Source organism: Salminus brasiliensis, chromosome 15, assembly GCF_030463535.1.
Source record: "Salminus brasiliensis chromosome 15, fSalBra1.hap2, whole genome shotgun sequence".
In the NCBI taxonomy this organism is placed as follows: domain Eukaryota; kingdom Metazoa; phylum Chordata; class Actinopteri; order Characiformes; family Bryconidae; genus Salminus; species Salminus brasiliensis.
In genome coordinates, this window is record NC_132892.1 from 11,928,843 (window position 1) to 12,000,931 (window position 72,089).

Consider the following 72,089-nt stretch of genomic DNA (forward strand, 5'->3'; position numbering starts at 1 on the left):
ACCTCTTTCTTTTGGGTTGGTACTAAGTACACCGCACACACCTACATGTGAAATCTTAAAAGACATGATGTTCTAAAAAATGTTTTATTCATTTATTTATTTATGATATTAACAACTAAAATTAGCATACACATTTTAGACTGCATGCTTTATGAATCGTCTGCTAAGAAATAGAGAGCCTGTTGCAGAGGTGGGTGGTCACTAGTTACCTTTACACATGATAATAGGAGAATGAGAAAGGTAGTCTAGTTTTCCTTTCAGTTTAGTCATGAACTCCATTTTTGAGTGTAATGTTGTCATGTTATGTTGGTGAGCATCTGCATGGCTCTGTGATGATCACGTGTCTAATTTGAGAGCTTTTTTAGACCAAAAAATATAAGTAAACGAAATCAACCATAACCGACACTGATTGTATCTAAAGTTCCAGTGCAGCTCTATAAGTTATTCAGTATTGAAGTATTTTATTTTAATTCACTAATTTTCTACATCTGTCACACTGCCAATAAAACGTGAAGCTCTGGAGCAGCCGCACAGTGACCTAAGGTCGCCGGGATAGAGGGATTTTAGTCCCCAGCGCTGGCTTAAGGAGCAGTTGAACGGTGTTCTCTGGAGTGATGGAGCTCCATCCAGTACCTTGGGCTGAGTGGGAGTGCATAGACTAATCATCCAGCATTAGTGCATCAGGAATTGCCACGTGAACCAGACCTTACAACCGCCGCTTTTCCTGTGCCTATGTCCACAGAAGGAGATTTCACTGGTCATCTGTTTGAAATACAGGTGCAGAACAAGTGCTTAAACAATGATGCACCACTGATAGCTAGAACTGCGGCTGTCTCTCCAGATCTGCTGAACGATATTAGGGTCCAGAATGATTTCCCCGCCCCTCCTCAGACAACCAATGGGCCTCTTGCACACTCATGCCCTGGGGATTCAGCAATGTATGTAGTGCATATATATTAAGGGGTGCATGTCAGAGTTCAGCCAGTTCAGAGTGTGAGGGGGAGAAGAGTGTTTGTCAGTCTGGCTGTCCTGGACTTCACACTCCTGTAGCGTCGGCCCGATGGTAGGAGCGTGAAGAGGCTGCGTTGAGGGTGTGTACTGTCCCTGATAATGCTGTGGGCCCTGCTGATGACCCTGCTCCTGTAGTTGTCCTGCTTTACTGTAATGTAGTGCACTGTAAATGTAGTGTTTCTGTACTGTAAAACAGTATGTTTATGACAATTTACTGTACTGTAAGTATAGTGTATATAGATGACTGTACTGTAAAATGTGTGTACTACAAATTAGTACATTAAATAACAATAATCTATTGTGAATTACTGTTCTGTAAAGTTACCATATGTTTATTATAATTAAGTGTACTGATTATATTTTAGTGTACAATAAATGTAGTGTACTGTAGTTTTACTGTAATGTAGTGTACTGTATATGTATTACAATTAACTGCTGAATTCATTCAATTTATAAATTCATTAAATGAATCCAGTTTTACGTGCAACAGAATGAACTTACAGTGGAGAAAATAAGTATTTAATCCCCCACTGATTTTGAAAGTTTGTACTCTAACAAATAATTAAACAGTCTATGCTAGCTTTATTTTAACAGTGAGAGAAAAAAAAACTGGAAAATGAATTAATATTTAGATAAAAAATAATTAGCATTTCATTGCGGGAACTAAGTATTTGATCCTCTAAAAACCATGACTAATATTGGCTCCCACAGACCACTGACACACCCTACTCTCAGTGAAGTCGTTACCTGCATGAGAGACACCTGTCCCACATTGTCACCTGTGTAAAAAGCCACCTGCCAAGAGACTCAGTGACACTCCAACATCTCCACCATGGGCAAGACTAAAGAGCTGTCTAAAGATGGCAGGGACAAAATTGTTGAGCTACACAAGGCTGGAATGGGCTACAAAGCCATAAGTAAGAAGCTGGATGAGAAGCTGACAACTGTTGGTGCAATTATTCAGAAGTGGAAGAAGTACAACATTACTGTCAATCGACCTAGGCCTGGAGCTCCATGCAAGATATCACCTCGTGGAGACTCACTGATCATGAGAAAGGTTACAAATCAGCCAAGAATTACATGGAAGGAGCTGGTTAATGATCATAAGGCAGCTGGGACCACAGTCTCAAAAAAAAACATTGATAATACACTGAGACGTAATGGTTTAAAATCCTGCAGTGCACACAAGGTTCCTCTGCTCAAGAAGACTCATGTCCAGGCTCTTTTGAGCAAGCCAGTGGCAACAGTGGCAAGGAAAAACTCAAAAGGGGAACCCATCTTCCTCGGGTCGACACCAGATAGCATGCATGCAGATAAAGAGTCACAAGCAATCCTTCTAAAGCATTTTGTAAACAAAATGTACATGATGGCAGCATAACTCTGTTCACAGAGAATACAGTAGCAGAACTATTAAAGAACACAGTTGCGTGACAATTTTCATACAGAATACAGTAGCATCAATTTTACCTTTAGAAGTCAACAGGGTCACATTTTTCATACAGTAGCATATAATCTCACAAACAGCAAATAGGAGCATGAATCTAAATACAGAATACAACAGTGCTGCTCTTCATATTCAACATAGAGCTTTAAGCTCCCTCTATTAATTCATTTTCCATACATCATTCATCCACCTTCAGGCTGCAGTAGTTTAGCCCCACTAAGACAATAATGCTTAAGTTGCATTTCAGAAAAATGCAGCCAATCAGAAGAAGCTCATTTACATAACGGCACAGTAATAAAAACAGCTTGTTATTATTTAAATGGACTAAGGGCGGGTTTTGGTACATAAAGCTCCATAAAACAATGTAAGTAAGACTGAAGAGAAAAGGTCAAATAAAATGTAGACTTGGAGAGTAAGGGTAATACTAGAACTCTACAAAGCCATGGATGTTGTTGCTCACTGTTCAAAATGCAGCATCACTGTTATTTTATCAGTGACAAACACCTCGACCATGTGGTAGCTCAGACAGAGCAGAGGCAGGTAGTAAAGACCTGGTGTTCGGTCAGAGCAACATGACAGCACAGTAAGACCTTCAGCTCCACCAGATGGACGTTACAACAGCCTACTTGCACGGTCTGATTGATTGTGAGATGTATATGGAGCAATCAGAGAGATTTGAAGGAAAGTCAAATACAGGTGTGAACTGAATAAGTCATTATATGCTCTTAAACTGTCTGGATTATCGGGATGAAAATGGCTTTCCACAGAACCCAGCAGACCATTGTGTCTACGACAAACACACTGAAATCAGGAGGATGATACTGATAATCTGGGTTGAGGGTCTGAGGTTGAGGTAAAAAAGATTCCAACAGCATTCAAGATGAAGGATCTAGGAAAACTGAACCATTTTCTAGGTACTGATTTCAATCAAAGTCAAGGCGCAGTAAATAGGAGTCAAAAGAAGTACACATCAAAAGTACCTGAACAATTTGGTAGGTCAGACTGTAACCAAGGTCCAACCACAAATCCCAATCACAAAACAGCATGTAGCTTGTTTGTTGTGATGAGGCGCACAAGACCTGATCAAAGTTGGAGCAGTTAAATAGTCGCAGTACTTGTCTGAGCCAAATGAACAACACTGGACTGCAGTAGAGCATGTAATTGGGTACTTAAAGGGTACAACTGATCATGAACCGTTACAAAAAGAGTGGAGAGAAACTGAAACTTGAGGTAAACTTGAACTAAACACGGCCTCTTACTTCCTGCTCTGTCTACACATGAAGCAGAACATATGGCACTGGCTGCAACCCCTCAGGAAAGCTTGTACCTGGCACAGCTACTAAATGCCATGGACAGTAATCACCACTATGCACCTGTTAAAATATCTGAAGACAACCAAGAAGCAAGTGATCTTTGTAAGACAACATTTCTGGGGCATCTGCGGCTGCTAGGACTAAAGGACACAATATTAAACTCCTCACACGAGTGAACAGGATAAAGACAGTGATGAAAATGAAGACGCATATGCTGACGTTTGGAAGCTTGTTTCTGGATGTTTCTGGAGGAATGCTAAGGGTTACAGACAAGTAATGGGAGTGGATTACATTATTACTACCAATGTCAGCAGCAATAACATTTTATGACTGCTGGTGAGTTTGGTAACAGTGCTAAAAGGGAATCTAGGGTGTTTGATGTTATTGCATTTAACGACATTTCTTTGATTCTGATTGGAGCAACACTGTCAAGACTACACCAGAACACAGCCTGCAGATCATCTGTTACATGCTCTACATCTGCAGGGTGAGATGGTTCAGTCTGCAAGGTTATTAATGAAAACACTAGCTGTTGAGGTTGCTAATAAAGGGGGTGGCAGGTGGAGATCATGTTTGAAGTAGTTCTAAAACAGGGTTAGGTGTTGGTTGAAGATGGAGTCAGGTGGAAAAATATAGAGTTCTCTTAATACCCAGGGGCAAAATTTAACCTAATGTTAAGGGGGTCCTGAATCAATGTCTGATCAGTAGAAAGAGCTGCTTCTGATAAAAACCACAGCAAATTCACCAAGACCATAGACTGTGATAAGCAGGAGACTAGCCTGCCACTTTAAGACTAAACACCCCAAAAGACGGTTAACAGATCTCCTTCTCTACTACGAGTCCCGTCTCCCTAACCACCATCACTAACAGGATTGGCTTTGTTGTTTTTTGGCAACGTGGGAGAGGCTGTGTTTGTGAAAAGCACCAAAGCTCGGTCAACTAGATGTTCAGGTAGGTCGAGTGAGAGACATCGTTCAGGTAGGTCGAGTGAGAGACAACAGTTACGTGCACAAAAATTTCACCTTGTACTGATTCAGTAATACAGTGCAGTTTATTACAAATGAGGAATGATTCCATAGTCCATCATACGGACCTGGTGCTAACCCTGAGTGTGTGTGACAGTTAGCCTAGTTTGGTGATCTATTAAAAGATTAGGAGCTACTTTACATCAAGTCAATGAGTAGAACCAACAGTAATGGTAATACTCACACTCTACAAAGCCAGGACTGATTTTGCTCACTGTTCATAAAGCAACATCACCGTGTTATTTGGTCAGAGACAAACAACCCGACTGAGTGGCAGCTCAAACAGAGGAGAGGTAGGCAGAAACGACTTGGTGTTAGGTTGGAGAAACACGATCAAGGTTAGAATGGAGCACAGTCTGCAGATCATCTGTTAGATGATCAAGATCTTTAGGGTGAGATGGAAGGAGATGGTTCAATCTGGAAGATTATTAATGAAAACGCTAGCTGTCGAGCCACATTACAGGATATACTAGAAGGCATGACAACAGAGAAGTACAGAGTCACACTGTAAAAGCTATTGAGCAATTCTTGGCTGATTTATCTCCATATGGAACAGAAAAATGTGTTTGTTCAGATAATGGTACAGAGTTCACAGCAAGGGATTTGCAGTCATCACTCAGTGAGAAGGGCATAAGGCACAAGACCTCTGCACTGACCACATCAAAATACAGCTGAGTGGAATTGGAGAACCCTCAGACTGACCAGTCAATGGCGGATGATTTCCATGGGGAGAGGTGTGTACCCCCATGCCAACAGCTAACCATGTTCATCGGACTCCAGAAAATGTTCAAGAGTTTCAAACTGATGCTCAAGATGGCGCTCAAACAGAGGAAGACAGAGACACGCCTTAGCTGACTGTTTTAGATTTTGAAGACCAGACACTACTGACTACTGTTACAGGGTCTGTAATGTACCAACGAGCCAAAGATAACCATGTTTACCATTTGTGTCTGACACATATGGAATTTGGCCTCTTCCTTTAACCCATCCATGCAGTAAACACACATACACACCAGTAATTAAAAACACACACAGTGACAGTGCCTGGAGTGGTGGGCAGCCATTGCTGTGGTGCACGGGGAGCAAAGAGGGTGAAGGGCCTTGCTTATGGGCCAAACAGTGGCAGCTTGCCGAGCCAGGTATTGAACCCCTGACCCAGTCATCAATAGCTCGGTGCTCCAACTGCTGAGTCACCACTGCCCCCAAAAGGTGTCTTTTGGCAGTGGCAGTTCAAACCCACGCTACCAAAGAGACTGGAACCTCAATCCAGCCCCTTAGACCACTCAGCCACACAAACAAAATCCCAGCTTTGTGTTGAAGCTACGAAAGAGGAGAGGACTTCTCTCGGGCTGGAGTGAATGCGTGAGTAAACACACATGGGTCTACGATTTTAAAACATTTACATTTACATTTACATTTATGGCATTTAGCAGACGCTCTTATCCAGAGCGACTTCCAAGGTTACTCGTATTACAGGGGTGGGCCAATGTAGTGTTAGGAGTCTTGCCCAGGGACTCTTATTGGTGTAGCGCAGCATAGTCACCCAGACCGGGAATTGAACCCTGGTCTCCCACATGGTGTTGTTGTAACGCAATGGTAGGTGGTGGTGTTATCTGTTGCGCCACACCAACCACAGTGTAGGTGGGTCTGAAACGTACAAAGGGTTACAGTCAAGTAATGACCTTGAGCTCCACCAGGGCATGAAAAAACAAAAAAACTAAATGGTAATAAATTGAACTTAAACTCTGCATACAAGGGAAATCTGCTCAGAGTAGAAACACTGTAAAAAACACAAGACCATGTCTGTTCTACGTGTGTTACAGAACACCAAACCCATACTGACCAGGCAATGTCAGATGATGATGAATATGATGATGATTATGATTTCCATGAGGAGAGGTGTGTACCCCCCTGCTGACAGCTAACCATGTTAATCAGACTCAGGTTCAAGAAAGACAGACATGGTACACGCTATGCAAAGAGAAAGCACCTCAGGATTTAGCTGACTACGTGTCAGATATTAAAGACCAGACACTGACCAATCAGTGCAGACAAAAAGGGGAAGAATTCTCTTTATTGTCTTAAAAGCTGGGATTGTAACTACTTCAGGTGTGTTACTCAGCACTCAGCATATCTTAATTTCAGTGATATCTTAGTACTTTAAGGCCACAATCTTGTTGTTTTTAATTGTAGAGTCCCCCTGTCCTGCACGTTTTATTGCAGGGGTGTTCAGTCTTATCTGCAAAGTGCCGTTTTCCATCCTAAACAAGCTGCAGGACACCTGATTCCACTTGTTTAATCAATTAGTGAGTCTTCAAACAACTGGTCACATGTGCTTCTGCTTGGCTGGTATGAAAAGCTGTAGCCACACTGGCCCTTTGTGAGTAAGATTGAACACCCCCACCACTGAGGGAGGGTTTGTAACTCATGATCACCTTGGTGGTCAGGCAGAGTTTTGAACTGCTTTAAGAGAAAATGCAGGAGCAGTGCTTGAGCAGTTCCCTACCAGCTACATGATCTATATAGAAACAGAACTCCAGCAGAATCCACTCTGTGCAGGAACTTGATGAGACTCCACTGAACTCTGCCTGCAAGGCACCTTTTACCCCCCTGTATCCTGTCATTATTTTAAATGTATTTTTTAATAATGCAATAGCATTAAACATTTTTGATAATGTAATAGCAGTGATGTGTGAAGATTAAGACACACCTAGGGCTGGGCCTAAATGTCCAAATATTATATTAAAGGACCATAAACTCCATTTTCCCTCTTTTCTCTTCAATCCTACATAGTGTTTGTGGAGTTGTGTGAACAAATATTCACGCTTCATCCCTTACAATTGAAACTAGCTGTTTTTTATTTGAGGTCTTTTCAACTGTGTGAAATTCTGCTTCAGGTACTTTAAGCTAGATACAGTGGGGTATGAAATGTTTGATTTCTGATATTTACAGTATTTTTAGGATTACATTTCAGGGGGGTGAATCATGTTATCTGAAAAATGGGCTACGCTAATCTCCTTACAGAATCCATAGGGGGCGCTACAAGCTCTATGTTGAATGTGAAGCGCAATGCTGTTGTATCCCGTATTCAGAGCTATGCTACTGAATTCTGTATGAGAAGTAGCAGAACTTTCCTACAGACCACAGTAACAGAACCCTGTTCTACCAGAATAGAGTAGCGTAACGATGTCTTACAGAACACAGTAGCCTGAAACTGTTTATTCACAACAGAGTAGCAAAACGCTTTCATTCAGAAGACATTAGAATCATTATTTTGATATAGAATACAGTACCAGTTCTCTTTCAACCAGAATACGGTAGCATAACACTACACAACCAGCATAGAGGAGCATAACTCACACAGAATACAGGATTCAATTCAAATTAATTTTATTTATACAGCACTTTCACAACAAATGTGGTCACACAGCAGCTTTACAGAGATCCGGGTCCAAGCCTCTTTTGAGCAAGCCAGTGGCAACAGTGGCAAGGAAAAACTCCCTCAGATCGAGAGGAAGAAACCTTGAGACTCAAAAAGGGAACCCATCCTCCTCTGGTCGACACCGGATAGAACAATGAAAAGCAGAACAGGAATAAAACATGGAATTAAGGGAATATGGCCAATGTGCCGTCAAGCCATAAAAAGATGAAAACATGAGTGAAATGAAGTCCATGCAGGTACACGATCACAAGCACAGCCATGCCGTGAGGTGAGGATAACTCCATTCGAGGCCCCAAAACCGGTCAGGAGGGTGGTGGAGAGAGCGAGGTCTGCCAATGGAACAGTTGAAACTGCGCATCTGAGCACAAGGAAACGACAGAAAAAACACAAAGGGTTAGGAGAGGAAGGGGGCAAAAACTTTTTAGAAGGGTTACAGCAGGACAGGGTAGGAAAGAGCAGCCAAACACAAATGCACTCGCATCCGCAGACAGCAGGGGGCAGCTCAGCACATGGGGGAAGAGAGAAGAAATTAAGGAAAAAATAATAATAATGAAGAAAAGGTTTAGGTTTATGTATGAATATGAACAGCACTGTAACACCGCTGAAGCACAACAAAGCAGCAAAACAATTTATACAGAACACAGCAGTGTAACCGTTCTCATGTAGAACACAAGCAGGACACAGCAGCCCAACACGGTTCAAGCAGAACACAAGCAAGTGGCACAGCAGCGAAATATCGTTCAAGCAGAAGACAGCAGAGTAACAATTTTGATGCAGCCCAACATGGTAAAAGCAGAACACAGCAGCGAAATACCAAGCAGAACACAAGCAAGTGGCACAGCAGCACAATTAATATACAGAACAAGGTTAAGTGACACTGTTCAAGCAGAACGGTCATGCAAAACACAAGCAGGACACAGCAGCCCAACACGGTTCAAGCAGGACACAGCAGTGTAACAATTTTCAAGCAGAACACAAGCAAGTGGCACAGCTGCAGCCACCTTTAGCACTGTGCTTGCAAGGCAATCTTGTAAAAAATTGGAGACTGTGGGTGCAAACGTTTTACCTGTTTCTTACAGAGAGTGGGATTGTTGAGGAGAACAATGCGCCACCTTTCTGCACGTCGCTGGGGAAGATGCAGTGAAGGTCTATAACATGTTACAATTCAGAGAGAAAGAAACTGAAACAAGAAATGTGCTGAAAAACAAGTTCAGGGATTACTGAGAGTCAAGAAAGATGTTCACCATTTGTTCTTCACGAGAGTTCAGGGTCCAGCTGAAAGCACTGAGGTGTACGGGAGGAATTCGGGGACCAGAAACTGCAGAATTCAGCAAAGTACTCACATACTGGGAAAGCTTCCATTCACCTGTGAACACAAAAGCCAAAAATGCTGAATTTCACATATTGTTGATGGTGATGTACCAGCAATACTAGGACGTGAGACATGGGAGATGTTACAGCAGGACAGGGTAGGAAAGAGCAGCCAAACACAAATGCACTCGCACCAGCAGCAGGGGGCAGCTCAGCACATGGGGAAAAGAAGAAATGAAGGAAACAATAAAAATAATGAAGAAAAGGTTTAGGTTTATGTATGAATATGAACAGCATTGTAACACCACTCAAGCACAACAAAGCAGCAAAACAATTTATACAGAACACAGCAGCATCATTTTCATGCAAAACATGCAGGACACAGCAGCCCAACATGGTAAAAGCAGAACACAATAGTGAAATGTTCAAGCAGAAAACAGCAACAAAATACCAATCAAGCAGGACACAGCAGCATAATTAAACAGGACACAGCAGCATAACAATTTTCATGCAGGACACAGCAGCCTAACATGGTCCAAGCAGAACACCTTAGCGAAATATCTTTCAAGCAGAGCACAGCAGCATAATGTTGATAAAAACACAAGCAGGACAGCAGCGTAATTATTATATAGAACAAGGTTAAGTGACACTGTTCAAGCAGAACACAGCAGCGTAACAAGTTTGATGCAAAACACAAGCAGGATATAGCAGCCCAACACGGTCCAACCAGAACACAAGCAAGTGGTAAAGCTGCAGCCACCTTCAGCACTGTGCTTGCAAGGCAATCTCGTAAAAAATTGGATTTTTAGGTGCAAAAGTTTTACCTGTTTCTTACAGAGAGTGGGATTGTTGAGGAGTACAATACGCCACCTTTCCGCACGTCGCTGGGGAGGATGCAGTGAAGGTCTATAACATGTTACAATTCAGAGAGAAAGAAACTGAAACAAGAAATGTGCTGAAAAACAAGTTCAGGGATTACTGAGATTCAAGAAAGAACCTACCCGATGTTCGCCATTTGTTCTTCACGAGAGCTCAGGATCCAGTTGAAAGCGTACGGGAGGAATTTGGGGACCAGAAACTGCAGAATTCAGCAAAGTACTCACATATTCTGGCCACCACATGTCACCGCTGGGAAAGCTACCACTCCAGTTCCAAGCTCTGCACATTGAACATACCCATTGGAAGATACACATTCCTTTGACCTTCTTTTGGGGTGTCCTCAGCTTCAGAGGTATTCCAAAGGTCAATTGCAGACTATTAAAGGCCTGGAAGGTATCGTCAACGTTACAAACGATATCTTAGTCTGGGGTGAAATGGTCAAGGAAACATGAGGGCAGACTCGTCCAAGTGCTGAAAAGGGAAAGACAGTGGAACCTGAAACTCAACAAAAACAAGTGCAAGATCAGATCATCACAAATCCAGTACATTGGCCATATGCTCTCTCTGCAGAAGGTCTCAATCTAGATAAAGATAAAGTGAGAGCTGTAACACGTTAGGTGTGGTTTAAAGATGGAAGAACCTATAGGAGAAACAGAAAACACCTTCTTAGGACGACTGAAGGAGTTCCCATCAGCATCACCCAATGTTGTTGCAGATTCCTGTGTCGAGCCGCAGGTCAGCGATTCTGGTCCACCTGCATAAACTGGTACTGCAAAACAACCTGACTTACCTGAGTCACATCCGAGAGAGGCATACAGAGAGGCATGACTCGTTAATCAGAGACAGAGACAGGACTGTTTGTGGTGTTAGGGAAGACCTATTGTGGGCAAGGTTGCTGCTTTTGCACTGCATGCATTTTAAACTGAAGGTCACACTGATGGTCAATAAGAGGAAATATCTCACATACTTTGAAAATTAATCTTAGTCTAGATACAGGAGAGGAAACCTCAGTCTCCTGGTTTAAAAACTGTATGTTGAGCAGTTTAATCAGTTGTGAATAAATGCTGCGTCAGCATGTTCAGAAACTTCAAACAGCATGTTAACGTGTGGGTTGTTGTGAAAAAGGTTTCTTGGATGTCAGACTCTGATCGCTGTGGCCTCCCAGGGATCAAACTCCCTCTCTCTCAATGACAGGAGCAGCGATTAGACGGTGTTGTGTTGCTGCGTATTTTCTAACTGAACTGACGGTTAGAATCAGTGTAGGTACCGAACCCAAGCACAGACTTTACCTTTGAAGGTTTTCTATTCTAAAATGGTGAAACCTCCTGGGGTGGTGAAGCTGATCAACAACACATTTATTTCTTATAAATGTCAGTAGGGGGATTTCTCTGAAGACTGTTCTCTGATGAAGGCTGGTAGCTGGATTGGTTCTTGAGAGGACCTGATGCTCCCTGGAACTGAAGTTCAAAATGGAAAGCTGTGTATTAGAAATCTTTTCTGTTGTGAAAGACATTTGTGTCATGTAGAAGACATGAACCTTCTTAGGGCCTTTATTCTGTCACCTCTTAAACTCCCAGACTTTGAAATCCTAAGGATTATTATTCAGCAAAGACATGGAATACCGCACACACTTGTCAAATCCTTCTAAAGTTAGAGGAGTGAGGAATGAGTTCCTGTTGAGTTTCAGAGGTTAAAAGGGTTCATGATGTTCACCACAGTTTAAACAAACACTGAAAGTTACCTGGAATCGTGCTGGACATCTTCTCTAACTTGCTATAAGAGGTATAGTCTTCCTTTCCTTCAGGATCTGCTTGAGAGACAACATGACAGATTATCTAAAACATGTCAAGTGATTTGGATAACATCAAATACCTCAGAGTTTGATGCTAGTTAATAATAATAACAATCTGAAGGGGAGTTAAAGCCTCGGTGTCATGGTGTCATTTATGGTATTTAGCTGACTCTCTTATCCAAAACGACTTATGTCTCCCACATGATGTGGCAGCTCAGTGGCAGGTAGTGGTGTTATTCATTGCGCCACACCAACCGTTATTGGTTGGTGCCCACACCAATATATATATTTATTCACGCATCACACATCTCACATACCTTAATCTTGGGGAACTTTAGCCTCCTGTTTTTTTGCTTCATGGTGGACTGTGTGAGAACAGCTTCTGCCTCCACCACTACACAAGGAGGAAGACTGAGACTTTTGCTCTGTGGACTGGAGCGGGATGACGTCTAGATCAGAATAAGCTCTGCTGTTTCCCTCAAACTGATTGACGTCCACCACAAAAAAAACTGCCTATAACTCTGGAGAGGAGACAGAACAGAGGTGGAACACAAGTCATCTTTGATTATTTACTTCTTGTCACTGTTGGTGTCACTGTGCATTGTTCAGCTACTTAGCGCACTTTGCACAAGGAGAGGCTATCTGTCCAAATACATGTACTATGGGAGAGTAATGCAGAAGAAGCCTTTTCTGCTTACAAGCCACAAACAGAGTCGCTTGAGGTATGCTAAAGCACATTTAAACAAGCCAGCTTCACTTTGGAATAAGGTGCTGTGGAACTAAAATGGAGGTATTTGGACTAATGCCTTATAGGAAGATATCCCATGATCTTAGTTTTAGACTTTGCTTAGGTCAAGTAATTCCACATTTTTGATTGAGTAATTAATTGTCAGGCAGTGTTTCGGTTATTCACATCAAGACTAGTCTTGCGATGGACTAGTGAGGATAAATGTTTCAGGATCCTAAAGCCAAGCATAGACTTGAGCTTATTGATTTGAACACGTGTCTGCATAAGTAAGTATGTTTATGTAATTATGTTTCAAGAAAAGATAAATAAATATATTGCTGCATTGGTCACCCGTACTCGCTAGGTTTGTACAATGGTGGTAGCAGATATGTTGTCCAATAATCTATGTACATATGCTGTATGCATTTAAAAGAGTTTGATATGGAAAGGGTAAGCAGAAAATAGTAGCTATGCTGGACACTGCTGGAAGCCTAGTTACCAAAATACTGTGCAGTAAGCTACCAACACCCTGTCACTGCTGTGCTAGTCTATACCCTTTAGTACTAGTGTGTAGTATGCAATTGGGACGCAGCCTAAATCCCCTATCAGATGTTTAGTGCGCCCTTCTTTACCTCTGCTTGAGCCATGGAAGCTCAGGTACCAGCACTAATGCAAGGCCTTAATAGCTGATATGACCAAATACGATCAAATAAATAAATAAATAAATATGTATATGTGCTTTTACTGTGCGTTTACCTCAGTCTGGACACTTTTCTGTCAGAACTATTTGCTGAGTCCTCGAACCGTTTCGCCTCAGCCAGCTCTCGACCGGCTGATGAAATCCCGAAACCCTGCTCATTGGTCCCACAGGACTGATTGACAGGAGTTTAAACCAATAAGATCACGAAAACAATTCGTGTGAACAAATACAGAAAATAAGAGAGTTAATCTGTAATTGAAAATACTTATTTAATAACGTGTTAATACAGTAATAAGAACTATATTTATAAACAGTAAATACTAGGGATACATATATAATAAAAATACAGTAATAATAAATAATTTTACTGGACACTCATCAGTCCTTCTGGGGTGTCGGACAGGCTGTAAGTGTGTGTGATTAATTTGGTGATTGATATGATGATTGATCAGTGCTTGATCAGTGTGTTTTGGTTTGGTATCTTAGCTTTTAGCAATTATTTAGTCAATCGCCATCTCCCTGCTCTCTTTCTACGGGCAGAAATTTTGTCCAATGGCTGCATGGAGCTGCAGGATCACAACTGGCCATAAATGAATGAATGAATGAATGAATGAATGAAGGCCCCAAACCTGACAAAATTAAAGTGGATGAAGCTGGAATCTAGGTGATCAAAACTGAGGCAGAAATGAGCTGTATAGCTGTAGGTCTTCTTAGCGTGTTCTTCTGTGGTGTTTGTGGCCGGTGGACCTCAGAGCAGTACTGATCAAATTTTACGGCTGGCCATAAATGAGTGAATGAATGAGTGAATGAATGAGTGAATGAATGAGTGAATGAATGAAGGCCCCAAACCTGAAAAAATGCTTAGAAAAAAAACAAATTTAAATCCTTAGTGATTTCCTGAGTGTCCCCTGGTCAGATCTATGATCTTGAGATGAGAAGTTGTGATTCAGGAGGCGTTTGAACCGTGTTTCTGCGTGTTTGGTATTAATAGAAACGCGGAGACAACATCATAAAAAAAAGCACTAATTAGCATTAAACAGTAGCATTTATGAAGTTCCGAAAAAAGGACCTGTCCCAGCAAAGGGGGGCATCCGGTCACCCTGTCTGATCACTCCCAAAGGAGCTGGTTTAGTTGTTTGAGGTGTCGAATTACTGGACAACAGTGAGGGTTCCGCCATTCCTTGTTTACCCTTGTTACCATGGTTACACCATGGCCAGAGATTTAGTACAGCTCCCTGCAGAAGTCAATGGCAGTGGCCAAGTGGCCAATCAGAGGGCACGGTTTTAAAAAATGTCAGTCGATGATGTCATAATGGCCTCTTTGACATCCCTGTGACATCACGGCCCCACAGAGCAGTATAAATAGGCCCTGCAGAGCTCACCTTCCTCACTCTGAGCCTTTCACTCACGCAGTGCAAAGGAGCAGTCAGTGGCATTACCAGTTCTCACCTGAACCAAGACCGAAACCGGGGAGATGGAGCAGTGGAAGGCTGAGCGGGAGTCCCTGCTGTTTCAGCTCAAGGAGGCCCAAGAGAGCATTGAGAAGGAGAAGGCAGCCAGGCTGAGGGAGCGGAAAGCCAACACAAGGAGGCACAACCGCTGGATAAAAAGGGTCAACACAACAAGGGACCAGGACATTGAAAAGGAGACGTACGAGCTACGTGCCAAAATTCAGGACCTGGAGGAGGCCAAGCAGGAGGTAAAGGACTCGCTGGACTTCCAGTCGGAAATCCTACGACAGGTCAGCAAGGAGCTGGCAGACAACAAAACCAGACTCAGCAGGTGCAGGGTGCTGGCAGAGCAGCTGTACGCCCAAAACATGGAGCTGCATGCATCTAACTGGTACAAGAACCAGGAGCTGGAGGTGCTGCGACAGGAAAGGGCTCTGACAGAGGCACTGGACAAAGAGTACAACCTGGTATCGGCTCTTCCTCCATTGGCAATGCAGAAGCAGAGGGTCATGGAGGAGCTGAAGCAGAAGGCAGCTGCTGCAGAGGAGGCCGCTGCAGAGAGGGCCGCCGCTGAGAGGGCCGCCGCTGAGAGGGCCGCCGCAGAGAGGGCCGCCGCAGAGAGGGCCGCCGCAGAGAGGGCTGCCGCGGAGAAGGCCGCCGCAGAGAGGGCCGCTGTGGAGAGGGCTGCTGCTGAGAGGGCCGCTGAGGAGAAGAGCCTCAGCCTTTTTAGCCTTCTCAGCCTTCTCAGGGCGAGGCTTAAAGGCTTCTGGAGCCGACTCTCTGCTGCATGCAGAAAGACGAAGTGAGAGAGGGAGAGGGAGACAGAAACCGAAACCGAAACCGAAAAAAAAAAAAAAAAAAGGAAGGGAATAACAAGAAGGGAACAGAAAGAGACAGAGTGACGATGAAGATGAAGGGAAAGACAGAAGGCATCAGAAAGAGACAGAGTGACGATGAAGATGAAGGAAAAGACAGAAGGCATCAGAAAGAGACAGAGTGACGATGAAGATGAAGGGAAAGACAGAAGGCATCAGAAAGAGACAGAGTGACGATGAAGATGAAGGGAAAGACAGAAGGCAACAGAAAGAGACAGAGTGACAATGAAGATGAAGGGAAAGACAGAAGGCATCAGAAAGAGACAGAGTGACGATGAAGATGAAGGGAAAAATGGGCTGGATACCCAGCCTCAGAATTCTCAAATAATTAAACAAATCAGTCCCATTAATAAATGAAATGGGCCTCATAAATGAAATCGGCCTCATAAATAAATGAAATGGACCTCATAAATGAAATGGGCCTCATTAATAAATGAGGCTCATTAATAAATGAAATGGGCCTTAAAAATGAAATGGACCTTAAAAATGAAATGGGCCTCATTAATAAATGAAATGGGCCTTAAAAATGAAATGGGCCTCATTAATAAATGAAATGGGCCTTAAAAATGAAATGGGCCTCATTAATAAATGAAATGGGCCTCATAAATGAAATGGGCCTCATTAATAAATGAAATCGGTCTCATAAATGAAATCGGTCTCATAAATGAAATCGGTCATATTAATAAATGAAATGGGCCTCATTAATAAATGAAATCAGTCTCATAAATGAAATCGGTCTCATTAATAAATGAAATCGGTCTCATATGTTCAAATCATTAATATCTCAAACGCTAATTTCTAACTAGAGAAAGCTATATCAATGATTTGAGTTCTGAAGGTTTAATTAATAATAGTATTACAATAACAGCCAGTATCAAATGATATCAAGACAAACAAACTGGAATAAATAAATGAAGCAGTTATTAACACAAACTACTCTAAACACAATAACACCCTCAGTCAGTATTAGTGATGCACGATGATATATCTGCGGCCGATATATCGATTTTTTCTGTTATAGGTTCGCTAATTGAGGTGGCGGCTGCTCGTCCAGCTCAAGCGCCTCACCTCGGCACGCCAGCTCTTGCTGCAAACGAGGAGAACACGGCGACAAGCGCGGCGTGACTCCACCCACTACGCGCGGCAAGGGAGCGGAACTCCAGCGCATAGTGGGCTACCGACCTGTCACCCTGCTCCAGCCACAGCAGCAGGTCGTCCGGCGTGGGCCCCCTTTGGGGACGCTGAAATACTGTCTTAAAGTGCTTCACGTACTCCGAGAAGGGCTTCACGCTCAACTCCTCCCAGGTGGTGCTGGCCCAATCCAGAGCTTCTCCAGCGAGACGGGATACGAAGAAGGCGACCTTCGCCTGGTCAGTGCTGGTTCCCTGACAACTTAAATAAACCGAGCACTGAAATACGAACCCCTCGCAAAGCTCTGGATCACCAGAATATGTATCCGGAATGTCCATCGGATACGGACTGGGGATGTGCCGGGGAGTTATGTTGCTGTAAAAAACATAACAACGAACATGCAAATAAAAGAAAACAGCACAATAACAATAGAAACACAACTGTAACAAATGTAAGTGGCAGGCAATTCCCACCAGTGCTCTTACACCAGAGACACTCACCATATAATCAACAACCAAATAATGGAATAGATTTGGATTATTCAGGAAACAAAAAAGCGTTTGTTAATAACTAAATATTTTAAGTAGTATTGTGTGCTATTTCAAAGTCATGGACCAAAACTACATTGTGATTGCACACTTTAAAATAAAGCAACAGCCCTGTAACCCTGCTAAATATGTGTGGCATAACAGTTAATAAAATCAGTAAAAATGTAGGGGCAAAATAATGATGATCAAATCAGAGGTAGTGAAAAATATTATTGATTATGGTGGCGGATACTGATCCAAAAATAACCTGCGCACTGTTAAACGAATAAGTTCCTCAAAGATCTTTTGGATGTTCTTCAATTTGAAACTGTGGAGGAACCTCTTAAGGTGCTTTAAGGAACCTTCTAAAAAAGAAACTGGATTCAATTTTTACAAAGACAGGGAGAAGACTTGCAGAGATGGATCTAAGCAAGATTTATTGAAACACAACGGGAATACAAATCAAGGTGCAGAGAAAACAAGGTGCAGAGAAAACAAGGTGCAGCAACCTAAGGGATAAAACTGAAACTCAAACAGAAAGTGACAAACCAAACGGCGAAAACAACAAACCTGGGACTGGGAGGAGCAGGGAGTGACAGGGGATTGAGCCGTGATCTACCGAAATAAGAACGTGGGAAGGGGTTAATGAAAACCGCAAGTCTAGCTTGGGATACAGGGGAATACTAGGGGAACCTAAACTGCAGGCCTCGCTTGGGAAACAACAGGGAGAACTCAACAGAGTACTAAAGCAATACCATACCATTTTACCAAAAATGTGTAAAACAAAAACCCCAGAATTCAGCTTACAAACCGCTCACATATTCTAGCCACTGCATGTCACCGTTGGGAAAGCTAACGCTCACCTGTGAACACAAAAGCCAAAAATGTAAGATTGAATTTCATATTGTTGACAGTGATGTACCAGCAATACTAGAACATGAGACATGATGGAAGAACCTATAGGAGAAACAGAAAACACCTCCTCAGGACGACTGAAACAGTTTCCATCAGCATCACCCAATGTTGTTGCAAATTCCTATGTTGAGCTGCAGGTCAGTGAATCTGGTCCACCTGCAGAAACTGGTACTGCAAAACAATCTGACTTACCTGAGACACATCAGAGAGAGACATTCTTCACAAGGTCAGGAAGACAAGTGAAAACACCAGCAAGATACTGAATCTGGAACACACATACAGTACATTTACAATATTCACACACACATTCAGAGGACACTGTTCAAGCTCCTGTCCATCTGCTGACTGAATTTAAAGTTACTGTCATTTACTGCATCTTAGATTTGTTCAGGTTATTCTGCAATGTCAAGCTATTCTCATAAATATGGTGTCAAATGTACAGTTCATGTAGTTCAGTTCAGAGACCTCATCTCATTTCCCTTGAGTTTTAAAGCATTATGGTCCGACAGTGTTTGTATGAACGGTGTTGAGAGTCCTGCACAGCCCAAATCCTCCTCATTTATAGTTCTATTCATATTAAGAAAGAGAACAAAAATAGATCAATTCAAGTGTGGGGATTTCACATGTTCTGTAGCTAAGAGGCAGCCCTAGCTAAGAATCACGCAGCTCACCCTAAAGTACTAAAGTGTGAGTGTAGCACAGAGTCGTCCTTCCTCCATACTTTACACTGAGGAGCTGAAGCGGTTAGCAGAGGAAAAAACGGCCGTGGTGGTCGAGGAGCTCCTCGGCTTTTCCAGGGTCACGCAGACGCCGCCAGTCCCTCTCCGGTGCGGGAGTGGAGACGACGACTCTCGGTGTCCGTCGCGCCGGTAGTGCTGGAGCTCAGACGCCGCGTTGGAGGAGTCACGGGTCAAGCTGGACGACTTCCTTGCAGAGCGGCTGGAAAGCTGGTTTCTCCGCGGTCGCCATGTTTCTCGAGGCTAAAGAGAAAAACGCAAAGGCCGGTTAGTGAGACAGAGGACTGTACAGTAACACAGACAGCACAAGCACTACAACAACTGCCTAAGAGGAAGAAGACAAAGCTCACATTACGGACTATAAAGCAGGATGGCCGGTCGAAGCTCTGTGTGGAATCACGGCTCGAGCTTTGAAAGCAGGGCCGCATCGAAACAGCAGCTCAGAGTCTCCTCCAAATACCTACGATCACGTGATCGCCAGAAACGAAGCTTCCTTACGTCACTGGAACGCAATCGCGGTTCAATGTGCGTGAGTTCCGGTCCCGCTGTAGACGAGCTGCATATCATCTGAAATATGTACTTAAATAAAACGGAAATACAGAACATGTGTGAATCTGCTTCACTTTCATCATCAAATTATTGACATTTCTCAGCATTCAAGGTTTTTTATGTGAAATGACCTGAATAAAAACATTTTACAGCTCTATTTCTGTGTTCAACAGATGTACAGTCTACATGCACATTCAACAGTGCTGTTTCTCCTTAATCTAATAGTGTCAAACATGCTGTTTTAAATAGGAACAGAACAAAGCAATTACACACTCAGATCACAGACATTTCATTAAAAGAAACACAGGCCGACATCACTGGATGCTCCTCTGGGTTCAGTTTGGACAAAGCTTATGAACACAAGTGAATCAGGCAGTGGTGGTGTAGTACTGTATTTGTACAACAGGTGGCGCAGTAGAGCTGTGAAGCTGAGCAGCATCCAACCACTTTTCCCTCATTTCTGCATGAAAGGGTTGATTGATTACAGACTCATTTTTGTGATAAAGGATCTGCCCTGGTTTTAGACTTTTATAAAGCCTCAGTTCAGCAGAGATTTATTTTATTAAGTAATTATTATATATTTTCTTTATATTATCTGACAGTAACACACTATATGTCCGAATGTTTGTGGACACCATTTTGTAATCAATGCATTCAGCAATCAGTTGCACCCATTGCTGACACTGTCCCTGTAATGCAGTATTGCCAATAGAATAGGACTCTCTGGAACAGATAAATATCAACCTATTGGCTCCATGCCTAATGCCAATCGTGGACTAGAGGGTTATAAAGCCCCCCAGCATTGAGCTGAGGAGAGGTGGAACTGTGTTCTCTGGAACGATGGTGCTCATGACGTCCTTTACTTCTAGGGTGAGCTGAGGAAACATTTAACTTTGAGTTGGAGATGAGGTTGGGTGATCTTCCAATATTCTGACCTCACCAATGCTCTTCTTGCTAAATGCAATCCTCACAGCAATGCTCCAAAATCTAGCAGAAAGTCTTTCATGGTAGTAGAAACAGTTACTCCAACAAAAGCAGGCTAAACTCCTTCAGTTCAAAAGAAACAACAAATAAGCAGGTGTCCAAATACTTTTGTCATATAGTGTATTTCTTAGAAATGCTGAATTCGTCTGTTGAAGAGACTCTGGGTCAGTTCTGAGAGCAGCAGGTCTAAACTTAAACCTGGACTAAATAAAGAGAGGAGTTTTAGATTTTACTTTGAGTAGAAACAAATAAACATCCAGAACACATCAGTAATGCAGAACAGCTCTTCATTCAGGCTCTTTTCCTGAACATGATATTAATAATATAAACTTTACAGCTGTTTGGAAAAGATGAAGCATTAAGAAGGAGTCTAAAGAAAGTGTAGAAATGAAGACACTGCTCAGCACTGATGTTCATTCATTCATGATAAACTAATTAGTCGTGTGCTTCTCTGTAGACGACTTGTGATGAAAAGGAGGATCTCAGCCCGTTCTCTTCCTACAATAGAAAACACACACACACACACACACACACACACACACACACACACACACACACACAGATACAGGAGAGGAAACCTCGGTCTCCTGGTTTAAAAACTGTATGTTGAGGAGTTTAGTCAGTTGTGGATAAATGCTGCGTCAGCATGTTTAGAAACTTCAAACAGCATGTTAGCGTGTGGGTTGATGAGAAAAGGATTTCTTGGATCTCAGACTCTTATCGCTGTGGCCTCCCAGGGATCAAACTCCCCCTCTCTCAAGGACAGGAGCAGCGATTAGACGGTGTTGTGTTGCTGCATATTTTCTAACTGAACTGACGGTTAGAATCAGTGTAGGTACCGAACCCAAGCACAGATTTTACCTTTGAAGATTTCTATTCTAAAATGATGAAACCTCCTGGGGTGGTGAAGCTGATCAACAACACATTTATTTCTTATAAATGTCAGTAGGGGGATTTCTCTGAAGACTGTTCTCTGATGAAGGCTGGTAGCTGGATTGGTTCTTGAGAGGACCTGATGCTCCCTGGAACTGAAGTTCAAAATGGAAAGCTGTGTATTAGACATCTCTCCTGTTGTGAAAGACATTAGTGTCACGTAGAAGACATGAACCTTCTTAGGGCTTTTATTCCGTCACCTCTTAAACTCCCAGTCTTTGACATCCTAGGATTATTATTCTGCAATGACATGGAAAACAGCACACACTGGCCAAATCCTTCTAAAGTTAGAGGAGTGAGGAATGAGTTCCTGTGGAGTTTCAAAGGTTAAAAGGGTTCATGATGTTCACCACAGTTTAAACAAACACTGAAAGTTACCTGGAATCGTGCTGGACATCTTCTCTAACTGGCTACAAGAGGTATAGTCTTCCTTTTCTTCAGGATCTGCTTAAAAGAAAACATGACAGATTATCTAGAACATGTCAAGTGGTTTGGATAACATCAAATACCTCAGAGTTTGATGCTAGTTAATAATAATAATAATAATCTGAAGGGGAGTTGAAGCCTCGGTCTCCTGGTTTCCTGCATCACTGTGGGAGCAAATGTTCTAGCTCAACCACAATCCTCAGAGCAGGACTTTCCTATCAGAATTGAACCCAGCCAGTAGGCCAACACTTAGAGCCATGCTTGAGGGCTACAAGGGGTGTACCCTTGTCGACTTCGTCAGGATCTGTTGGAGGGACACAACAAGAACACATATTCACATACATACATTATATATACAGTGCCTCAAAGTAGTATTCAACCCCCTGACGATTTTGCAGGTTTACACATTTGGAGTTAACTTGGCATTTTGACGTTTGGACTACAGATCAGCCTGTGAAATGCACTGCAGCAAAAAAGAATGCTATTTCTTTGTTTATTGTTTTTTAAAATTGTGAAAAGTTTATTCAGAGGGTCAATTATTATTCAGCCCCTCAAACCACCAGAATTCTGTTTGGTTCCCTCAAGTATTAAGAAGTAATTGAGGCATAAAGATGTTTGGATTAATTATCTGTTTTTTCTTGCCTTTTCTGACTATTTAAGCCCCTCCCCAAACTTGTGAACAGCACTCATACATGGTCAACATGGGAAAGACTAAGGAGCATTCCAAGGCCATCAGAGACAAAATTGTGGGGGGTCACAAGGCTGGCAAGGGGTACACAACCCTTTCCAAGGAGTGGGGCCTACCTGTCTCCGCCGTTAGGAGCATCATCTGGAAGTGGAAGGCTTATGCAACTGCTATTAACCTTCCACGGCCTGGACAGTCTTTCAAAGTTTCCTCCCGTGCCGAGGCCAGGCTTGTCCGAACAGTCAACAAGGAGGGAGCTCCGGGAAGATCTCATGGCGGTGGGGACATCGGTTTCAGTCAATACCATAAGTAATGTACTCCACCACAATGGTCTCCGTTCCAGGCGAGCCCGTAAAGTACCTTTACTTTCAAAGCGCCATGTCAAGGCTCGTCTACAGCTCATGATCACTTGGAGGACTCTAAGGCAGACTGGTTCAAGGTCATATGTTGCATATGTTAATAAAGGATGCCCTTGTTCAAAGTTTGAAGTCTCTAACTCTAAATCTGCAGGGGGTTGAATACTACTTGGAGGCACTGTGTGTGTGTGTGTGTGTGTGTGTGTGTGTGTGTGTGTGTGTGTGTGTGTGTGTATATATAAACACAACTCACATACCTTACACAACCTCACACAACTAACATACCTTAATCTTGGGGAACTTTAGCCTCCTGGTTCTTTGCTTCATGGTGGACTGTGTGAGAACAGCTTCTGCCTCCACCACTGCACAAAGAGGAAGACTGAGACTCTTGCTCTGTGGACTGGAGCGGGATGACGTCTAGATCAGAATAAGCTCTGCTGTTTCCCTCAAACTGATTGACGTCCACCACAAAAAAAACTGCCTATAACTCTGGAGAGGAGACAGAACAGAGGTGGAACACAAGTCATCTTTGATTATTTACTTCTTGTCACTGTTGGTGTCACTGTGCACCGTTCAGCTATTCAGCACACTTTGCACAAGGAGAGGCTGCCTGTCCAAATATATGTACTATGGGAGAGTAATGCAGAAGAAGCCTTTTCTGCTCACAAGCCACAAACAGAGTCGCTTGAGGTATGCTAAAGCACATTTAAACAAGCCAGCTTCACTTTGGAATAAGGTGCTGACCCTAACGACCCTAAACACTGTTTCAAATCTACTAAGGCATTCATGCAGAGGAACAAGTACAACGAACTGGAGATGTTGAGTAAAGAAGAACGGTCCAAATTTATGCAGCTGCCTTATTTCATTTAAATAATTATTGCACACTTTCTGTAAATCCTATAAACTTTATTTCTGCTATATGATATATTTAACTGAAATTGCTGATCCGAACAACCAATGATTTATTGGTGGGGTGCCCAAACTTTTTCATACCACTGTATATGACCTACATTTTAAAATTTCTCACCCTTATACTTTTTTGATGATTCCGAAAATGATCCGCTACACCTCTAACACAACATTTTATATTACCACAGACCTACATACGTGTCTTAGGTCACAGCTGGATGAGGGTCACCACTGTCATCTGAGAAAATGGGTTCTAAAATACAGCAACACATTCTTATTCAACTTTTGCAAAGCTTTAAGAAACTATGAAGTGAACTAGAGAAAGTGAGCTGTAACTTGAATTAAATCAACAGAAATCTTTTTTCTCTTGCCTAGAGGCTCTTTTTCTGTCTGTTGAATTTTGACATTTAATACATTCTCTTGGCTACTTGAGCAACAGGATTATTGCCATTCTTCTCAACCTTTTGCATGGTGTAGAGATGGAAAATGAAAAGCATGAGGTTTCATTCAAATAAGAAATATCTACAGGTAAATTAATTAGATGAATGTATATTGTACACTGCAAAGGTTTTACCATTAATCCTGGTGCTGTTCTCAACAAAGCACCTCAAGAGTTCTTTTGCATATCCAGGGTAAGCACTGCATATGTCAGCATCAGACTCTAGCAGGATACAATACAACACAATTAATACAAGGGGTCCAGTGTACAGAATGAATTGCCTGAATTCAGTAGCCAGCTCTTCTAGGACATCATCGAGGTAGTCCACTAGTTGATGGGGCTTTGACTTTCCACAGAACAGTGCAACTACATATGGCTCCACGTTGTTGAATTTTACTAAAATAGGCTAAAACTGTGCTGCTAGACTTGCAAATTGGAAGCTCATCAACAAAGGCTGAGGCGAGGTCAGGTCCATCACCAACTGTGCTTAAAAGTTCTGCATCTGTGTCTACTCCACATTTTCACAATATCCATAGTCTGTAGACTCTTGAAGCTACTAGAATCAGAATTCAAGGTTATGTCTGGAAAATCTAGATTACTACTGGATCTGGTTTTCACAGTTACAGCCTCATTAACTTCATTTAGCATATGGGCTGTCGGTTCAGTCGCTAAAGCGTTCACTTCAGTCATTCAGCTTCTCTATCTTTTCAGAGGTCATTTGTGGTTCTGGAAATTACGTTAGACAACAAATGAATTACTAACCAGATTTACACCTAAAACAAAGAGTGCCAACATCCATCATAAAACAACATTTCACTTGAGGCAGGAGGTAAACAAATCCGTGTTTCTCCACCCTGGTCCTGGAGGCACCCAGCTCTGCATATTTCAGTGGTTTCCCTGCTTCGGCACATCCACTGCAACTCTGAAAGAAGTACAGGGCAAGATGCATTTTACACTAATTCACTTACCCCAGCCGTAAGACATGTTGAAGTTTTGCTTCTCATGACGCACTTCAAGATCAGCAATCCTACTCCTGAGACACAGAACACAGAGCCGGATGTCTAAAAAGGCCGTCCACAGCATTTGACCGCTCTGATGTTCTGTCCATTTTTATACGTCAATGCTGTGTCCTAAACCCCGCTGACAAGTCTGCACAACCTTAATGAAGACCTAGATGTGATTTGAGAGGGTTGAGAGAAGTTATAAGGACGTATTTACTGAAATAAACAGGGGAAGTATTGACCTCTACCATTTATTACAATCATTAGCCTCACAGTTTCATCCTTAAATTAAAGACGCAAAATGTGGACAAGCGTCTTGGCTGATACGCTACATATGGAGTAAAGAGACAACTGACCTTTTTCCTTCCTCCCTAAATAGGTTTGCAGTCAAAATGATTAAGGAAACATTACAACGTGGAAAACTGTAGGTACATTTGAACATTAAATTAAAGTGAGGTTGCAATAATACTTACTAATTTAATGTTTCTACTGTTTAAGCTCTGCCAGTGTGTTGTGCCACAGCAAATCCTGTCCCAAGTCCCGTGAGCTTCTGAACCTAATATTTCTATATATTATTATATCATTAACTACAGTTAATTCAGTGTCTCTGCAAATACATTTCAGGATCTAATAAAACCCACAAATTCATTTTACCTTGTGTTGCCAAAGTATGAGCAGGACTAGCAGATTCAGCCCCTGCCTCCCAATATCTAGACAAGCAGCAGCTTCTGGAGCTGTTTAATTCTGCTACTTAGAAGGAGGACTACTTTCAGACACTGGAAAGAAATCAGTACTTTTTCATTACGCTTCAGAGCTAAAATGTGACCCTGGAAGTTTTCAATTCTCACTTAAATAAGAACTAATGAAATATGGGAGGTAAAGTTGAGTTAAACAGAGCTAATGCAGCTCAGCATCAGCTATTAACTCTAACTAATATTCCTACTGGAGGAAACAACAAGACCAGCTAAAACAGCTAACGGCAGAAAGCCTGTGTTGTCGGATGAAACAGTATAGAAAAGTTAGTCCGTTTTTATCAGGAGCTTTTCCAACAACGTGGAAAATAAGAGCCTCTTTTAGAAAGGTTAGAGCTCCCGAAGTTTCTAAGTTAACGCCGAACATCAGCAGCGCTAGCAAGTTAGCTCCTCCAGTCGTACAGCTGAAGTACAAACACACACGAAAGCAGAAAACCAAGCTTTCAAACATTCACTGTACGTTTATGGTCACATATAAGGTAAAAGATCAGCTTAAAAGCAGCTAGTTCACATGAGCTCACCTGGCTCTATCGGGAACGTCTGTCCTGGGAGCCTCCTTGAAGTAGACTGACAGACTGGAAGGGGCGATACCGGTGACTGCGCCTCGTCCCAACACAACTGGACTACAGCTTCATTTGGGCAAAGCTGGAGCGACGATGAGGATTGCAGATGGAAAATCTTCCATAAACTCCAAACTGCTGAAGCTCCTCATTTAGATAAGGCTTTAAACACTGTACACTCATATGCAATTGTACACACACTGTTTAATTAGCAGATTTGATTCATTTAGAAAGTCCAGAATATGCTGCCATAGTCTTTCTATGTTGTTTATTTGATGAACAATCCACATTTAGTACATCATACATATTTATAGTACTAAACTGTAAATCATACAGATTTAAACATTTTATATATTTTTATTTTAATAAATAGGTTAATTCTCAGCGTCTTTAAAGCTTGCAGATGAAAACACTGAGAGACAGAAAGTGTAAACTTCAGGACTGGAAATCAGGATGTAATTTAATTTAATAAAAAATAAATGAAGTGAAATGAAAACTTTAACACTGTAGAAGAAATCTGTCTCTACTGGACAGACACGTCACTTCCGGCTGACAGGTCCAGCGCTGCTCTCCTGCTGCTTGTTTCTCCCAGTCATATCTTTGTATCAGGGATGAGCAGAACGAGGCTTTTTAACCAGTTGAAGCAGATGTGGTTCATTTGAAGCTCTACTGCGCCACCTGTTGTACAAATACAATACTACACCACCACTGCCTGATTCACTTGTGTTCATAAGCTTTGTCCAAACTGAACCCAGAGGAGCATCCAGTGATGTCGGCCTGTGTTTCTTCTTTTAATGAAATGTCTGTGATCTGAGTGTGTAATTGCTTTGTTCTGTTTCTATTTAAAACAGCATGTTTGACACTATTAGATTAAGGAGAAACAGCACTGTTGAATGTGCATGTAGACTGTACATCTGTTGAACACAGAAATAGAGCTGTAAAATGTTTTTATTCAGGTCATTTCACATCGTCTCCAGTAAAAAACCTTGAATGCTGAGGAATGTCAATAATTTGATGATGAAAGTGAAGCAGATTCACACATGTTCTGTATTTCCGTTTTATTTAAGTACATATTTCAGATGATATGCAGCTCGTCTGCAGCGGGACCGGAAACTCACGCGCATTGACCCGCGATTGCGTTCCAGTGACGTAAGGAAGCTTCGTTTCCGGCGATCACGTGATCGTAGGTATTTGGAGGAGACTCTGAGCTGCTGTTTCGATGCAGCCCTGCTTTCAAAGCTCGAGCCGTGATTCCACACAGAGCTTCGACCGGCCATCCTGCTTTATAGTCCGTAATGTGAGCTTTGTCTTCTTCCTCTTAGGCAGTTGTTGTAGTGCTTGTGCTGTCTGTGTTACTGTACAGTCCTCTGTCTCACTAACCGGCCTTTGCGTTTTTCTCTTTAGCCTCGAGAAACATGGCGACCGCGGAGAAACCAGCTTTCCAGCCGCTCTGCAAGGAAGTCGTCCAGCTTGACCCGTGACTCCTCCAACGTGGCGTCTGAGCTCCAGCACTCACGACGGACACCGAGAGTCGTCGTCTCCACTCCCGCACCGGAGAGGGACTGGCGGCGTCTGCGTGACCCCGGAAAAGCCGAGGAGCTCCTCGACCACCACGGCCGTTTTTCCCTCTGCTAACCGCTTCAGCTCCTCAGTGTAAAGTATGGAGGAAGGACGACTCTGTGCTACACTCACACTTTAGTACTTTTGGGGGAGCTGCGTGATTCTTAGCTAGGGCTGCCTCTTAGCTACAGAACATGTGAAATCCCCACACTTGAACTGATCTATTTTTGTTCTCTTATTTAATATGAATAGAACTATAAATGAGGAGGATTTGGGCTGTGCAGGACTCTCAACACCGTTCATACAAACACTGTCGGACCATAATGCTTTAAAACTCAAGGGAAATGAGATGAGGTCTCTGAACTGAACTACATGAACTGTACATTTGACACCATATTTATGAGAATAACTTGACGTTGCAGAATAACCTAAACAAATCTAAGATGCAGTAAATGACAGTAACTTTAAATTCAGTCAGCAGATGGACAGGAGCTTGAACCGTGTCCTCTGAATGTGTGTGTGAATATTGTAAATGTGTACTGTATGTGTGTTCCAGATTCAGTCCTTGTATCTTGCTGGTGTTTTCACTTGTCTTCCTGACCTTGTGAAGAATGCCTCTCTCGGATGTGTCTCAGGTAAGTCAGATTGTTTTGCAGTACCAGTTTCTGCAGGTGGACCAGATTCACTGACCTGCAGCTCGACACAGGAATCTGCAACAACATTGGGTGATGCTGATGGGAACTCTTTCAGTCGTCCTGAGGAGGTGTTTTCTGTTTCTCCTATAGGTTCTTCCATCATGTCTCATGTTCTAGTATTGCTGGTACATCACTGTCAACAATGTGAAATTCAATCTTGCATTTTTGGTTTTTGTGTTCACAGGTGAGCGTTAGCTTTCCTAATGGTGACATGCAGTGGCTAGAATATGTGAGCGGTTTTCAAGCTAAATTCTGGGGTTTTGTTTCAAATCTGATTTGTAGATCTGTGCTGTAATGACATTGTCTTTAGACTGGACACTGGTGCTGAATGCAACGTTCTTGTTTTATTTTGATTTTCAGTTCTGTGTTATTTTCACTTTTGTTGTGACTGTCAATGTTTTTTTGATGTATTGAGTTTTTCCAGTTTCAACTTTTCCAATGAAGAAATCTTCCTGCTCTGTCTTTTGTTCAACTGCATGATATTTTTTTTTTCTTATTTTTGATTGTTTTGTTTTTTACACATTTTTGGTAAAGTGATTTTCTGTTGCAGGATTTTCACACTTGGCCAAAGGCAGGACAGTGTTTCTGTTTATGTTCATAACCACATCTGGAGCAGCTTGCTTCTGTGGCTTGTTCATTTTTAGCTAGTTTGGATTTGCTCTTGTGTTCAAACCCAACTGTTTGTTTTTGTTTCTGTCGTTCTGTTTTGTATTTCATTTAGCACTTTTTTTTTTTTTTCACTTCACTTGATGTCCCTTCGTTTGCACAGCAGATATTCATGGCCTTTGTCTATGTCTGCTATGTTTCTCTCCGCAACCTTGCCCACAATAGGTCTTCCCCAATACCACAAGCACTCCTGTCTCTGATTAACGAGTCATGCAACTCACTGAATTCATGGTCTTTTGCCTTCTTCAGGTCTGTGGTGTACGCATCAGTGCTTTCAACAGGCCAGAGAAAAGCTGAGGGCTCCTCGAACATCACTTGCTAACCAGTCCCTCAGTGTAAAGTATGGACTAATGTGAAATTCAATCTTACATTTTTGATTTTTAAGTTTTGTTTCAAATCTGATTTGTAGATCTGTGATGCTGTGATATTGTCTTCAAGTTGGGCACTGGTGCTGAATGCAAAGTTCTTGTTTTATTTTCAGTCCAGTTATTCTTTTCACTTTTGTTGCGACAGTGTTGATGTTTGTCTAATATTCTGTTTTTCTGATTTCAACTGATCCAATGAAGAAATCTTCCTGCTCTGCCTTTTGTTCAACTGCATTATTTTTTTTTTCCCTCATTCTCTGTTTTATTTTACACATTTTTGGTAAAGTGATTTTCTGTTGCAGGATTTACACACTTGGCCATAAGCAGGACCGTGTTTCTGTTTCTGTTCATAACCACGTCTGGAGCAGCTTGCTTCTGTTGCTTGTTCATTTTTAGCTAGTTTGGATTTGCTCTTTTGTTCAAACCCAACTGTTTGTTTTGTTTCTGTCGTTCTGTTTTGTATTTCATTGAGCACTTTTTTTTTTTTCACTTTGCTTGATGTCCCTTCATTTGCACAGCAGATATTCATGGCCTTTGTCTATGTTCCATCTGTTTCTCTCAGCAACCTTGCCCATAATTGGTCTTACCTAATACCACAAGCACTCTTGTCTCTAACTAAGGAGTCATGTAACTCCCCAAATTCATGGTCTTTTGCCTTTTTCAGGTCTGTGGAAGAAGCCTCTCCGTATGCTTCTCTTGCATGTGCCTCAGGTAAGTAAGATTGTTTTGTTTCACATTTCTTGTTTCAGTTTCTTTTTTTCTTAATTGTAACATGTTGTAGACCTTCACTGCATCTTCCCCAGCGACGTGCGAAAAGGTGGCGCATTGTACTCCTCAACAATCCCACTCTCGGTAAGAAACAGGTAAAACTTTTGCATCTAAAAATCCAATTTTTGACGAGATTGCCTTGCAAGCACAGTGCTGAAGGTGGCTGCAGCTGTGCCACTTGCTTGTGTTCTGCTTGGACCGTGTTGGGCTGCTGTATCCTGCTTGTGTTCTGCATCAAACTTGTTACGCTGCTGTGTTCTGCTTGAACAGTGTAACTTGTTCTATATAATACTTTCGCTGCTGTCCTGCTTGTTTTTCATCAACATTATGCTGCTGTGTCCTGCTTGTGTTTTGCTTGACCGTTCTGCTAGAACAGTGTCCCTTAACCTTGTTCTGTATATTAATTGTGCTGCTGTGTTCTGCTTGATTGGTATTTTGCTGCTTTGTCCTGCTTGTGTTTTTCATCAAAATTGTTACACTGCTGTTTTCTGCTTGAACGATATTTTGCTGGTGTGCCACTTGCTTGTGTTCTGCTTGAACTGTGTTGGGCTGCTGTGTCCTGCTTGTGTTTTGCACATAAATGGTTACACTGCTGTGTTCTGTATAATTTTTGTTGCTTTGTTGTGCTTGAGTGGTGTTACAGTGCTGTTCATATTCATATATAAACCTAAACCTTTTCTTCATAATTTTTATTTATTTATTTATTTTTCTCACTGAATTGTAACATGTTTTAGACCTTCACTGCATCTTCCCCAGCGATGTGCAAAAAGGTGGCGCATTGGACTTCTCAACAACCCCACTCTCTGTAAGAAACGGGTAAAACATTTGCACCCACAGTCTCCAATTTTCGACGAGATTGCCTTGCAATCACGATGTTGAAGGTGGCTGCAGCTGTGCCACTTGCTTGTGTTCTGCTTGAACCGTGTTGGGCTGCTGTGTCCTGCTTGTTTTGCATGAAACTGACGCTGCTGTGTTCTGTATAAATTGTTCTGCTGCTTTGTTGTGCTTGAGCGGTGTTACAGTGCTGTTCATATTCATACATAAACCTAAAACTTTTCTTCATTATTTTTGTTCCCTTCATTTCTTTTCTTCCCCATATGCTGAGCTGCCCCCTGCTGTCTGCTGGTGCGAGTGTATTTGTGTTGGTATTTGTGTGGCTGCTCTTTCCTACCCTGTCCTGCTGTGTAACCCTTCTAAAACGTCTGTGATCTCTCCCCCCCCCCCAAACACTCCTGTCTCTGATTAATGAGTCATGCACATCACCGAATTCATGGTCTTTCGCCTTCTTCAGGTCTGTGGTGTACGCATCAGTGCTTTCAAGGGGCCCGAGAAAAGCAGAGGGCTCCTCAAACTTCACTGTCGGGTTTTACCCTCTGCTAACCGGTCCCTCAGTGTAAAGTATGGACTAAGGATGACTCTGTGGTACACTTTATTGTGTTTGGTTGACATGCTTGATTGTTACCTACAGGTGTCTCTTTGGTACATAACATAGGTGACATCCCCACACTTGTTATGTGTTTTTTCTTTCTTTCTTTTTTTTTCTTGCATATATAAGAATGAGAATAGCTTGACATTGCAGAATAACCTAAACAAATCTAAGCTGCAGTAAATGACAGTAACTTTAAATTCAGTCAGCAGATGGACAGGAGCTTGAACCGTGTCCTCTGAATGTGTGTGTGAATATTGTAAATGTGTACTGTATGTGTTCCAGATTCAGTCCTTGTATCTTGCTGGTGTTTTCTTGTCTTCCTGACCTTGTGAAGAATGTCTCTCTCTCTCTCTGATGTGTCTCAGGTTGTCAGATTGTTTTGCAGTACCAGTTTCTGCAGGTGGACCAGATTCACTGACCTGCAGCTCGACACAGGAATCAGCAACAACATTGGGTGATGCTGATGGGAACTCTTTCAGTCGTCCTGAGGAGGTGTTTTCTGTTTCTCCTATAGGTTCTTCCATCATGTCTCACATTCTAGTATTGCTGGTACATCACGGTCAACAATGTGAAATTCAATCTTGCATTTTTGATTTGAGTTTTGTTTCAAATCTGATTTGTAGTTCTGTGCTGTGATAACATTGTCTTCAAGTTGGGCACTGGTGCTGAATGCAAAGTTCTTGTTTTATTTTCAGTCCAGTTATTCCATTCACTTTTGTTGTGACAGTGTTGATGTTTGTCTAATATTCTGATTTCAACTGTTCTAATGAAGAAATCTTCCTGCTCTGTTCAACTGCATGATATTTTTTTTCCTCATTCTGCTCTGATTGTTTTGTTAGACACATTATTGATAGTGATTTTTGCTGTTACAGGATTTGCACACTTGTCCATAAGCAGGATATTGTTTCTGTTTCTGTTCATAACCACATCTGGAGAAGGACAGGAACTTTAACTGTGTTCTGTGAATGTGTGTTCTGTTTTCTGTTTCTTCTATAGGTTCTTCCATCTGGCGTCTGGACTGTGAAGAATCGTGGCTGATCATGATAGCAGGTTGCCCTCTCTGAATTCTCACCTTGTCCTACATGTATATGCTTGGTGGGCTTTTTGTCTGTCTGTCATAATAGCTGTTCTGCTTGAGTTGTCTTCTCTGCAGCTTGTCTTGAATCTGTATTTTGCTTTTCTGCTTTGAATGTTCAGTATGTTTGGATTTTTCTCATTGGGCCATCCTTCTATGATCCTTGTGTGTAGTAGCTGCGTCTCTGGATCATTTGCTGTTGCCTTTCGGAATGTAATTTAGCCACTGGCTTTCCCTCCTGCTGAACTGCTGCTCCGAAACCTTCTGAGCTCGAATCTACAGATGGTGTACCAGGTATTTATTTATTTATTTTTTTACATCATAGAGCTTTAGTGTGGGAGCATTTATCAGCAGAGACTTCAGATTGTTATAGCTTTGTGTTTGACTTTCTCCCCAGTGCCACGGAGTGTCATGCTCGAGCAGTTTTCTGAGAGGTGCGCCGACTTCAGTAAGGTTGGGAATAAATTTGGAAAGGTACTGAATCATGCCCATTAATCTCATGAGTGCCTGCTGGTTTTCTGGTGAAGGCATGTGTGTTACAGCTCTCACTTTATCTCTATTTAGCTTGAGACCTTCTGCAGAGAGAGCATATGGCCAATGTACTGGATTTGTGGTGATCTGATCTTTCACTTGTTTTTGTTGAGTTTCAGGTTCCACTGACTTTCCCTTTTCAGCGCTTGGATGAGTCTGCTGTCATGTTTGACCGTTTCACCCCAGACTAAGATATCGTTTGTAACGTTATGTGGGAGTATGTGAGTACTTTGCTGAATTCTGCAGTTTCTGGTCCCCAAATTCCTCCTGTACACTTTCAGCTGGACCCTGAGCTCTCGTGAAGAACAAATGGCGAATATCGGGTAGGTTCTTTCTTGACTCTCAGTAATCCCTGAACTTGTTTTTCAGCACATTCCTTGTTTGTTTCTTTCTCTCTGAATTGTAACATGTTGTAGACCTTCACTACATTTTCCCCAGCGACGTGCGGAAAGGTGGCGCGTTGTTCTCCTCAACAATCCCACTCAGGTCAAACAGGTCAAACTTTTGCACCTAAAAATCCAATCTTTGATGAGATTGCCTTGCAAGCACAGTGCTGAAGGAGGCTGCAGCTGTGCCACTTGCTTGGACTGTCTTGGGCTGCTGTGTCCTGCTTGTGTTCTGCATCAAAATTATTACGCTGCTGTGTTCTGCTTGAACAGTGTCACTCTTTCTGTATAATAATTTCGCTGCTGTCCTGCGTGTTTTTCATCAACATTATGCTGCTGTGTCCTGCTTGAACTGTGTTGGGCTGCTGTGTCCTGCTTGTGTTTTGTCTAAAAATAGTTTTTGCTGCTGTGTTCTGCCTGAACGATATTTCACTGCTGTGCCACTTTTTTGTCCTGCTTGATTGGTCTTTCGCTGCTCTGTCCTGCTTGTGTTTTTCATCAGAATTGTTATGCTGCTGTGTTCTGCTTTTACCATGTTGGGCTGCTGTGTCCTGCATCAAAATTGTTACGCTGCTGTTTTCTGCTTGAACGATATTTCGCTGCTGTGCCACTTGCTTGTGTTCTGCTTGAATGGCGTTGGGCTGCTGTGTCCTGCTTGTGTTTTGCATGAAAATGATGCTGTGTTCTGTATAAATTGTTTTGCTGCTTTGTTGTGCTTGAGCGGTGTTAGTGCTGTTCATATTCATATATAAACCTAAACCTTTTCTTCATAATTTTTATTTATCTATTTATTTTCCTCACTGAATTGTAACATGTAGACCTTCACTGCATCTTCCCCAGCGATGTGCAGAAAGGTGGCGCATTGTACTCTTCAACAATCCCACTCTCTGTAAGAAACAGGTAAAACTTTTCCACCCACAGTCTCCAATTTTTTTACAAGATTGGCTTGCAAGCACAGTGCTGAAGGTGGCTGCAACTGTGCAACTTGCTTGTGTTCTGCTTGAATGGTGTTTGGCTGCTGTGTCCTGCTTGCGTTTTGCATGAAAATGATGCTGTATTCTGTATAAATTGTTTTGCTGCTTTGTTGTGCTTGAGCGGTGTTACGGTGCTGTTCATATTCATACATAAACCTAAACCTTTTCTTCATTATTTTTATTGCTTCCTTCATTTCTTCTTTTCCCCATGTGCTGAGCTGCCCCCTGCTGCTGGTGCGAGTGCATTTGTGTTTGGCTGCTCTTTCCTACCCTGTCCTGCTGTAACATCTCCGTAAGAAATGTAACGTGTAACGTCTGTAAGAAACAGGTAAAACTTTTGCACCCACAGTCTCCAATTTTTTTACAAGATTGCCTTGCGAGCACAGTGCTAAAGGTGGCTGCAGCTGTGCCACTTGCTTGTGTTCTGCTTGGACCGTGTTGGGCTGCTGTGTCCTGCTTGTGTTCTGCATCAAAATTATTACGCTGCTGTGTTCTGCTTGAACAATATTTCGCTGCTGTGCCACTTTTTTGTGTCCTGCTTGAACAGTGTTGGGCTGCTGTGTCCTGCTTGTTTTGCATGCTTGTTCTGCTTGAACAGTGTCACTTAACCTTGTTCTGTATATTAATTGTGCTGCTGTGTTCTGCTTGATTGGTATTTCACTGCTTTGTCCTGCTTTTACCATGTTGGGCTGCTGTGTCCTGCATCAAAATTGTTACCCTGCTGTCTTCTGCTTGAATGATATTTCGCTGCTGTTCTGCTTGAACAGTGTTGGGCTGCTGTGTCCTGCTTGTGTTTTGCATAAAAATGATGCTGCGGTGTTCTGTATAAATTGTTTTGCTGCTTTGTTGTGCTTGAGCGGTGTTACAAAGCTGTTCATATTCATATATAAACCTAAACATTTTCTTCATTATTATTATTATTTTTATTATTATTATTATTAATATTTTATTTTATTTTATTTTTTCCTTCATTTCTTCTCTTCCCCCATGTGCTGAGCTGCCCCCTGCTGTCTGCGGGTGCGAGTGCGTTTGTGTTTGGCTGCTCTTTCCTACCCTGTCCTGCTGTAACCCTTCTAAAAAGTTTTTGCTGTGATTTCTCCCCTCCTCTCCTCCTCCTAACCCTTTGTGTTTTTTCTCTTTCACATGTGTTGAGATGCCCAGTTTCAAGTGTTCCATCGGCAGACCTGGCTCTCACCACCACTCTCCTGCCTGCTGTCCGGTTCTGGGGCCTCGAATGGAGTCCACCTAACTGCATGGACTTCATTTCACTCATGTTTTCATCTTTTTATGGCTTGAAGGCACATTGGCACATTTCTTTGACACTGTTGCCACTGGCTTGCTCAAAAGAGGCTTGGACCCGGATCTCTGTAAAGCTGCTGTGTGACCACATTTGTTGTGAAAGCGCTGTATAAATAAAATTTATTTGAATTGAATACTGTATTCTGTGTGAGTTATGCTCCTCTATGCTGGTTGTGTAGTGTTATGCTACCGTATTCTGGGTGAAAGAGTACTGGTACTGTATTCTATATCAAAATAATGATTCTAATGTCTTCTGAATGAAAGCGTTATGCTACTCTGTTGTGAATGAACAGTTTCAGGCTACTGTGTTCTGTAAGACATCGTTACGCTACTCTATTCTGGTAGAACAGTGTTCTGTTACTGTGGTCTGTAGGAAAGTTCTGCTACTTTTCATTCAGAATTCAGTAGCATAGCTCTGAATACGGGATACAACAGTGTTGCGCTTCACATTCAACACAGAGTTTGTAGCGCCCCCTATGGATTCTCTAAGAGGATTATTGTAGCCCATTTTTCAGATAACATGATTCAGCTCCCTGAAATGTATAAACATACTGTAAATATCAGAAATCAAACATTTCATACCCCACTGTATCTAGCTTAAAGTACTTGAAACAGAATTTCACACAGTTGAAAAGACCTAAAATAAAATGTTCATTTTCCCACATCCTGTAGTTTTAAGTACCTGACCGAGAATGCCAAAAGTTTCACCCCACACAGGAGAAATGAGCTGAAATGAAATGCTAAATTCTCCACTTCATACATCTGCTAGAACTTGACAAATGCTTCACTCTATAGTTAAGAGCTTAAACTTCAGAGAAACACAGCTAATCAGATCAAAGCTCATTTACATATATCTTAAAGGCACTGTAATAAACAAAAACAGCCAGTTTTAATTGTAAGGGATAAAGTGTGATTTTTGTTTCACAAAACTCCACAAACACTAAGTAGGACTGAAGAGAAAAGAGGAAAAATGGAGTTTATGGTCCTTTAATATAATATTTGGACATTTAGGCCCAGCCCTAGGTGTGTCTTAATCTTCACACATCACTGCTATTACATTATCAAAAATGTTTAATGCTATTGCATTATTAAAAAATACATTTAATATGTATTAATATGTATGTCATAATAATGACAGGATACAAGGTGGTAAAAGGTGCCTTGCACGCAGAGTTCAGTGGAGTATCATCAAGTTCATGCACAGAGTGGATTCTGCCTAGTGAATGACCTGCAGAAAGCTGGGACCAACGTTACAAAGGCTACAGTCAGTAACACACTACGCCGCCAGGGACTCAGATCTTGCAGTGCCAGACGTGTTCCCCTGCTTAAGCCAGTACATATCCGGGCGCGTCTGAAGTTTGCGAGAGAGCATTTGGATGTTCAGGAAGAGTATTGGGAGAATGTCTTATGGTCAGATGAAACCAAAGTAGAACTGTTTGGTACAAACACAACTCGTTGTGTTTGGAGGAGAGTGAATGCTGAGTTGCATCCAAAGAACACCATACCAACTGTGAAGCATGGGGGTGGCAACATCATGCTTTGGGGCTGTTTCTCTGAAAAGGGACTAGGACGACTGGTCCGTGTACATAAAAGAATGAATGGGGCCATGTATTGTGAGATTTTGAGTGTAAACCTCCTTCCATCAGCAAGGGCATTGAAGACGAAACGTGGCTGGGTCTTTCAGCATGACAACGATCCCAAGCACACTGCCAGGCCAACAAAGAAGTGGCTTTGTAAGAAGCATTTCAAGGTCCTGGAGTGGCCTAGCCAGTCTCCAGATCTCAACCTAGAAAACCTTTGGAGGGAGTTGAAAGCCCGTGTTGCCCACCGACAGCCCCAAAACATCACTGCTCTAGAGGAGATCTGCATGGAGGAATGGGCCAACATACCAGCAACGGTGTGTGCCAACCTTGTGAAGACTTACAAAAACATTTGACCTCTGTCATTGCCAACAAAGGATATATAACAAAGTATTGAGATGAACTTTTGTTATTGACCAAATACTTATTTTCCACCATTATTCGCAAATAAATTCTTTAAAAATCAGACAATGTGATTTTCAGATTTTTTTTTCTCATTTTGTCTCTCATAGTTGAGGTTTACCTATGATGTCAATTACAGGCCTCTCATCTTTTTAAGTGGGAGAACTTGCACAATTGCTGACTGACTAAATACTTGTTTTTTCCCCACTGTATGTATGTATGTATGTATGTATGTGTGTTTTCAGTATTTGTTCACTGTCCAAAGAATGCAATTACTTGATTTAGCATTTGGAGCAAGAACTGACTTTCTGCTTCATCACATTTTCACCCAGTGTAAAGACTGATGAAGCTGTATAAACATTAGAACTGACCCAAATGGAGAAACACTTTTTTGGACAGCAATAACATAAGCTTGTGTGTGTGTGTGTGTCAATTATACAACAATTACCTGTCTCCCACTTCTGATTTCACAATTGCCTCAGACTCTGAACTACATTGGTGTTTTCACTGTGAAGAGAGTAAACCATGTCCTTATGTCAGACGTCTTGGGCTCTAGCAGTACTCTGTTGCATAGAAAGCAAAGAGCATTACAACATAAACTACATCAATAATAAAGAGGAAATGATCTGTGGTGTAGTATTGCTGAAATAATAATGCATTCTTCTTGGTTGAAGGGTTTTGCAGCGCGTTTGTGAGCTTGCGCTTGTTTAGTGAATCTGCGGCACGTTTGTTAAATGTAAAGCCATGTTGTCGTTTTGATGAAGGGCTTTCTGCTTTAGTGAATCTGCAGCGCGGTGGGTCTTCTCGCCCACCGTACTTTATATTAGGGCTGGACAGAACGAGGCTTTTTAACCCAGTTGAAGACAAAGTGGTTGGAGGCTCGACAGCTCTACTGCACCTGCTGTTCTAATAAAACACTACACCTCCATCGCCTGATTCAGATTTTTCCCTCCAAATAAAAGTCAGCTTGTAAAATCCTAAAGTCCAGCAGAAATAATTCACTATGGAAAATGATTCTAGCAGCATGATGAGGAAAACGTCAGGTTGAAGTTGTTTAATCAGGATAGCAGTAATTCCCTAAGATATCTATAAAGCAATGTTATTTATAGTGTAGTTCAGTGGTAATGTGCATGTGTCAGAGCTTGGTGAAGCGCAGGCTTTGAGACTACTGCCATACATACAGCAATATGGGAAATAAGACAATCCATAACATTAGAATTACAGAGAATTACAGAAGAGACAGTTCACAGTCTGGGTTTTCACTGATAATTGTGTTCATATATAAAGGAGAGGAGAGCAGGGCCCACTCACACACAGTTTGATATTTTGGATCATTTAATTCAGGAAAGTATTTCAGAAATATGAATAATATTGTTTACATAAACAACCTGCACAAATAAACAAGTTAACAATTCAGCTCAAAGCACTGCTTATTAAATCACAGTACTGCTTATGAAATCAAATGGGTCAAATGAAGAGCTTTGAGACACAATGAGATAAAACAGTAAATAGTCACAGAGAAAAGAACAGTTCATATAAGATGTTGTGTAAAAAATGACTAATGAGGTTATTTAGGTGTTAAGTTCATACTGATGTGGCTTTACAGGGCTTCTCTGTTCTGTAGTTAGTGTTTCTATAGTTTCTCACTTTAGAAATGGGACAGGTTGTGTGAACACGGCTCTTCTGCAAAGCATACTGTGAATTATTCTAGTTACAATATTCAAAAAGAAGTGTATGCTTTACAGTGTGCTTTGCAGAAGAGCCGTGTTCACTCACCTTTTTTAATAATACTGTGAGGGACGATGTACCTAAATGTTTCACTCACCTGTACACCTGTGTAATGTGACGTGATAATAAAAGTGATTAGATTTTTTTTTTTTTGGTGGCTCAATGGGTTGTTAGAAGAGATGTCCACAAGGGGGTGCTATGGTGCCATTATTCCTGGTAACTCTGCTGGTGACCAAGTGCTAAGAAGGCTGAGAGAAACTATAGAGAAAGTCTACCAGCTGTTTTTCTATTCTTTACAGACCTCTTTCTTTTGGTTTGGTACTCAGTACACCGCACACACCTACATGTGAAATCTTAAAAGACATGATGTTCTAAAAAATGTTTTATTCATTTATTTATGATATTAATTAACAACTAAAATTAGCATACACATTTTAGACTGCATGCTTTATGAATCGTCTGCTAAGAAATAGAGAGCCTGTTGCAGAGGTGGGTGGTCACTAGTTACCTTTACACATGATAATAGTAGGATGAGAATGGGAGTCTAGTTTTCCTTTCAGTTTAGTCATGAACTCCATTTTTGAGTGTAATGTTGTCATGTTATGTTGGTGAGCATCTGCATGGCTCTGTGATGGATCATGTGTCTAATTTGAGAGCTTTTTTTACACCAAAAATATAAGTAAACGAAATCAACCATAACAGACACTGATTGTATCTAAAGTTCCAGTGCAGCTCTATAAGTTATTCAGTATTGAAGTATTTTATTTTAATTCACTAATTTTCTACATCTGTCACACTGCCAATAAAACGTGAAGCTCTGGAGCAGCCGCACAGTGACCTACGGTCGCCGGGATAGAGGGATTTTAGTCACCTGAGCACTGGCATAAGGAGCAGTTGAACTGTGTTCTCTGGAGTGATGGAGCTCCATCCAGTACCTTGGGCTGAGTTGGAGTGCATAGACTAATCATCCAGCATCAGTGCATCAGGAATTGCCACGTAAACCAGACCTCACAACCGCGACTTTTCCTGTGCCTGTGTCCACAGAAGGAGATTTCACTGGTTATCAGTTTGAAATACAGGTGCAGAACAAGTGCTTAAACAATGATGCACCACTGATAGCTAGAACTGCGGCTGTCTCTCCAGATCTGCTGAACGATATTAGGGTACAGAATGACTTCCCCGCCCCTCCTCAGACAACCAATGGGCCTCTTGCACACTCATGCCCTGGGGATTCAGCAATGTATGTAGTGGGTATATATTAATGGGTGCATGTCAGAGTTCAGCCAGTTCAGAGTGTGAGGGGGAGAAGAGTGTTTGTCAGTCTGGCTGTCCTGGACTTCACACTCCTGTAGCGTCGGCCCGATGGTAGGAGCGTGAAGAGGCTGCGTTGAGGGTGTGTACTGTCCCTGATAATGCTGTGGGCCCTGCTGATGACCCTGGTCCTGTAGTTGTCCTGCTTTACTGTGATTGTAGTGTACTGTAAATGTAGTGTTTCTGTACTGTAAAACAGTATGTTTATGACAATTAACTGTACTGTAAGTATAGTGTATATAGATGACTGTACTGTAAAATGTGTGTACTACAAATTAGTACATTAAATAACAATAATCTATTGTGAATTACTGTTCTGTAAAGTTACCATATGTTTATTATAATTTAGTGTACTGATTATATTTTAGTGTACAATAAATGTAGTGTACTGTATATTTATTACAATTAACTGCTGAATTCATTCAATTCATAAATTCATTAAATTCATTAAATGAATCCAGTTTTACGTAGAACAGAATGAACTTACAGTGGAGGAAATAAGTATTTTAATCCCCCACTGATTTTGAAAGTTTGTACTCTAACAAATAATTAAACAGTCTATGCTAGCTTTGTTTTAACAGTAAAAAAAAAAAAAACTGGAAAATGAATTAATATTTAAATAAAAAATAATTTGCATTTCATTGAGGGAACTAAATATTTGATCCCCTAAAAACCATGACTAATATTGGCTCCCACAGACCACGGACACATCCTACTCTCAGTGAAGTCGTTACCTGCATGAGAGACACCTGTCCCAAATTGTCACCTGTGTAAAAGGCCACCTGCCAAGAGACTCAGTGACACTTCAACATCTCCACCATGGGCAAGACTAAAGAGCTGTCTAAAGATGTCAGGGACAAAATTGTTTAGCTACACAAGGCTGGAATGGGCTACAAAGCCATAAGTAAGAAGCTGGATGAGAAGCTGACAACTGTTGGTGCAATTATTCGGAAGTGGAAGAAGTACAACATTACTGTCAATCGACCTAGGCCTGGAGCTCCATGCAAGATATCACCTCGTGGAGTCTCACTGATCATGAGAAAGGTTACAAATCAGCCAAGAATTACATGGAAGGAGCTGGTTAATGATCTTAAGGCAGCTGGGACCACAGTCTCAAAAAAAACAAAAACATTGATAATACACTGAGACGTAATGGTTTAAAATCCTGCAGTGCACGCAAGGTTCCTCTGCTCAAGAAGACTCATGTCCAGGCTCTTTTCAGCAAGCCAGTGGCAAGGAAAAACTCAAAAGGGGAACCCATCTTCCTCTGGTCGACACTGGATAGCATGCATGCAGGTAAAGAGTCACAAGCAATCCTTCTAAAGCATTTTGTAAACAAAATGTACATGAAGGCAGCATAACTCTGTTCACAGAGACTACAGTAGCAGAACTATTAAAGAACACAGTTGCATGACAGTTTTCATACAGAATACAGTAGCATCAGTTTTACCTTTAGAAGTCAACAGGGTCACATTTTTCATACAGAATACAGTAGCATATAATCACTCAAGCAGCAGATAGGAGCATGAATCTAAATACAGAATACAACAGTGCTGCTCTTCATATTCAACATACAGCTTTAAGCTCCCTCTATTAATTTTCCATACATCATTCATCCATCTTCAGGCTGCAGTAGTTTAGCCCCACTAAGACAATAATGCTTAAGTTGCATTTCAGAAAAATGCAGCCAATCAGAAGAAAGCTCATTTACATAATGGCACAGTAATAACAGCTTGTTATTATTTTAATGGACTAAGGGCAGGTTTTGGTACATAAAGCTCCATAAAACAATGTAAGTAAGACTGAAGAGAAAAGGTCAAATAAAATGTAGACTTGGAGAGTAAGGCTAATACTAGAACTCTACAAAGCCATGGATGTTGTTGCTCACTGTTCAAAAGGCAGCATCACTGTTATTTTGATATGTGGTAGCTCAGACAGAGCAGAGGCAGGTAGTAAAGACCTGGTGTTCGGTCAGAGCAACATGACAGCACAGTAAGACCTTCAGCTCCACCAGATGGACGTTACAACAGCCTACTTGCACGATCTGATTGATTGTGAGATGTATATGGAGCAATCAGAGAGATTTGAAGGAAAGTCAAATACAGGTGTGAACTGAATAAGTCATTGTATGCTCTTAAACTGTCTGGATTATCGGGATGAAAATGGCTTTCCACAGAACCCAGCAGACCATTGTGTCTACGACAAACACACTGAAATCAGGAGGATGATACTGATAATCTGGGCTGAGGGTCTGAGGTTGAGGTAAAAAAGATGCCAACAGCATTCAAGATGAAGGATCTAGGAAAACTGAACCATTTTCTAGGTACTGATTTCAATCAAAGTCAAGGCGCAGTAAATAGGAGTGTTAAGAAGTACACATCAAAAGTACCTGAACAATTTGGTAGGTCAGACTGTAACCAAGGTCCAACCACAAATCCCAATCACAAAGCAGCATGTAGCTTGTTTGTTGTGATGAGGCGCACAAGACCTGATCAAAGTTGGAGCAGTTAAATAGTCGCAGTACTTGTCTGAGCCAAATGAACAACACTGGACTGCAGTAGAGCATGTAATTAGGTACTTAAAGGGTACAACTGATCATGAACCGTTACAAAAAGAGTGGAGAGAAACTGAAACTTGAGGTAAACTTAAACTAAACACGGCCTCTTACTTCCTGCTCTGTCTACACATGAAGCAGAACATATGGCACTGGCTGCAACCACTCAGGAAAGCTTGTACCTGGCACTATTACTAAATGCCATGGACAGTAATCACCACTATACACCTGTGAAAATACTAGAAGACAACCAAGGAGCAATTGATCTTTGGAAGACAACATTTCTGGGGCATCTGCGGCTGCTAGGACTAAAGGACACAATATTAAACTCCTCACACGAGTGAACAGGATAAAGACAGTGATGAAAATGAAGACGCATATGCTGATGTTTGGAAGCTCGTTTCTGGATGTTTCTGGAGGAATGCTAAGGGTTACAGACAAGTAATGGGAGTGGATTACATTATTACTACCAATGTCAGCAGCAATAACAGTTTATGACTGCTGGTAAGTTTGGTAACAGTGCTGAAAGGGAATCTAGGGTGTTTGATGTTATTGCATTTAACGACATTTCTTTGATTCTGATTGGAGCAACACTGTCAAGACTATACCAGAGCACAGCCTGCAGATCATCTGTTATATGCTCTACATCTGCAGGGTGAGATGGTTCAGTCTGCAAGGTTATTAATGAAAACACTAGCTGTTGAGGTTGTTATGGTACATTTGCTAATAAAGGGGTGGCAGGTGGAGATCATGTTTGAAGTAGTTCTAAAACAGGATTAGGTGTTGGTTGGAGATGGAGTCAGGTGGAGAAATACAGAGTTCTCTTAATACCCAGGGGCAAAATTTAACCTAATGTTAAGGGGGTCCTGAATCAATGTCTGATCAGTAGAAAGAGCTGCTTCTGATAAAAACCACAGCAAATTCACCAAGGCCATAGACTGTGATAAGCAGGAAATTGTGCCGGAGACTAGCCTGCCACTTTAAGATTAAGCACCCCAAAAGATGGTTAGCAGATCTCCTTCTCTAGTACGAGTCCCGTCTCCCTAACCAACATCACTAACAGGATTGGCTTTGTTGTTTCTTGGCAACGTGGGAGAGGCTGTGTTTGTGAAAAGCACCAAAGCTCGGTCAACTAGATGTTCAGGTAGGTTGAGTGAGAGACATCGTTCAATAGTTACGTGCACAAAAACTTCACCTTGTACTGATTCAGTAATACAGTGCAGTTTATTACAAATGAGGAATGATTCCATAGTCCATCATACGGACCTGGTGCCTACCCTGGGTGTGTGTGACAGTTAGCCTAGTTTGGTGATCTATTAAAAGATTAGGAGCTACTTTACATCAAGTCAATGAGTAGAATCAACAGTAATGGTAATACTCACACTCTACAAAGCCAGGACTGATTTTGCTCACTGTTCATAAAGCAACATCACCGTGTTATTTGGTCAGAGACAAACAACCCGACTGAGTGGCAGCTCAAACAGAGGAGAGGTAGGCAGAAATTACTTGGTGTTAGGTTGGAGAAACACGATCAAGGTTAGAATGGAGCACAGTCTGCAGATCATCTGTTAGATGATCAAGATCTTTAGGGTGAGATGGAAGGAGATGGTTAAATCTGGAAGATTATTAATGAAAACGCTAGCTGTCGAGCCACATTACAGGATATACTAGAAGGCATGACAACAGAGAAGTACAGAGTCACACTGTAAAAGCTATTGAGCAATTCTTGGCTGATTTATCTCCATATGGAACAGAAAAATGTGTTTGTTCAGATAATGGTACAGAGTTCACAGCAAGGGATTTGCAGTCATCACTTAGTAAAAAGAGCATAAGGCACGAGACCTCTGCACTTTACTGACCACATCAAAATACAGCTGAGTGGAATTGGAGAACCCTCAGACTGACCAGTCAATGGCGGATGATTTCCATGGGGAGAGGTGTGTACCCCCATGCCAACAGCTAACCATGTTCATCAGACTCCAGAAAAGGTTCAAGAGTCTCAAACTGATGCTCAAGATGGCGCTCAAACAGAGGAAGACAGAGACACGCCTTAGCTGACCATGTCAGATTTTGAAGACCAGACACTGACCAACTACTGACTACTGTTATAGGGTCTGTAATGGACCACAGAGCAAAAGACAACCATGTTTACCATTTGTGTCTGACACAGAATTTGGCCTCCTCCTTTAACCCATCCATGCAGTGAACACACACACAGTGACAGTGCCTGGAGTGGTGGGCAGCCATTGCTGTGGCGCACGGGGAGCAAAGAGGGTGAAGGGCCTTGCTTATGGGCCAAACAGTGGCAGCTTGCCGAGCCAGGTATTGAACCCCTGACCCGGTCATCAATAGCTCGGTGCTCCAACTGCTGAGTCACCACAAAAGGTGTCTTTTGGCAGTGGCAGTCCAAACCTACGCTACCAAAGAGACTGGAACCTCAATCCAGCCCCTTAGACCACTCAGCCACACTAACAAAATCCCAGCTTTGCGTTGAAGCTACGAAAGAGGAGAGGACTTCTCTCGGGCTGGAGTGAATGCGTGAGTGAACACACATGGGTGTACGATTTAAAACAGTGTAGATGGGTCTGAAACGTACAAAGGGTTACAGTCAAGTAATGACCTTGAGCTCCACCAGGGCATGAAAAAACAAAAAAACTAAATGGTAATAAATTGAACCTAAACTCTGCATACAAGGGAAATCTGCTCAGACTAGAAACACTGTAAAAAACACAAGACCATGTCTGTTCTACGTGTGTTACAGAACACCAAACCCATACTGACCAGGCAATGTCAGATGATGATGAATATGATGATGATGATGATTTCCATGAGGAGAGGTGTGTACCCCCCTGCCGACAGCTAACCGTGTTAATCAGACTCAGGTTCAAGAAAGACAGACATGGTACACGCTATGCAAAGAGAAAGCACCTCAGGATTTAGCTGACAACGTGTCAGATATTGAAGACCAGACACTGACCAATCAGTGCAGACAAAAAGGGGAAGAATTCTCTTTATTGTATTAAAAGCTGGGATTGTAACTACTTCAGGTGTGTTCCTCAGCGCTCAGCATATCTTAATTTCAGTGATATCTTAGTACTTTAAAGCCACAATCTTGTTGTTTTTAATTGTAGAGTCCCCCTGTCCTGCACGTTTTATTGCAGGGGTGTTCAGTCTTATCTGCAAAGTGCCGTGTAGCTGCAGCTTCTCCATCCTAAACAAGCTGCAGGACACCTGATTCCACTTGTTTAATCAATTAGTGAGTCTTCAAACAACTGATCACATGTGCTTCTGCTTGGCTGGTATGAAAAGCTGTAGCCACACCGGCCCTTTGTGAGTAAGATTGAACACCCACACCACTGAGGGAGGGTTTGTAACTCATGATCAATAAGATAAAGGCGTGTATTTGAAAAGCTTCTCAATGTAGGAATGCAGATATGGGATCAGAGTCCTCTGTTATTTACAAAGACAAGAACTGCTCCTAAATTAGTGCATTACCTAGCAGCTGATTGTCTGCTTATATAAAGAGGCTTTTAACTCTTTCAAATAATCTTATTGTCTTAGTTTCTGCTGTTCCCACATTTACCACACCTTTATGTTAAAAAAGTGACACATTCCAGCAGATTTTAAAAGTAATGAGAAAATAAGTTATTCAGTGAATCAAGAAGTGTGTCCACTATTCTTAAAAGCTCATGTATAGACCTTGATAGTCAGGCATAGTTTTGAACTGCTTTAAGAGAAAATGCAGGAGCAGTGCTTGAGCAGTTCTCTACCAGCTACATGATCTATATAGAAACAGAACTCCAGCAGAATCCACTCTGTGTATGAACGTGATGAGACTCCACTGAACTCTGCCTGCAAGGCACCTTTTACCACCCCGTATCCTGTCATTATTTTAAATGCATTTTTTAATAATGCAATAGCATTTAACATTTTTGATAATGTAATAGCAGTGATGTGTGAAGATTAAGACACACCTAGGGCTGGGCCTAAATGTCCAAATATTATATTAAAGGACCATAAACTCCATTTTTCCTCTTTTCTCTTCAATCCTACTTAGTGCTTGTGGAGTTGTGTGAACAAAAAATCACGCTTCATCCCTTACAATTAAAACTGGCTGTTTTTTATTTGAGGTCTTTTCAACTGTGTGAAATTCTGTTTCAGGTACTTTAAGCTAGATACAGTGGGGTATGAAATGTTTGATTTCTGATATTTACAGTATTTTTAGGATTACATTTCAGGGGGGTGAATCATGTTATCTGAAAAATAGGCTACGCTAACCCTCTTATAGAATCCATAGGGGGCGCTACAAGCTCTGTGTTGAATGTGAAGCGCAGTGCTGTTGTATCCCGTATTCAGAGCTATGCTACTGAATTCTGTATGAGAAGTAGCAGAACTTTCCTACAGACCACAGTAACAGAACCCTGTTCTACCAGAATAGAGTAGCGTAACGATGTCTTACAGAACACAGTAGCCTAAAACTGTTTTCACAACAGAGTATCAGAACGCTTTCATTCAGAAGACATTAGAATCATTATTTTGATATAGAATACAGTACCAGTACTCTTTCAACCAGAATACGGTAGCATAACACCACACAACCAGCATAGAGGAGAATAACTCACACAGAATACAGTATTCAATTCAAATGAATTTTATTTATACAGCACTTTCACAACAAATGTGGTCACACAGCAGCGTTACAGAGATCCAGGTCCAAGCCTCTTCTGAGCAAGCCAGTGGCAACAGTGGCAAGGAAAAACTCCCTCAGATCGAGAGGAAGAAACCTTGAGAGTACCCAAGACTCAAAAAGGGAACCTCTTCTCCTCTGGTCGACACCGGATAGCACAATGAAAAGCAAAACAGCAATAAAACACGGAATTAAGGGAATCTGGCCAATGTGCCGTCAAGCCATAAAAAGATGAACACGAGTGAAATGAAGTCCATGCAGGTACACTGTCACAAGCACAGCCATGCCGTGAGGTGAGGATGACTCAATTCGAGGCCCCAAAACCAGACAGCGGTCAGGAGGGTGGTGGAGAGAGCGAGGTCTGCCGATGGAACAGTTGAAACTGGGCATCTCAACACATGGAAACAAGAGAAAAAACACAAAGGGTTAGGAGGAAGGGGGCAAAAACATTTTAGAAGGGTTACAGCAGGACAGGGTAGGAAAGAGCAGCCAAACACAAATGCACTCGTGCCAGCAGACAGGAGGGGGCAACTCAGCACATGGGGAAGAGAGAAGAAATGAAGGAAAAATAATAATAATGAAGAAAAGGTTTAGGTTTATATATGAATATGAACAGCACTGTAACACCGCTCAAGCACAACAAAGCAGCAAAACAATTTATACAGAACACAGCAGTGTAACCATTCTCATGTAGAACACAAGCAGGACACAGCAGCCCAACACCATTCAAGCAGGACACAGCAGAGTAACAATTTTGATGCAGGACACAAGCAGGACACAGCAGCCCAACACGGTTCAAGCAGACCACAAGCAAGTGGCACAGCTGCAGCCACCTTTAGCACTGTGCTTGCAAGGCAATCTCGTTGAAAATTGGAGACTGTGGGTGCAAAAGTTTTACCGGTTTCTTACCGAAAGTGGGATTGTTGAGGAGTCTAAAAAAGTCCAATGCACCACCTTTCTGCACATCGCTGGGGAAAATGCAGTGAAGGTCTACAACATGTTACAATTCAGTGAGGAAGAAACTGAAACAAGAAATGTGCTGAAAAACACGTTCAGGGATTACTGAGAGTCAAGAAAGAACCTACCCGATGTTCACCATTTGTTCACGAGAGCTCAGTATCCAGCTGAAAGCACTGAGGTGTACGGGAGGAATTCAGGGACCAGAAACTGCAGATTTCAGCAAAGTACTCACATACTCTGGCCACTGCATGTCACCGCTGGGAAAGCTACCACTCACCTGTGAACACAAAAGCCAAAAATGCTAAACTGAATTTCACATATTGTTGACTGTGATGTACCAGCAATACTAGAACGTGAGACATGACTGTTACAGCAGGACAGGGTAGGAAAGAGCAGCCAAACACAAATGCACTCGCACCAGCAGACAGCAGGGGGCAGCTCAGCACATGGGGAAAAGAAGAAAAGAAGGAAAAAATAAAAATAATGAAGAAAAGGTTTAGGTTTATATATGAATATGAACAGCACCGTAACACTTCTCAAGCACAACAAAGCAGCAAAACTAATTATACAGAACACAGCAGCATCATTTTCATGCAAAACAAGCAGGACAGCAGCGAAATTATTATACAGAACAAGTGACATTGTTCAAGCAGAACACAGCAGCATAACAAGTTTGAGGCAAAAACAAAAGCAGGACACAGCAGCCCAACACGGTCCAAGCAGAACACAAGCAAGTGGCACAGCTGCAGCCACCTTCAGCACTGTGCTCGCAGGGCAATCTTGTCAAAAATTGGATTTTTAGGTGCAAAAGTTTGACCGGTATCTTACAGAGTGTGGGATTGTTGAGGAGTACAATGCGCCACCTTTCCACACGTTGCTGGGGAAGATGCAGTGAAAGTCTACAACATGTTACAATTCAGAGAGAAAGAAACTGAAACAAGAAATGAGCTGAAAAACAAGTTCAGGGATTACTGAGATTCAAGAAAGAACCTACCCGATGTTCACCATTTGTTCTTCACAAGAGCTCAGGATCCTGTTGAAAGCGTACAGGAGGAATTTGGGGACCAGAAACTGCAGAATTCAGCAAAGTACTCACATACTCTGGCCACTGCATGTCACCACTGGGAAAGCTACCACTCCAGTTCCAAGCTTTGCACATTGAACATACCCACTGGAAGATATACATTCCTTTGACCTTCTTTTGGGGTGTCCTCAGCTTCAGAGGTATTCCAAAGGTCAATTGCAGACTATTAAAGGCCTGGAAGATGTTGTCAACGTTACAAACGATATCTTAGTCTGGGGTGAAACGGTCAAGAAAACATGACGGCAGACTCATCCAAGTGCTGAAAAGGGAAAGACAGTGGAACCTGAAACTCAACAAAAACAAGTGCAAGATCAGATCATCACAAATCCGGTACATGGCCATATGCTCTCTCTGCAGAAGGTCTCAATCTAGATAAAGATAAAGTGAGAGCTGTAACACACATGCCTACACCAGAAAACAAGCAGGCACTCATGAGATTAATGGGCATGATTCAGTACCTTTCCAAGTTTATTCCCAGCCTGTCTGAAGTCGGCGCACCTCTCAGAAAACTGCATGACACTCTGTGACAAGTCGAGCACAAAGCTATGAAAAACTGAAATCTCTGCTGATAACTACTCCCACACTAAAGCTCTATGATGTAAAAATATCTTCTACACCATCTGTAGATGCGAGCTCAGAAGGCTTCGTAGCAGCAATTCTGCAGGCGGGAAAGCCAGTGGCTAAACTACATTCCGAAAGGCAACAGCAAATGATCCAGAGATGCAGCTACTACACACAAGGACCATGGAAGGATGGCCCAATGAGAAAAATCCAAACATACTGGACATTCAAAGAAGAAACGCAAAAAACAGATTCAAGAAAAGCTGCAGAGAAGACAACTCAAGCAGAACAGCTATTATGACAGACAGACAAAGAGCCCAACAAGCATATACATGTGGGACAAGGTGAGAATTCAGAGAAGGGATACCTGCTATCATGACCAGCCACGATTCTTCACAGTCCAGACGCCAGATGGAAGAACCTATAGAAGAAACAGAAAACAGAACACACATTCATTTATAAACATTTTAGAACATTTATTCATTGGAACAGTTGAAACTGGAAAAACTCACATCAGAAAAACATTGACAGTCACAACAAAAGTGAAAATAACACAGGACAGAAAATCTAAATAAAACAAGAACATTGTCTTCAGATTGGACACTGGTGCTGAATGCAATGTCATCACAGCACAGATCTACAAATCAGATTTGAAACAAAACTCCAGAATTCAGCTTAAAAACCACTCACATATTCTAGCCACTGCATGTCACCGTTGGAAAAGCTAACACTCACCTGTGAGCAGAAAAGCCAAAAATGCAAGATTGAATTTCACATTGTTGTCAGTGATGTACAAGAAATGTACAAGAAAGACGTGAGACATGTGAGACGTTAGGTGTGGTTTAAAGATGGAAGAACCTATAGGAGAAACAGAAAACCTCCTCAGGACGACTGAAAGAGTTCCCATCAGCATCACCCAATGTTGTTGCAGATTCCTGTGTCGAGCTGCAGGTCAGTAAATCTGGTCCACCTGCAGAAACTGGTACTGCAAAACAATCAGACTTACCTGAGTCACATCCGAGAGAGGCATACAGAGAGGCTTCTTCCACAGACCTGAAAAAGGCAAAAGATCATGAATTCAGTGAGTTGCATGACTTGTTAATCAGAGACAGAGACAGGACTGTTTGTGGTATTAGGGATGACCTATTGTGGGCAAGGTTGCTGCTTTTGCACTGACTGTATTTTAAACTGAAGGTCACACTGATGGTCAATAAGAGGAAATATCTCGGTGACGGTGTTGTGTTGCTGCATATTTTCTAACTGAACTGACGGTTAGAATCAGTGTAGGTACCGAACCCAAGCACAGATTTTACCATTGAAGGTTTTCTATTCTAAAATGATGAAACCTCCTGGGGTGGTGAAGCTGATCAACAACACATTTAGTTCTTATAAATGTCAGTAGGGGGATTTCTCTGAAGACTGTTCTCTGATGAAGGCTGGTAGCTGGATTGGTTCTTGAGAGGACCTGATGCTCCCTGAAACTGAAGTTCAAAATGAAAAGCTGTGTATTAGACATCTCTCCTGTTGTGAAAGACATTTGTGTCATGTAGAAAACATGAACCTTCTTAGGGCCTTAATTCCATCACCTCTTAACTCCCAGACTTTCTAAGGATTATTATTCTGCAATGACATGGAATACAGCACACACTGGCCAAATCCTTCTAAAGTTAGAGGAGTGAGCAATGAGTTCCTGTGGAGTTTCAGAGGTTAAAAGGGTTCATGGTGTTCACCACAGTTTAAACAAACACTGAAGGTTACCTGGAATCGTGCTGGACATCTTCTCTAACTGGCTACAAGAGGTATAGTCTTCCTTTTCTTTAGGATCTGCTTGAGAGACAACATGACAGATTATCTAGAACATGTCAAGTGATTTGGATAACATCAAATACCTCAGAGTTTGATGCTAGTTAATAATAATAATAATCTGAAGGGGAGTTGAAGCCTCGGTCTCCTGGTTTCCTGCATCACTGTGGGAGCAAAGGTTCTAGCTCAACCACGATCCACAGAGCAGGACTTTCCTATCAGAATTGAACCCAGCCAGTAGGCCAACACTTAGAGCCATGCTTGAGGGCTACAAGGGGTGTACCCTTGTCGACTTCGTCAGGATCTGTTGGAGGGACACAACAAGAACACATATATACACACACACACACATTTATGGTATTTAGCTGACTCTCTTATCCAAAACGACTTACGTCTCCCACATGATGTGGCAGTTCAGTGGCAGGTAGTGGTGTTATTCGTTGCGCCACACCAACCGTTATTGGTTGGTGCCCACACCAATATATATTTATTTACTCATCACACAATTAACAATCTTGGTGAACTTTAGCCTCCTGGTTTTTTGCTTCATGGTGGACTGTGTGAGAACAGCTTCTGCCTCCACCACTGCACAAAGAGAAAGACTGAGACTCTTGCTCTGTGGACTGGAGCGGGGTGACGTCTAGATCAGAATAAGCTCTGCTGTTTCCCTCAAACTGATTGATGTCCACCACAAAAAAAAACTGCCTATAACTCTGGAGAGGAGACAGAACAGAGGTGGAACATAAGTCATCTTTGATTATTTACTTCTTGTCACTGTTGGTGTCACTGTGCATCGTTCAGTTATTCAGCGTACTTTGCACAAGGAGAGGCTGTCTGTCCAAATATATGTACAATGGGAGAGTAATGCAGAAGAAGCCTTTTCTGCTCACAAGCCACAAACAGAGTCGCTTGAGGTATGCTAAAGCACATTTAAACAAGCCAGCTTCACTTTGGAATAAGGTGCTGTGGAACTAAAATGGAGGTATTTGGACATAACAAGGGGCGGTGTGCATGGTGGAAAAACAACACAGCATTCCAAGACAAACACTTGCTACCCACAGTAAAAGTTGGTGGCTGTTCCATCATGCTGTGGGGCTGTGTGGCCAGTGCAGATACTGGGAATCTTGTTAAAGTTGAGGGTCGCATGGATTCCAGTCAATTGACAATTGATGCAGCATTCAACTTTAAGATTAAGGATGTATTTGCTAAACATACCCAGATTTTAAAGTTCAGTCTCACGTGATCGATCTTTTCTTAAATATCCATTGGTTGTTGTCCTCAGCTGATTCAGCTGATGGAATGAAGATTCTTGACGTGCCGTCCAGGTACTGCTTCTAGGAATGTTCATCTTTCTGGCTTCTGGTCCAGGAAAAGTTCCCAGGAAATGTTCGCTTTACCCTCGTTCAGGTCGTGACCACCCGTTCCACCCGCGATTTCAAGAAGGTAGCTGTGTGGGAACGCTGATCAGACGTCCAGCTGAAATTCTAAAAGGTTTCTAGAAGGTGATTAGAGTTAGGCCCATCAAGAGCTGGCTGTCCTTTGTTAGGACAATGGTAGAGGACCTCCTTGGTTCCTTTGTTTATCCCTGTTGGGTGTTTGTTTACCTGGCTGGGGAAACAGGTTGGTTCTTTGTTGGGACAGTCTTTTTAATCACCTGTGTAGCCACACCCATTTTCCTCCTCTGGTGCTGTCACCTACTGGTGAGCAAGGGTACCTACGCCCCCGTTGGTCTTCAGGTTATGATTTATCGTACATTTGAAGAGCACTTATGGACGAAATGTCCACCGGGAGAGATAAAGTTCATTGCAGGTCAAGCAAGTCCTTCCAATTCTTAGCAGCTAAGTTTTCCACGAGGTGTTCCTATAAGACTGAAAACATCTGGGCAGCTTTATGCAAACATCTGGGCCGTTCTGGTTGACTAACCAAACTTACAATGCATAATAATGTTGGTCATGTTAAAGCTTTGAATTATATGATTGCATCATAAAAAAATACATAAATAAATAAAAAACACCAAATATGATTTAATATTGTGGAAATGATTAGATAGATGGCTTTTGATGGAAAGGAGGAAGTATCATCATTAAGCCTTATAGAGAGGAAAGTTAGTGAAGGTGTTAGCTTTGTTGACTAGGATGGATACCTGATGTGTCAGGGTAATTAATAACCATGTTGTCTATATAACATGTGGACCACTTGTGCTGTCCTGGGAATCAGGATTGTTTCCTGATCAATGGCTTGTGACTTTGTTGACAGTCTGTTTTAGACTGTATGTATTACATGTTGCAGGAGGTTAATTAAGAGTTAAGCTGACATTAGGTTGACTAATGCCTTATAGGAAGATATCCCATGACCTTAGTTTTAGACTTTGCTTAGGTCAAGTAATTCCACATTTTTGATTGAGTAATTAATTGTCAGGCAGTGTTTCAGTTATTCACATCAAGACTAGTCTTGCGATGGACTAGTGAGGATAAATGTTTCAGGATCCTAAAGCCAAGCATAGACTTGAGCTTAGTGATTTGAACACGTGTCTGCATAAGTAAGTATGTTTATGTAATTATGTTTCAAGAAAAGATAAATAAATATATTGCTGCATTGGTCACCCGGACTCGCTAGGTTTGTACAATGGTGGTAGCAGATATGCTGTCCAATAATCTATGTACATATGCTGTATGCATTTAAAAGAGTTTGATATGGAAAGGGTAAGCAGAAAATAGTAGCTATGCTGGACACTGCTGGAAGCCTAGTTACCAAAATACTGTGCAGTAAGCTACCAACACCATGTCACTGCTGTGCTAGTCTATACCCTTTAGTACTAGTGTGTAGTATGCAATTGGAACGCAGCCTAAATCCCCTATCAGATGTTGGAGTGTTTAGTACGCCCTTCTTTACCTCTGTTTGAGCCATGGAAGCTCAGGTACCAGCACTAATGCATGGCCTTAATAGCTGATATGACCAAATACGATCAAATAAATAAATAAATAAATATATATGTATATGTGCCTTTACTGTGCGTTTACCTCAGTCTGGACACTTTTCTGTCAGAACTATTTGCTGAGTACTCGAACCGTTTCGCCTCAGCCAGCTCTCGACCGGCTGATGAAATCCCGAAACCCTGCTCATTGGTCCCACAGGACTGATTGACAGGAGTTTAAACCAATAAGATTACGGAAACAATTCGTGTGAACCAATACAGAAAATAAGAGAGTTAAGCTTTAATTGAAAATACTTATTTAATAACGTGTTAATACAGTAATAAGAACTATATTTATAAACAGTAAATACTAGGGATACATATATAATAAAAATACAGAAATAATAAATAATTTTACTGGACACTCATCAGTCCTTCTGGGGTGTCGGACAGGCTGTAAGTGTGTGTGATTAATTTGGTGATTGATATGATGATTGATCAGTGCTTGATCAGTGTGTTTTGGTTTGGTATCTTAGCTTTTAGCAATTATTTAGTCAATCGCCATCTCCCTGCTCTCTTTCTACGGGCAGAAATTTTGTCCAATGGCTGCATGGAGCTGCAGGATCACAGCTGGCCATGAATGAATGAATGAATGAATGAATGAATGAATGAATGAAGGCCCCAAACCTGACAAAATTAAAGTGGATGAAGCTGGAATCTAGGTGATCAAAACTGAGGCAGAAATGAGCTGTATAGCTGTAGGTCTTCTTAGCGTGTTCTTCTGTGGTGTTTGTGGCCGGTGGACCTCAGAGCAGTACTGATCAAATTTTACGGCTGGCCATAAATGAATGAATGAATGAATGAGTGAATGAATGAGTGAATGAATGAATGAATGAATGAATGAATGAAGGCCCCAAACCTGAAAAAATGCTTAGAAAAAAAAAAAATTAAATCCTTAGTGATTTCCTGAGTGTCCCCTGGTCAGATCTACGATCTTGAGATGAGAAGTTGTGATTCAGGAGGCGTTTGAACTGTGTTTCTGCGCTGTATTATTGCAAAGATATTAATAGAAACGCGGAGACAACATCGTAAAAAAGCACTAATTAGCATTAAACAGTAGCATTTATTAGATTCCGAAAAAAGAACCTGTCCCAGCAAAGGGGGGCATCCGGTCACCCTGTCTGATCACTCCCAAAGGAGCTGGTTCAGTTGTTTGAGGTGTCGAATTACTGGACAACAGTGAGGGTTCCGCCATTCCTTGTTTACCCTTGTTACCATGGTTACACCATGGCCAGAGGTTTAGTACAGCTCCCTGCAGAAGTCAATGGCAGTGGCCAAGTGGCCAATCAGAGGGCACGGTTTTAAAAAATGTCAGTCGATGATGTCATAATGGCCTCTTTGACATCCCTGTGACATCACGGCCCCACAGAGCAGTATAAATAGACCCTGCAGAGCTCACCTTCCTCACTCTGAGCCTTTCACTCACGCAGTGCAAAGGAGCAGTCAGTGGCATTACCAGTTCTCACCTGAACCAAGACCGAAACCGGGGAGATGGAGCAGTGGAAGGCTGAGCGGGAGTCCCTGCTGTTTCAGCTCAAGGAGGCCCAAGAGAGCATTGAGAAGGAGAAGGCAGCCAGGCTGAGGGAGCGGAAAGCCAACACAAGGAGGCACAACCGCTGGATAAAAAGGGTCAACACAACAAGGGACCAGGACATTGAAAAGGAGACGTACGAGCTACGTGCCAAAATTCAGGACCTAGAGGAGGCCAAGCAGGAGGTAAAGGACTCGCTGGACTTCCAGTCGGAAATCCTACGACAGGTCAGCGAGGAGCTGGCAGACAACAAAACCAGACTCAGCAGGTGCAGGGTGCTGGCAGAGCAGCTGTACGCCCAAAACATGGAGCTGCATGCATCTAACTGGTACAAGAACCAGGAGCTGGAGGTCCTGCGACAGGAAAGGGCTCTGACAGAGGCACTGGACAAAGAGTACAACCTGGTATCAGCTCTTCCTCCATTGGCAATGCAGAAGCAGAGGGTCATGGAGGAGCTGAAGCAGAAGGCAGCTGCTGCAGAGGAGGCCGCTGCGGAGAGGGCCGCTGCAGAGAGGGCAGCTGCGGAGAGGGCCGCTGCGGAGAGGGCCGCTGCAGAGAGGGCAGCTGCGGAGAAGGCAGCTGCGGAGAAGGCCGCCGCAGAGAGGGCCGCCGCGGAGAAGGCCGTCGCGGAGAAGGCTGCCGCGGAGAGGGCCGCTGTGGAGAGGGCCGCTGCTGAGAGGGCTGCTGCTGAGAGGGCCGCTGAGGAGAAGAGCCTCAGCCTTTTTAGCCTTCTCAGCCTTCTCAGGGCGAGGCTTAAAGGCTTCTGGAGCCGACTCTCTGCTGCATGCAGAAAGAGGAAGTGAGAGAGGGAGACAGAAACCGAAACCGAAACCGAAAAAAAAAAAAAGGAAGGGAATAACAAGAAGGGAACAGAAAGAGACAGAGTGACGATGAAGATGAAGGGAAAGACAGAAGGCAACAGAAAGAAACAGAGTGACGATGAAGATGAAGGGAAAGACAGAAGGCAACAAAAAGAGACAGAGTGACGATGAAGATGAAGGGAAAGACAGATGGAACAGAAAGAGACAGAGTGACAATGAAGATGAAGGGAAAGACAGAAGGCATCAGAAAGAGACAGAGTGACGATGAAGATGAAGGGAAAGACAGAAGGCAACAGAAAGAGACAGAGTGACGATGAAGATGAAGGGAAAGACAGAAGGCATCAGAAAGAGACAGAGTGACGATGAAGATGAAGGGAAAGACAGAAGGCAACAGAAAGAGACAGAGTGACGATGAAGATGAAGGGAAAGACAGAAGGCAACAGAAAGAGACAGAGTGATGATGAAGATGAAGGGAAAGACAGAAGGCATCAGAAAGAGACAGAGTGACGATGAAGATGAAGGGAAAGACAGAAGGCAACAGAAAGAGACAGAGTGACGATGAAGATGAAGGGAAAGACAGAAGGCAACAGAAAGAGACAGAGTGACGATGAAGATGAAGGGAAAGACAGAAGGCAACAGAAAGAGACAGAGTGACGATGAAGATGAAGGGAAAGACAGAAGGGATAAAACTGAAACTCAAACAGAAAGTGACAAACCAAACGGCGAAAACAACAAACCTGGGACTGGGAGGAGCAGGGAGTGACAGGGGATTGAGCCGTGATCTACCGAAATAAGAATGTGGGAAGGGGTTAATGAAAACCGCAAGTCTAGCTTGGGATACAGGGGAATACTAGGGGAACCTAAACTGCAGGCCTCGCTTGGGAAACAACAGGGAGAACTCAACAGAGTACTAAAGCAATACCATACCATTTTACCAAAAATGTGTAAAACAAAAACCCCAGAATTCAGCTTACAAACCGCTCACATATTCTAGCCACTGCATGTCACCGTTGGGAAAGCTAACGCTCACCTGTGAACACAAAAGCCAAAAATGCAAGATTGAATTTCACATTGTTAACAGTGATGTACCAGCAATACTAGAACATGAGACATGATGGAAGAACCTATAGGAGAAACAGAAAACACCTCCTCAGGACGACTGAAAAACAGTTCCCATCAGCATCACCCAATGTTGTTGCAGATTCCTGTGTCGAGCTGCAGGTCAGTGAATCTGGTCCACCTGCAGAAACTGGTACTGCAAAACAATCAGACTTACCTGAGACACATCCAAGAGAGGCATTCTTCACAAGGTCAGGAAGACAAGTGAAAACACCAGCAAGATACAAGGACTGAATCTGGAACACACACACAGTACACATTTACAATATTCACACACACATTCAGAGAACACGGTTCAAGCTCCTGTCCATCTGCTGACTGAATTTAAAGTTACTGTCATTTACTGCATCTTAGATTTGTTTAGGTTATTCTGCAATGTCAAGCTATTCTCATAAATATGGTGTCAAATGTACAGTTCATGTAGTTCAGTTCAGAGACCTCATCTCATTTCCCTTGAGTTTTAAAGCATTATGGTCCGACAGTGTTTGTATGAACGGTGTTGAGAGTCCTGCACAGCCCAAATCCTCCTCATTTATAGTTCTATTCATATTAAGAAAGAGAACAAAAATAGATCAATTCAAGTGTGGAGATTTCACATGTTCTGTAGCTAAGAGGCAGCCCTAGCTAAGAATCACGCAGCTCCCCCAAAAGTACTAAAGTGTGAGTGTAGCACAGAGTCGTCCTTCCTCCATACTTTACACTGAGGAGCTGAAGCGGTTAGCAGAGGGAAAAACGGCCGTGGTGGTCGAGGAGCTCCTCGGCTTTTCCGGGGTCCCGCAGACGCCGCCAGTCCCTCTCCGGTGCGGGAGTGGAGACGACGACTCTCGGTGTCCGTCGTGAGTGCTGGAGCTCAGACGCCACGTTGGAGGAGTCACGGGTCAAGCTGGACGACTTCCTTGCAGAGCGGCTGGAAAGCTGGTTTCTCCGCGGTCGCCATGTTTCTCGAGGCTACAGAGAAAAACGCAAAGGCCGGTTAGTGAGACAGAGGACTGTACAGTAACACAGACAGCACAAGCACTACAACAACTGCCTAAGAGGAAGAAGACAAAGCTCACATTACGGACTATAAAGCAGGATGGCCGGTCGAAGCTCTGTGTGGAATCACGGCTCGAGCTTTGAAAGCAGGGCCGCATCGAAACAGCAGCTCAGAGTCTCCTCCAAATACCTACGATCACGTGATCGCCGGAAACGAAGCTCCCTTACGTCACTGGAACGCAATCGCGGTTCAATGCGCGTGAGTTTCCGGTCCCGCTGTAGACGAGCTGCATATCATCTGAAATATGTACTTAAATAAAACGTAAATACAGAACATGTGTGAATCTGCTTCACTTTCATCATCAAATTATTGACATTCCTCAGCATTCAAGGGTTTTTACTGGAGACGATGTGAAATGACCTGAATAAAAACATTTTACAGCTCTATTTCTGTGTTCAACAGATGTACAGTCTACATGCACATTCAACAGTGCTGTTTCTCCTTAATCTAATAGTGTCAAACATGCTGTTTTAAATAGGAACAGAACAAAGCAATTACACACTCAGATCAGACATTTCATTAAAAGAAGAAACACAGGCCGACATCACTGGATGCTCCTCTGGGTTCAGTTTGGACAAAGCTTATGAACACAAGTGAATCAGGCAGTGGTGGTGTAGTACTGTATTTGTACAACAGGTGGCGCAGTAGAGCTTCAAATGAACCACTTCTGCTTCAGCTGGTTAAAAAGCCTCGTTCTGCTCATCCCTGATACAAAGATATGACTGGGAGAAACAAGCAGCAGGAGAGCAGCGCTGGACCTGTCAGCCGGAAGTGACGTGTCTGTCCAGTAGAGACAGATTTCTTCTACAGTGTTAAAGTTTTCATTTCACTTCATTTATTTTTTAATTAATTAAATTACATCCTGATTTCCAGTCCTGAAGTTTACACTTTCTGTCTCTCAGTGTTTTCATCTGCAAGCTTTAAAGACGCTGAGAATGAACCTATTTAATAAAATAAAAATATAATAAAATGTTTAAATCTGTATGATTTACAGTTTAGTACTATAAATATGTATGATGTACTAAATGTGGATTGTTCATCAAATAAACAACATAGAAATACTATGGCAGCATATTCTGGACTTTCTAAATGAATCAAATCTGCTAATTAAACAGTGTGTGTACAATTGCATATGAGTGTACAGTGTTTAAAGCCTTATCTAAATGAGGAGCTTCAGCAGTTTGGAGTTTATGGAAGATTTTCCATCTGCAATCCTCATCGTCGCTCCAGCTTTGCCCAAATGAAGCTGTAGTCCAGTTGTGTTGGGACGAGGCGCAGTCACCGGTATCGCCCCTTCCAGTCTGTCAGTCTACTTCAAGGAGGCTCCCAGGACAGACGTTCCCGATAGAGCCAGGTGAGCTCATGTGAACTAGCTGCTTTTAAGCTGATCTTTTACCTTATATGTGACCATAAACGTACAGTGAATGTTTGAAAGCTTGGTTTTCTGCTTTCGTGTGTGTTTGTACTTCAGCTGTACGACTGGAGGAGCTAACTTGCTAGCGCTGCTGATGTTCGGCGTTAACTTAGAAACTTCGGGAGCTCTAACCTTTCTAAAAGAGGCTCTTATTTTCCACGTTGTTGGAAAAGCTCCTGATAAAAACGGACTAACTTTTCTATACTGTTTCATCCGACAACACAGGCTTTCTGCCGTTATCTGTTTTAGCTGGTCTTGTTGTTTCCTCCAGTAGGAATATTAGTTAGAGTTAATAGCTGATGCTGAGCTGCATTAGCTCTGTTTAACTCAACTTTACCTCCCATATTTCATTAGTTCTTATTTAAGTGAGAATTGAAAACTTCCAGGGTCACATTTTAGCTCTGAAGCGTAATGAAAAAGTACTGATTTCTTTCCAGTGTCTGAAAGTAGTCCTCCTTCTAAGTAGCAGAATTAAACAGCTCCAGAAGCTGCTGCTTGTCTAGATATTGGGAGGCAGGGGCTGAATCTGCTAGTCCTGCTCATACTTTGGCAACACAAGGTAAAATGAATTTGTGGGTTTTATTAGATCCTGAAATGTATTTGCAGAGACACTGAATTAACTGTAGTTAATGATATAATAATATATAGAAATATTAGGTTCAGAAGCTCTCGGGACTTGGGACAGGATTTGCTGTGGCACAACACACTGGCAGAGCTTAAACAGTAGAAACATTAAATTAGTAAGTATTATTGCAACCTCACTTTAATTTAATGTTCAAATGTACCTACAGTTTTCCACGCTGTAATGTTTCCTTAATCATTTTGACTGCAAACCTATTTAGGGAGGAAGGAAAAAGGTCAGTTGTCTCTTTACTCCATATGTAGCGTATCAGCCAAGACGCTTGTCCACATTTTGCGTCTTTAATTTAAGGATGAAACTGTGAGGCTAATGATTGTAATAAATGGTAGAGGTCAATACTGACCCTGTTTATTTCAGTAAATACGTCCTTATAACTTCTCTCAACCCTCTCGAATCACATCTAGGTCTTCATTAAGGTTGTGCAGACTTGTCAGCGGGGTTTAGGACACAGCATTGACGTATAAAAATGGACAGAACATCAGAGCGGTCAAATGCTGTGGACGGCCTTTTTAGACATCCGGCTCTGTGTTCTGTGTCTCAGGAGTAGGATTGCTGATCTTGAAGTGCGTCATGAGAAGCAAAACTTCAACATGTCTTACGGCTGGGGTAAGTGAATTAGTGTAAAATGCATCTTGCCCTGTACTTCTTTCAGAGTTGCAGTGGATGTGCCGAAGCAGGGAAACCACTGAAATATGCAGAGCTGGGTGCCTCCAGGACCAGGGTGGAGAAACACGGATTTGTTTACCTCCTGCCTCAAGTGAAATGTTGTTTTATGATGGATGTTGGCATGTTGGCATGTTTTAGGCCTAAATCTGGTTAGTTGTCTAACGTAATTTTCAGAACCACAAATGTCATCCAGTGCACAGTATCTGAAAAGATAGAGAAGCTGAATGACTGAAGTGAACGCTTTAGCAACTGAACTGACAGCCCATATGCTAAATGAAGTTAATGAGGCTGTAACTGTGAAAACCAGAGCCAGTAGTAATCTAGATTTTCCAGACATAACCTTGAATTCTGACTCTAGTAGCTTCAAGAGTCTACAGACTATGGATATTGTGAAAATGTGGAGTAGACACAGATGCAGAACTTTTAAGCACAGTTGGTGATGGACCTGACCTCGCCTCAGCCTTTGTTGATGAGCTTCCAATGTGCAAAGCTAGAAGCACAGTTTTGGCCTATTTTAGTAAAATTCAACAACGTGGAGCCATATGTAGTTGCACTGTTCTGTGGAAAGTCAAAGCTCCATCGACTAGTGGACTACCATAATGACGTCCTAGAAGAGCTGGCTACTGAATTCAGGTAGTTCATTCTGTACACTGGACCCCTTGTATTAATTGTGTTGTATTGTATCCTGCTAGAGTCCGATGCTGACATATGCAGTGCTTACCTTGGATATGCAAAAGAACTCTTGAGGTACTTTGTTGAGAACAGCACCAGGATTAATGGTAAAACCTTTGCAGTGTACAATGTACATTCATCTAATTAATTTACCAGTAGATATTTCTTATTTGAATGAAACCTCATGCTTTTCATTTTCCATCTCTACACCATCCAAAAGGTTGAGAAGAATGGCACTAATCCTGTTGCTCAAGTAACCAAGAGAATGTATTAAATGGCAAAATTCAACAGATAGGAAAACAAAAAGTAACATCATCTAAGGTGAAGGACCACTGCTTTTTGTTCAGTGAGGACAGATATGCATTCATCAAGGAAGAATGACCCAAAGGTCAGTTGATGTGTGAAGTTATATCACAGGACAAACCATGTGCATCAAAACTATTGAACATAATTTAGGTATATGCATTATAAGATTGTAATGTCAGTATATTTAGACTTTGGTTTTTAGATGTAAAGCAGGAATGCTATGATTATGACTATACCATCGGCCAGTCAGACAGTGAAACCAAGGAGCCTCTAGGCAAGAGAAAAAAGATTTCTGTTGGTTTTATTCAAGTTACAGCTCACTTACACTAGCTCACTTTATAGTTTTTTAAAGCTTTGCTTTGAAATAAGAATGTGTTGCTGTATTTTAGAACCCATTTTCTCAGATGACAGTGGTGACCCTCATCCAGTTGTGACCTAAGACACGTATGTAGGTCTGTGGTAATATAAAATGTTGTGTTAGAAGTGTAGCGGATCATTTTCCGAATCATCAAAAAAGTAAAAGGGTGAGAAATTTTAAAGTGTAGGTCATATACAGTGGTATGAAAAAGTTTGGGCACCCCACCAATAAATCATTGGTTGTTCGGATCAGCAATATATCATATAGCAGAAATGAAGTTTATAGGATTTACAGAAAGTGTGCAATAATTATTTAAATGAAATAAGGCAGCTGCATATATTTGGGCACAACAGAAAAATTACATCAATATTTAGTAGATCCTCCTTTTGCAGAAATAACAGCCTCTAAACGCTTCCTATAGCTTCCAGTGAGAGTCTGGATTCTGGTTGAAGGTATTTTGGACCGTTCTTCTTTACTCAGCATCTCCAGTTGGTTGTACTTGTTCCTCTGCATGAATGCCTTAGTAGATTTGAAACAGTGTTTAGGGTCATTGTCTTGTTAAAGTATCCAGCCCCGGCTTCAACTTCAACTTTGTCACTGATTCTTGAACATTGGTCTTAAGAATCTGCTGATATTGACTGGAATCCATACGACCCTCAACTTTAACAAGATTCCCAGTATCTGCACTGGCCACACAGCCCCACAGCATGATGGAACCGCCACCAACTTTAATGTGGGTAGCAAGTTTTCCACCATGCACACCGCCCCTTGTTATGTCCAAATACCTCCATTTTAGTTCCACAGCACCTTATTCCAAAGTGAAGCTGGCTTGTTTAAATGTGCTTTAGCATACCTCAAGTGACTCTGTTTGTGGCTTGTGAGCAGAAAAGGCTTCTTCTGCATTACTCTTCCATAGTACATATATTTGGACAGACAGCCTCTCCTTGTGCAAAGTGCGCTGAATAGCTGAACGATGCACTGTGACACCAACAGTGACAAGAAGTAAATAATCAAAGATGACTTATGTTCCACTTCTGTTCTGTCTCCTCTCCAGAGTTATAGGCAGTTTTTTTGTGGTGGACGTCAATCAGTTTGAGGGAAACAGCAGAGCTTATTCTGATCTAGACGTCATCCCGCTCCAGTCCACAGAGCAAGAGTCTCAGTCTTCCTCTTTGTGCAGTGGTGGAGGCAGAAGCTGTTCTCACACAGTCCACCATGAAGCAAAGAACCGGGAGGCTAAAGTTCCCCAAGATTAAGGTATGTGAGTTGTGTGATGCATGAATAAATATATATTGGTGTGGGCACCAACCAATAACGGTTGGTGTGGCGCAACGAATAACACCACTACCTGCCACTGAGCTGCCACATCATGTGGGAGACGTCAGTCGTTTTGGATTAGAAAGTCAGCTAAATACCATAAATGTGTATTTATATATATAACACACACACACACACACACACACACACACACACACAGTGCCTCCAAGTAGTATTCAACCCCCTGCAGATTTTGCAAATATAACAAGTTGCAAATAAGTTAGAGACTTCAAACTTTGAACAAAAGCAGCCTTTATTAACATATGCATAAATATTACAAATAAAAAATATGTTGCTCAGTTAAATTATAATTTATTTTAAACATAAAAATGTGGGTCAATTATTATTCAACCCCTAGGTTTAATATTTTGTGGAAAAACCCTTGGAGACTGACTAGGCCACTGCAACACCCTGATGTTTTCCCTCTTGAACCAGGCCTTGGTTTTCTTGGCTGTGTGCTTGGGGTCTTAAGATCCTTGATGGAGGGGCGGAGGTTCTTGGCCAAAATCTCCAGGTAGGCTGTGCTATCCATCTTCCCATGGATGCAGACCATATGGCTAGGCCCCTTGGCGAAGAAGCAGCCCCACAGCATGATGCTGCCACCACCATGCTTGACTGTAGGGATGGTATTCTTGAGGTCATATGCAGTGCCATCCTGTCGCCAAACGTCATGGGTGTGGTTGGCACCAAAGACCTCGATCTTGGTCTCATCAGACCAGAGAACCTTGAACCAGTCTGCCTCAGAGACCTCCAAGTGATCATGAGCTGTAGACGAGCCTTGACATGGCGCTTTGAAAGTAAAGGTACTTTACGGGCTCGCCTGGAACGGAGACCATTGCGGTGGAGTACATTACTTATGGAATTGACTGAAACCAATGTCCCCACCGCCATGAGATTTTCCCGGAGCTCCCTCCTTGTTGTCCTTGGGACAGCCTTGACTGTTCGGACAAGCCTGGCCTTGGCACGGGAGGAAACTTTGAAAGACTGTCCAGGCCGTGAAAGGTTAATAGTAGTTCTATAAGCCTTCCACTTCCGGATGATGCTCCCAACAGTGGAGACTCCTTGGAAAGGGTTTTGTACCCCTTCCCAGCCTTGTGACCCTCCACAATTTTGTCTCTGATGGCCTTTGAATGCTCCTTAGTCTTTCCCATGTTGACCATGTATGAGTGCTGTTCACAAGTTTGGGGAGGGGCTTAAATAGTCAGAAAAGGCGGGAAAAAACAGATAATTAATCCAAACATGTGAAGCTCATTGTTCTTTATGCCTCAATTACTTCTTAATACTTGAGGGAACCAAACAGAATTCTGGTGGTTTGAGGGGTTGAATAATAATTGACCCTCTGAATAAACGTTTCACAATTTTAAAAAAACAATAAACAAAGAAATAACCTTCTTTTTTGCTGCAGTGCATTTCACACGTCCAGGCTGATCTGCAGTCCAAACGTCAAAATGCCAAGTTAACTCCAAATGTGTAAACCTGCAAAATCGTCAGGGGGTTGAATACTACTTTGAGGCACTGTATATATAATGTATGTATGTGAATATGTGTTCTTGTTGTGTCCCTCCAACAGATCCTGACGAAGTCGACAAGGGTACACCCCTTGTAGCCCTCAAGCATGGCTCTAAGTGTTAGCCTACTGGCTGGGTTCAATTCTGATAGGAAAGTCCTGCTCTGTGGATCGTTGTTGAGCTAGATCCTTTGCTCCCACAGTGATGCAGGAAACCAGGAGACCGAGGCTTTAACTCCCCTTCAGATTATTATTATTATTAACTAGCATCAAACTCTGAGGTATTTGATGTTATCCAAATCACTTGACATGTTCTAGATAATCTGTCATGTTGTCTCTCAAGCAGATCCTGAAGAAAAGGAAGACTATACCTCTTGTAGCCAGTTAGAGAAGATGTCCAGCACTTTATGAACCCTTTTAACCTCTGAAACTCAACAGGAACTCATTCCTCACTCCTCTAACTTTAGAAGGATTTGGCCAGTGTGTGCTGTATTCCATGTCATTGCTGAATAATAATCCTTAGGATGTCAAAGTCTGGGAGTTTAAGAGGTGATGGAATAAAGGCCCTAAGAAGGTTCATGTCTTCTACGTGACACAAATGTCTTTTACAACAGGAGAGATGTCTAATACACAGCTTTCCATTTTGAACTTCAGTTCCAGGGAGCATCAGGTCCTCTCAAGAACCAATCCAGCTACCAGCCTTCATCAGAGAACAGTCTTCAGAGAAATCCCCCTACTGACATTTATAAGAAATTAATGTGTTGTTGATCAGCTTCACCACCCCAGGAGGTTTCATCATTTTAGAATAGAAAACCTTCAAAGGTAAAATTTGTGCTTGGGTTCGGTACCTACACTGATTCTAACCGTCAGTTCAGTTAGAAAATACGCAGCAACACAACACCGTCTAAACGCTGCTCCTGTCATTGAGAGAGAGGGAGTTTAATGCCTGGGAGGCCACAGCGATCAGAGCCTGAGATCCAAGAAACCTCTTTTACAACAACCCACACGCTAACATGCTGTTTGAAGTTTCTGAACATGCTGACGCAGCATTTATCCACAACTGACTAAACTCCTCAACATACAGTTTTTAAACCAGGAGACCGAGGTTTCCTCTCCTGTATCTAGACTAAGATTCATTTTTAAAGTATGTGAGATATTTCCTCTTATTGACCATCAGTGTGACCTTCAGTTTAAAATGCAGTCAGTGCAAAAGCTCTATACTCATGCTGCTCAAACACTTGTGGTACTTTTTAATATCAGTGCTGCAATATTTTCATTTCTGCCCATTGTTGTTTTATAGAAGCGTGTTAGTGTGCAGTGTGTAGAATACACCCTAAATAAACCCTCATAGTTGAAGATGGAAGTGTATGAAGTGTTTAACGTGTGTGTGTGTTTTTTCTCCATTGTAGGAAGAGAACGGGCTGAGATCCTCCTTTTCATCACAACTCATCCACAGAGAAGCACACGACTAATCAGTTTATCATTAATACTCACATCAGTGCTGAGCAGCGTCTTCATTTCTACACTTACTTTAGACTCCTCCTTAATGCTTCATCTTTTCCAAACAGCTGTAAAGTTTATATTATTAATATCATGTTCAGGAAAAGAGCCTGGATGAAGAGCTGTTCTGCATTACTGATGTGTTCTGGATGTTTATTTGTTTCTACTCAAAGTAAAATTTAAAACTTCTCTCTGTATTTAGTCCAGGTTTAAGTTTAGACCTGCTGCTCTCAGAACTGACCAGAGTCTCTTCAACAAAAGAATTCAGCATTTCTAAGAAAAACACTATATGACAAAAGTATTTGGACACCTGCTTATTTGTTGTTTCTTTTGAAATCAAGAGTATTAAAAAGGAGTTTAGCCTGCTTTTGTTGGAGTAACTGTTTCTACTACCATGAAAGACTTTCTGCTAGATTTTGGAGCATTGCTGTGAGAAATGCATTTAGCAAGAAGAGCATTGGTGAGGTCAGAGTATTGGATAATCACCCAACCTCATCTCCAACTCAAAGCTAAAAGTTTCCCCAGCTCACCCTAGAAGTAAAGGACATCATGAGCACCATCATTCCAGAGGTTTATCATTCCTTTATACCCCTCTAGCCCACGATTGGCATTAGGCATGGAGCCGATAGGTTCATGTTTATCTGTTCCAGAGAGTCCTATTCTATTGGCAATACTGCATTACAGGGACAGTGTCAGCAATGGGTGCAACTGATTGCTGAATGCATTGATTAAAAAATGGTGTCCACAAACATTTGGACATATAGTGTGTTACTGTCAGATAATATAAAGAAAATATCTAATAATTACTTAATAAAATAAATCTCTGCTGAACTGAGTCTTTATAAAAGTCTAAAAACAGGGCAGATCCTTTATCACAAAAATGAGTCTGTAATCAATCAACCCTTTCATGCAGAAATGAGGGAAAAGTGGTTGGATGCTGCTCAGCTTCACAGCTCTACTGCGCCACCTGTTGTACAAATACAATACTACACCACCACTGCCTGATTCACTTGTGTTCATAAGCTTTGTCCAAACTGCTCCATACAGCGATGTCGGACTGCGTTTCTTCCTTTAACTGAATGAATTTCATCTGAGTGTGTAATTCCTTTACTCTCCTCCTAAACAAAACAGCATGTTTGACACTATTAGATTAAGGAGAAACAGCACTGTTGAATGTGCATGTAGACTGTACATCTGTTGAACACAGAAATAGAGCTGTAAAATGTTTTTATTCAGGTCATTTCACATCGTCTCCAGTAAAAAACCTTGAATGCTGAGGAATGTCAATAATTTGATGATGAAAGTGAAGCAGATTCACACATGTTCTGTATTTCCGTTTTATTTAAGTACATATTTCAGATGATATGCAGCTCGTCTACAGCGGGACCGGAAACTCACGCGCATTGAACCGCGATTGCGTTCCAGTGACGTAAGGAAGCTTCGTTTCCGGCGATCACGTGATCGTAGGTATTTGGAGGAGACTCTGAGCTGCTGTTTCGATGCGGCCCTGCTTTCAAAGCTCGAGCCGTGATTCCACACAGAGCTTCGACCGGCCATCCTGCTTTATAGTCCGTAATGTGAGCTTTGTCTTCTTCCTCTTAGGCAGTTGTTGTAGTGCTTGTGCTGTCTGTGTTACTGTACAGTCCTCTGTCTCACTAACCGGCCTTTGCGTTTTTCTCTTTAGCCTCGAGAAACATGGCGACCGCGGAGAAACCAGCTTTCCAGCCGCTCTGCAAGGAAGTCGTCCAGCTTGACCCGTGACTCCTCCAACGCGGCGTCTGAGCTCCAGCACTACCGGCGCGACGGACACCGAGAGTCGTCGTCTCCACTCCCGCACCGGAGAGGGACTGGCGGCGTCTGCGTTACCCCGGAAAAGCCGAGGAGCTCCTCGACCACCACGGCCGTTTTTCCCTCTGCTAACCGCTTCAGCTCCTCAGTGTAAAGTATGGAGGAAGGACGACTCTGTGCTACACTCACACTTTAGTACTTTTGGGGGAGCTGCGTGATTCTTAGCTAGGGCTGCCTCTTAGCTACAGAACATGTGAAATCCCCACACTTGAACTGATCTATTTTTGTTCTCTTTCTTAATATGAATAGAACTATAAATGAGGAGGATTTGGGCTGTGCAGGACTCTCAACACCGTTCATACAAACACTGTTGGACCATAATGCTTTAAAACTCAAGGGAAATGAGATGAGGTCTCTGAACTGAACTACATGAACTGTACATTTGACACCATATTTATGAGAATAGCTTGATGTTGCAGAATAACCTAAACAAATCTAAGATGCAGTAAATGACTAACTTTAAATTCAGTCAGCAGATGGACAGGAGCTTGAACAGTGTCCTCTGAATGTGTGTGTGAATATTGTAAATGTGTACTGTATGTGTGTTCCAGATTCAGTCCTTGTATCTTGCTGGTGTTTTCACTTGTCTTCCTGACCTTGTGAAGAATGCCTCTCTCTGATGTGTCTCAGGTAAGTCTGATTGTTTTGCAGTACCAGTTTCTACAGGTGGACCGGATTCTCTGACCTGCAGCTCGACACAGGAATCTGCAACAACATTGGGTGATTCTGATGGGAACTCTTTCAGTCGTCCTGAGGAGGTGTTTTCTGTTTCTCCTATAGGTTCTTCCATCATCTCTCATGTTCTAGTATTGCTGGTACATCACTGTCAACAATGTGAAATTCAATCTTGCATTTTTGATTTGAGTTTTGTTTCAAATCTGATTTGTAGATCTGTGCTGTGATGATGTTGAAAAAAAAAAACTGGACTGAAAATAAAACGAACTTCGCATTCAGCACCAGTGCTCAACTTGAAGACGCTTTTGTTGTGACAGTGTTTATGTTTGTGTAATATTCTGTTTTCTGGTTTCAACTGTTCCAATGAAGAAATCTTCCTGCTCTGTCTTTTGTTCAACTGCATGCTTTTTTTT